General features: G+C 40.3%; 5 protein-coding genes, 4 non-coding genes and 1 pseudogene across 10 annotated transcripts; 6 read left to right on the forward strand and 4 right to left on the reverse strand.

The window, feature by feature from the left end:
• The first annotated feature begins 7,279 nt into the window (after positions 1–7,279).
• LOC106444840 lies at positions 7,280–10,568 on the forward strand. The gene is made up of 3 exons (XM_048753235.1): positions 7,280–9,744; positions 9,810–9,944; positions 10,064–10,568. The coding sequence occupies exons 1-3, from the start codon at positions 7,884–7,886 to the stop codon at positions 10,426–10,428; spliced, it is 2,361 nt and encodes a 786-aa protein (XP_048609192.1). The 5' UTR covers positions 7,280–7,883; the 3' UTR covers positions 10,429–10,568.
• An 8,524-nt stretch (positions 10,569–19,092) lies between these two features.
• LOC111204086 lies at positions 19,093–21,929 on the reverse strand. The gene is made up of 2 exons (XM_022698286.2): positions 20,075–21,929; positions 19,093–19,876 (listed from the first exon to the last, which is right to left on the reverse strand). The coding sequence occupies exons 1-2, from the start codon at positions 20,297–20,299 to the stop codon at positions 19,574–19,576; spliced, it is 528 nt and encodes a 175-aa protein (XP_022554007.1). The 5' UTR covers positions 20,300–21,929; the 3' UTR covers positions 19,093–19,573.
• Positions 21,930–22,129: 200 nt separating this feature from the next.
• LOC106441281 (UDP-glycosyltransferase 71B7) lies at positions 22,130–23,895 on the reverse strand. The gene has a single exon (XM_048753236.1). The coding sequence runs from the start codon at positions 23,758–23,760 to the stop codon at positions 22,360–22,362; it is 1,401 nt and encodes a 466-aa protein (XP_048609193.1). The 5' UTR covers positions 23,761–23,895; the 3' UTR covers positions 22,130–22,359.
• Positions 23,896–28,086: 4,191 nt separating this feature from the next.
• LOC125584911 lies at positions 28,087–28,188 on the forward strand. The gene has a single exon (XR_007321815.1). It is a non-coding gene; the product is annotated as a small nucleolar RNA Z157/R69/R10 (small nucleolar RNA).
• Positions 28,189–28,292: 104 nt separating this feature from the next.
• LOC125584916 lies at positions 28,293–28,379 on the forward strand. The gene has a single exon (XR_007321819.1). It is a non-coding gene; the product is annotated as a small nucleolar RNA R11/Z151 (small nucleolar RNA).
• Positions 28,380–28,465: 86 nt separating this feature from the next.
• On the forward strand, positions 28,466–28,576 carry LOC125584917 (annotated as a pseudogene).
• A 73-nt stretch (positions 28,577–28,649) lies between these two features.
• Positions 28,650–28,780, forward strand: LOC125584941. Its single transcript, XR_007321837.1, has one exon. It is a non-coding gene; the product is annotated as a small nucleolar RNA snoR80 (small nucleolar RNA).
• Positions 28,781–29,146: 366 nt separating this feature from the next.
• Positions 29,147–36,871, reverse strand: LOC106346882 (peroxisome biogenesis protein 22). Of its 2 annotated transcripts, XM_048753238.1 has the most exons (12): positions 36,625–36,871; positions 36,259–36,498; positions 36,125–36,172; positions 35,942–35,998; positions 35,754–35,855; positions 35,345–35,410; positions 35,153–35,254; positions 33,731–35,061; positions 30,660–33,146; positions 30,383–30,563; positions 30,034–30,089; positions 29,147–29,449 (listed from the first exon to the last, which is right to left on the reverse strand). In XM_048753238.1, exons 1-8 carry the CDS (start codon positions 36,850–36,852, stop codon positions 34,957–34,959), a joined length of 948 nt encoding a protein of 315 aa, XP_048609195.1. In that variant the 5' UTR covers positions 36,853–36,871; the 3' UTR covers positions 29,147–29,449; positions 30,034–30,089; positions 30,383–30,563; positions 30,660–33,146; positions 33,731–34,956. The 2 variants fall into 2 exon arrangements, with proteins under 2 accessions (XP_048609195.1, XP_048609194.1); XM_048753237.1 differs by lacking the exons at positions 35,153–35,254; positions 35,345–35,410; positions 35,754–35,855; ... (2 more) ...; positions 36,259–36,498; positions 36,625–36,871 and having other exon boundaries at positions 33,731–34,902.
• Positions 36,872–46,928: 10,057 nt separating this feature from the next.
• On the forward strand, positions 46,929–49,193 carry LOC106351417 (cysteine-rich repeat secretory protein 26-like). The gene is made up of 2 exons (XM_013791222.3): positions 46,929–47,370; positions 47,620–49,193. Exons 1-2 carry the CDS (start codon positions 47,032–47,034, stop codon positions 48,076–48,078), a joined length of 798 nt encoding a protein of 265 aa, XP_013646676.1. The 5' UTR covers positions 46,929–47,031; the 3' UTR covers positions 48,079–49,193.
• Positions 49,194–56,444: 7,251 nt separating this feature from the next.
• LOC125584653 lies at positions 56,445–56,551 on the reverse strand. The gene has a single exon (XR_007321563.1). It is a non-coding gene; the product is annotated as a small nucleolar RNA R71 (small nucleolar RNA).
• Between the last annotated feature and the right edge of the window lie 14,538 nt (positions 56,552–71,089).

The following is a 71,089-nucleotide window of genomic DNA, read 5'->3' on the forward strand; positions in this document are numbered from 1 at the left end:
CTAAGTCGTCCAACATCTGTGAAAATGTCTGGAACCGTAACATGATATGCTGCCCGTTCGCCTCTATCATCATGCCGAGCAGGTCTTCTGTTTTTGGTCTGAACTTCTGCTGGAAAGTAGTACTCGGCAAAGTTTGAAGTTTCTTCATTGATCATCTGTGCGACTATAGAACCTTCCACCCTACTTAAATTTTTCACCATCTTCTTCAAATGGAACATATACCGCTCATACAGATACATCCATCTATACTGCACAGGACCACCAAGTTCCAATTCTCTTGCCAGGTGAATAACAAGATGCTCCATAACATCAAAAAATGAGGGAGGAAATATCTTCTCAAGGTTGCACTGAATCACGGCTATGTTAGTCTTCAAATTTTCAATACCTTCAAGAGTCACTGATCTCGTGCATAAATCGCGGAAGAAACCACTTATCCCTGCAATTGCTTCATGAACATTTCGTGGTAATAGTTCCTTGAAGGCGAACGGAAGGAGGCGCTGCATCATTACATGGCAATCGTGGCTTTTCAAGCCAGTAAACTTTCCTTCCTTTCTGTCGATACAGTTACGCAAATTTGATGCGTAACCGTCTGGAAATTCCACATCGTTTGAAATCCAATCAAAGAACGCATCTTTTCCCGCTGCATCAAGTCGGTATATGGGAAAAGGAGCCCTACCATTTTCATCAACATGAAGTTCTGAACGAGCACATATATCGACTAAATCCAGTCTTGACTTCAAATTATCCTTTGTTTTACCTTGAACATTAAGGATCGTGTTCATGAGATTGTCAAAAAAGTTCTTCTCAATATGCATGACATCTAAATTATGCCTTAGCAGATGATCCTCCCAGTATGGCAGATCCCAGAAAATACTTTTTTTGTGCCAGTTATGTAGTTCTCCAACAGCATCTACCGGAAAACGCTCATGTCCACCGACTTCTGGCGTCCTTTCTGCACCAAAATCTCTTAGTTGTATCTTCAAATCTTTCCCACAAATTTCCGGAGGTGGACTGTCAAACACCCTCTTGTTCTTCGTAAACAAATTCCTACTCCTACGATATGGATGATCAGGTGGTAGGAATCTCCTGTGACAGTCAAACCAACACGTTTTCCTTCCGTGTTTTAGTTGGAAAGCATCAGTGTTATCTTGACAATATGGACATGATAGCCTTCCATGCGTTGTCCATCCAGACAACATACCATATGCTGGAAAATCACTTATTGTCCACATTAGTACTGCCCGCATTTGAAAGTTTTCTTTACACGAAACATCGTATGTTTCAGCACCTTGAGCCCATAGTTGTTGCAACTCATATATTAGTGGCTGAAGAAACACATCAAGTGATCTCTTAGGATGCTCTGGTCCGGGAACGAGAATCGAGAGAAACAAAAACTCTCGTCGCAAGCACAAGTTTGGGGGGAGGTTGTATGGTGTAAGAATGACGGGCCATAGAGAATACTGTCTTCCACTCTTGCCAAACGGACTAAAACCATCAGTACATAATCCAAGGTAGACATTTCTTCTCTCATACGCAAAGTCGGGATACTTTGATTGGAAATGCTTCCACGCTTTTGCATCTGAAGGATGTCTGATCTCACCATCTGTTGAGTGCTCCGCATGCCATCTCATTGGTTGCGCTGTGCGTTCAGACAGATACAACCTCTGCAACCTTTCCGTCAAAGGTAAATACCACATCCTTTTATATGGCACTGGAACTCTTCCACTCGTATCTTTATAACGAGGCTTTCCACAAAATTTGCATGTAACCCGCTGTTCATCCGCCCTCCAATAAATCATGCAGTTGTCGCTGCATACATCTATTACCTGATACGATAAACCAAGACCAGCTACGAGTTTCTGAACCTCGTAGTATGAACCAGGAGCTACATTATCCTCGGGTAGAATACCTTTTACAAAATCAGCAATCGCATCCACACAGTCTTCAGCCAAATTATAATCTGTTTTAATGCCCATCAATCTTGTAGCAGATGATAAAGCTGAATGACCATCTCTGCAACCTTCGTACAATGGTTGCTTTCCAGCATCCAACATATCATAAAATCTCCTAGCTTCTGCATTGGGTAAATCTTCCCCTCTAAAATGATCATTTACCATCTGCTCAGTACCTACACCATAATCTACATCCGTTCTAATTGGTTCTTCTAATCTAACCGCTGGCTGAGGTTCGCTAGTACTACCATGTTCATAATCAGTTTCCCCATGATGATACCAAATTTTGTAACTTCGTGTAAACCCACTCAAATATAGATGAGTCCAAACATCCCACTCTTTAATAACCTTTCTATTTTTACAATTAGAGCAAGGACATCTTAACTTACCTGTTTTTGCTTCCGGTTGTCGGTGAACTAACCCCATGAATTCGGTTATACCTCGTTGGTATTCTTCCGTAAGCAATCTCGTGTTCGGATCCAAATGAGGTCGATCGATCCAAGAACGAAAATAATTTGAAGAAGACATATTTTTTATGAATCAAATTCGTGTGTAAATAGAGTAAGAGGGAGGATGAAGATATGGAGTGAATGAAGAGGAAGAGGAGTGCTTGTTTATATAGATTAAATCCTGCCGACATACCGAGGAAATTCCGACGGAATTCCGACGGAAAAGGCTAGTTCGTCGGAATTTCCTCGGAATTTTGTAAAATCCCCCAACGGCTCTCCAACGGCTATAATATTTCCTCGGAATTCATCAGTTTTTTCCGAGGAACACATTGTTCCTCGGAATTTCCTCGGAATATTCCGACGGACTGAGGTTTCCTCGGAATTCCGTCGGTATATTCCGAGGAAATTCCGAGGAACCCCAATTTTGTGTTTCCTCGGAAATTCCTCGGTATATTCAGAGGATTTCATTTTCCGTCGGAATGTCCGTCAGAATACCGCTGTTTTCTTGTAGTGCTACATTAACCCTAAAAAAAAATTAACTTTAAATTCACCTCCCCACTTATTGCCAATCAAAATGCCACATAGATTAATACTAAAATAGATTCAATTTTATAAAAAAAAAAATCTCTAAATAACTGAAAACAAATTATGACAACAATTTTAATGACACTAACGCTACTAACTAAACTGTAAATTCTAAATTTTAAACTCTAAACTTTAAATCTAAACCATAAACTTTAAATCTAAACCCTAAACCCTAAATTCTAAATTCAAATTCTAAACCCTAAACCCAAATCCTATATTTTAAACCCAAATCCTAAACCCTAAATCCAAACCGTAAACCCTAAACCAAAACCCTAAACCAAAACCCTATATTATAAACCCAAATCCTAGATCATAAACTCAAACCTTAAACCCTAAATCCAAACTCTAAACCTAAATCCAAGACTCTAAATCTTTAACCCAAATATAAAACAAAAGACTTTAAAACCAACAGATTTACGGGTTACAAGAAATGCTTTATTGTTCGGATGTACTGTACTACAAACAGAATTTACCCCAAACTTGAATGGATTTTTTGTTCTGAAACCTATGTTTCTGAGGCTACCCGGTTATTTTTCGAGGATGTAAAAACAATAAACCCCCAAAAACATACATTAACCCTTAAAAAAAGACTTAGGTTCATCCGGTGAACCTTTAAATTCAGCTTCCCACTTATTATCAATCAAAATGTTATATAGATTAATAATAAAATGCATTTTTATAAAAAAATCTCAAAATAACGGGAAAAAAATTATGACACCAATTTTAATGACACTAATGCTATTAACTAAACCCTACATTCTAAATTTTAAACTATAAACCTTAAATCTAAACCCTAAACTTTAAATCTAAACCATAAACCCTAAATTCAAATTCTAAACCCTAAACCCAAATCCTATATCCTAAACACAAATCTTAGACACTAAACCCAAACCCTATATCCTAAACACAAATCTTAGACACTAAACCCAAACCTTAAACCCTAAATCCAAACTCTAAACCCAAATCCTAGACTCTAAATCTTTAACTCAAATATAAAACAAAAGGCTTTAAAACCAACGGATGTACGGGCCGGGTTACAAAAAATGCTTTATTGTTCGGATGTATTGTACTCCAGACAGGATTTACCCAAAACTAGTATGGATTTTTTTTTTTAAACCTATGTTTCTGAAGCTACCCGGTTATTTTCAAGAATATAATAACAGAAAAACCCATTTGATCAAAAAAAAATAAAAACAGAAAAACCCTATTCACCATCCTAACCCCAATTACAAAACTATAACATATACCTTACACAAATATATGAATCATATACCCTTAATCCCATATGAAACCAAAATTCATATAAACCTATAAACCAAAATAAATATCTTATGTCATTTAAACCACATATAATCAATAAACCCTAACTCCAGAAATATACCATAATATAATGACGACACCATACACCAAAATATAAGCTACCAAATCTCAACCCTTATACACAACTCAAAAAAAGATAAAAACATAGTATTTTTAGAAATAATTACCAAATCTTACTGTAGTGATTACGGAAGTTCCTAAAAATAAGTTGTTTTTCTTGTCTAACCTATGTTTGAAACAGGTTATCTGGTTATTTTCTAGGATATAAAACAATGAAGCCAAAACAGATAACATAACCCTAAATCCACATCTACTCGTTTATATTTTTTGGGCATAGAACATTAATTTATGTCTCATTGATATTTTTGGTAATGGACATTAATTAAAAGTTGTGTACATAATTATGATGAAAGACATTATTTACCTAATAATGAAGACCGAAATATACTCAATGCACACTATCCTCACAAAAACACAAAATATAAATAGGACAGCAGTAACCCAAATGAATGCATTGAACCTTAATCTATCTGCTCATATAATGGAGTAAAATTAAATATTCCTGTCAAAAATACAGAACCACTGCCATCGATTGACGTAGTCGCAGTAATATTAAAATGAGAACCATGGGGAAGTCCGAATCGAACTAGTTTCATTTATATCGTCAAACTATATTCTCTTCTATAGTTTTTTTTTTTTTTTTTTTTCCTTTCCAAAATATTCTTACATCACAAAAGTACGTAATGAAAAGTAAAGAAAGAGCAGAAGAAGAAAAAAGGATGGTTTAAAATGATAGAAAGAGCACAAGAAAAGATGCCTTCAATGATTATAGAGAAGGAGAGCTATGGCTGGAAGTATTGGAACCAAAGATGAAGGTATGAAACGCCAGCCATAGTGGACTAGTGGGTACCCATCCGAGACAACCTTTCCTTTTGATCCAAGCCATGGAGCTTTCTATTCTATAGTTGGTTTAACACTTTCTATTACATGGCATTATTTCCCCACCACCGGTATAACCACCTCAGATAAATGAAGTTATAAATAAATAAGGAAAATAATACTAATTCACCAGTATAAAGATCCTTGTTCTAAAAGGCGGCCGTCTAGCCGTATACTCGGCCGAGTAGTCGCTCCACGTCAATGAACCGACTCGATTAAGACCAATTCGGTCACATTAATCGGGCCACATATAGTCGGCCGCCTAACTGATTTACTCGGTTCAAAACTGATTTCTCAACGAGTAACGAGCCGTCTTTTTAAACTTTTCGACAAGATATTGGGCTTGATACGAAGCCCATCTTGCAAACTAACTATTTAGCTAGTGATACGTTTATTTATAGGTGATGTTAGATGTTACTTTGTTATCATTAGACGATGTGGGATGTTAGAATTTCAAGTTTTTTGCTTTTCATATTTCATTAAGTAGTAAATTTTATTGGGCCTAGACTGGATCAGACTCGGAATGAGTTTTTTTAACATTTTTACAGATTTTATCGACTTAAGTCAGTAGAACAAACATTTAAAATAAATTATGAGATGGTGGTTTCTAATTTGTATGTATAAAATGTAGTATTATACGTATAAAGTACAAAAAATTCCTCCCCGCGTACTCTCTGATTTTTTCCCGCTTTTTCAATAAATCGCTAGGTCCACATGTGCCGCACGCGTAGCGCCTAGCGAGTTTCCGAACAAGGATAAAGATTAGTAGGCATAGCATCAACCGGAGGTGCTGTAATTGAACCGGTGTCACTATTACTAAACCAGTGGCACTATAATTGAACCGATGGAACTATTCTAAATATTTCTAAACAAAGCTTACGAAAGAAGACTTTTACAAACCGTAACACATAAGATAATGATTTTATTAAACAATTTAAAACTTATTAAAAATGAAGACCTCACGTGTTGTCATGTCAAAAGGGGACGTCATGATGATACCCTATGAATATGTAGTCTGCGGAGCATTAATGGCTGGATATGCCATGGATTCTCTGGATTGATAAATATCAACAAAAAATGACCGGTTCACCGTTTCGATTTGTGGCTATATAAACGATATTATAACTTCTGTTATATACCAACTACCGTCTTTCTCATCGTTGTTTCATATCCGGTGGATGATGTAATATTTATAAATAATGTAAACGGGTGAAGATTTTCGTATCAATAATCAAAAATAAATAAATTCGGTCAATTACAAAAACTAAAAATGCTTGTCTAAACAAGTATCTTTCTATTTTATGGTCTGAGGTCGTCTGGGCCGAGCTCGTCTAGTGGTCGAGGTCGTCCGAGACTTTGTCTGTGATGAATAGACGATGCTCTCCTTTTCTGTACTTTCTGTACTTTTCTGTACTTTCTGTACTTTTCTGAACTCCCTTTTCAATGAGTCTGACGTATTCTATTTATAATGACGTACGTTTTGTCTTCTAGCGAAATCATTAATTATTACTTAACGGGGCGGACCTGATTTTGGGCTTAGTTCTTAATGGGCCTGTGCTAAACCCATCTCCAACAATTATCTCCTCTACAGTTCGCCAAGTGTCGTATCTTTGGTGAATTCTTCTGAAATCTTCTGTCTGTGAAAATCAGGTCAGGCTCGGGAATTGTCGGAAAATAGGACAACACATTTTTTTTTTCTATATAAGTGATGGTGGGTCTCTTATTATTTTTTGTTCTTGTCCCCCATTTTGGAATCAAGGTAAAATTTTTGCTCTTCTTTTTATTATTTTTGTGTGGTCTTCTTTTTAAGTACCTTCTTTTTTTGTTTTTGGTTCCTCTTTGCCGACACTGCTTGCCGTTTCTTTTTTTCTTTTGTTTTGGTTTGTCGTGAGCAAGACATATATGGTTCCATTTGAGGTCGGCTTGGGCTTTTTGAGTAGTTTGAGCTCGTCGAAGGGTGAGCCGAGATCGTCACTGATGAAGGGCTTGAGGGGAGCTTGTCGATGGTGGTTTTGAGGTCGCCTTCTGATATCCCGAGCTCGTCGGCGACGGTTCTGAGGTCGGCTCCTGGTGCTGCGAGCTCGTCGACGGCGGCTCCGAGCTCACCGTTGAAGATCCTGAGCTCGTCGACGGGGGCTCCGAGCTCTCTTCCCGACGTTCCGAGCTCGTCGGCGACGGTTCTGAGGTCGGCTCTTGGTGCTGCGAGCTCGCCGGCGGCGGCTCCGAGCTCGCCGTTGAAGATCCCGAGCTTGTCGACGGCGGCTCCAAGCTCTCTTCCCGATGTTCCGAGCTCGTCGGCGACGGTTCTGAGGTTGGCTCCTGGTGCTGCGAGCTCCTCGACGGCGGCTCCGAGCTCTCTTCCCGACGTTCCGAGCTCGTCGGCGACGGTTCTGAGGTCGGCTCTTGGTGCTGCGAGCTCGTCGACGGCGGCTCCGAGCTCGCGAAGATCCCGAGCTTGTCGACGGCGGCTCCAAGCTCTCTTCCCGATGTTCCGAGCTCGTCGGCGACGGTTCTGAGGTTGGCTCCTGGTGCTGCGAGCTCGTCGACGGCGGCTCCGAGCTCACCGTTGAAGATCCTGAGTTCGTCGACAGGGGCTCCGAGCTCTCTTCCCGTTGTTCCGAGCTCGTCGGCGACGGTTATGGGGTCGGCTCCTGGTGCTGCGAGCTCGTCGACGGCGGCTCCGAGCTCGCCGTTGAGGATCCCGAGCTTGTCGACGGCGGCTCCAAGCTCTCTTCCCGATGTTCCGAGCTCGTCGCTGGTGGTCTTGAGGTCGGCTCATGGTGTTGCGAGCTCGTCGATGGCGTCTCCGAGCTCGACGGTAGCTTTGAATTTAATGGCGGTTTCGGGTTCGATTTCGTCCGTTGTTGCTTCGGGTTCTTTATTGGTGATAGAATGTGGTCGTGATGCGGAGGGTACGAGCTTGCCGCTTGCTATCTCGAGTTCGCCGTTATCGACGGAACCGTGTTGTGACGAAGCGGGGTTGAATTCGTTGGATGGGGAGGTTGTTCGTGAGCAGCTGTCTTTGTTGGTTCGTAAGATGGAGCTTGCTGATGGTCGCAAGTCGTGGTCGGAGATTGCCGAATCTGTCATTGATGTTGAGTTAGGTACTCTTACTGGAAGTGAAGCAGAAGACAGGGTAAGCGCAAGTTTGAGCGAGGAAGGGATTGGGTTTCTTTTTGATGAACATGGGACTAATTTAGCGGTGGAGCCTGGCGTTGAGGGGTCGAGGTTGTCTTTGACAACACCTCTTATTGTCCCTAGTTCGTCATCTTTGGTGAAGAAGACTATGTTAGAAACTGTCCGGGAATATGAGCAGACGCGGCTGGCGAACTCTTCTCAAACTAAAGAGTCGTCGTCTGAAACTACAAGTTCCTCTGACGGTAGTTCATACTCGAGTTCTCATAGTGATGAATCTGCGGATGGCGCTGATGTTGCTAGTGAATCTGGTAACGTTGCTGGAGATGACAGACAAGATGATGTTGAAATCGCTGGTGTTGAAGATGATGGTGCTGTGGGAAGCGCCGGTGGCGAGCAGAATGGAACCGGTGACGTTAACGTTGATGAGGAAAGTGAGCAAGAAGAGTTTGATGGTGACGGTGACCATGCTGCTATTGGAGATGATGAGATGGGTGACCGAGATGGTGTAGATGGACGTAGCGATTTTAGTGGTGAGCGTGATGATTTTAGTGATGAGCATGATAGTTTTGGTGGTGAGCAAAACGGTGTTAGTGGTAGTCCAGGAATTGATGTTGTAGGTGATGGGAGTGATGATGGCGATGGAGGCAGTGATCGTCGAGCCGACGTTACCGATATCTTGAGAAAAATAAAACAAGAAAGCTTGGTTGCCTCCCTTGCTGATTCTCTTGATGCCTTTGGTGATCCTTGTGTTTATTTGAAGAAGAAAAAGAGGGTTAGGAAGGTGAGTGAAAGGCCTAGGAGTTTCATAGGTCTTCTTGTTAATCATCCGGATCCATCGGAGTCATTTCCTTCTATTGTTGATGAGGATACAGTGAAGTGGGTCTCAGCCAACTGTTGTCGTAATGGTGTCATAGAAGCGCGTATCCCTGGCGAGGATGAACGTCCGTGGACGGTTCCAGATGGGTGGCTTTGTGTTTATGACTTCTGGTTCACCGAGTATCATTTGTGGTTTCCTCTCCCGAGGTTGCTGCTGGCGTATTGTGATGAACATCTTATTGCACTCGCTCAGCTTACTCCTGCTGCGATTCGAAACGTAGTTGCAGCTTTGTTTACGGCCGCGGATATTGGTGTTCACATGAGCCTATGTTTGTTTGAAAGCATAGCGCATATTACTCGGTGTGATAAGACAGACGGAGCTTTTTATGTGTCTATGAAGGCTGGCTATGGTGTTGTTGGGGAGAGGAAGAGAAAAACGTTTTGTTGGATTAAGAAGTTTTTTTATGTTCGAATTGCGCCTTCGTCGGTCCCTGATGTTTCTGATATGAGTGTCTCTTTTAGGAGTTTTTGGAACCCTTACAATGGTAGTTTAACTCTTATTGGTGTGTTCTTGTTTGACATTTTTATTGATTGTTGTCTTGTTTTGCAGGTCGTCATTTAGTTGGTGTTCCTCTTGCTCCTGGTGAAAGTGAGTGCGTGGAATACTTCAAGGAGACGAAGGCTCGGGATTGGACTGTGGTGAGGCGATCGGAGGTTTGGCGGCGCATCCCGTTTATTGACTCAGGTTGAAGATATGCGTTTTTTTTTTGGTGTGGGTTAAATGCCTTTGATTGTTAAGATCTTTGGCTTAGATGTTTACTGATTTTGTATGGTTTTGCTGGTTTTTTTTTTTTTTAAATGTAGCTTGTTGGAGAAAGATGGATTTGAGCGAGAGTCCGAGTTTGGTTGACTGTTCTGCTGGAGGTAGTGACGATGCCCCTGTTGTGGAGTCTGGTCAGTGTACCGCTGGTGTGGAGCCTTCGGCACCTGCTTGTGGTATTGTTGTGGGTCTTACTAGCACGACAGCTCCTGTACCGCCCGCTGGTATTTCAGGAAAGGAAGTTGTTGTTGCTGGCAGTGAGAAGGTTTTGAAGAAAAGAGTTGCCGCTGGTCGTTCTTTCAAGGACTCGCAGGCTTCGAAATCTCGCAAAGTTGCGGGCTCTGATGTTGAGCTGCCTTTGGTGGTTGAGTCGCCTGCTGCGGAGAAGGCTACTTTTGAACCGTTTTAGCATTCGTTTATCGGTTTGCCCTCGGGATGTGGTGATCTTTTCAAGTTGTTTCAATCACCTGGTGGCGTTGATGGTTTGCCTTTTGACCAAGTTAGGCGCGGTGAGTGGTATCAGGAGTTTGCTCGTCACTTGGCCATTGCAAGAATTGTTTCTCTTTTCAAAGTTTTTTTTTTTTATGGTTTATGGTTTTGAACTGAAGGATATATATATTTTTTGTGCTGTTTTGTGCAGGCTACAAAATTTGCGAAAAAATTGGTGGTTAATAAAGATGAGGAGCTTGAAGAGGTGAAGGCGGAGCTTGAGAAAACGAAGGTTGAGCTTGCTTCTATTAAGGATAAGGCTGATAATTCCGAGGAAATGGCGGCTCTGCGCGGTAAGTATGAGGCTGAGAAGAAAGTGTCCTTAGATGCATTGGAAGAAGTTGAAAAACTCACTGCAAAGATAGCTTTGGATGCTGATTGAGTGAAGAAGCGTCAAGCGGTCGACTTGGAACGTTTTAAGAAGGAAAAGGAAGTGGCGAGCAGGAAGTATCGCAAGGCAGTAACGAGACATGATGATGTGCTGGCTACTTTTAATTCTCGTATGAAAAAGGTGCGGAGGTATGTGGAGAATCAGAAGATTGTTCGCATGTCTATGTATGGATTGAATCAGATCATGGGAGTGCTTGATGCTGCCAGGACTTGGAGGAAAGAGGGAATAAGTATTCCTGATGGTAAGTTTAAGCGTCTTGAAAATGAATTGGTCCAGAGGAAAGAGAAGGCAAGCTTGGTTGTTCGTGTTGAGTTTGAACCTAATGAATTGGCTGATCTCCCTTCCTTTGATTTTACTCGTCCGCTTTCTCCTGTTCATCTTTCTATGACTGCGGGGATTGAGGATGCGGCTAAGGCGAGAAGTAAAGAGGAAGATCATCGTCGTGAGGAAGCAAATCGTAGTCGCGTGTCTGAGCGTGTAGGTGCTTCGGCTGTGAGGCGTGAGGGTCAGGTTCCTTCGCGCCCGTAGTTTGGTTCGTGCGATTGTCGAGGTCCTGCGTGGCCGCTTTTATCTTATATTCTGTTGCTGCTATTTCTCTCTTTTTTATTTTTAAGACTTTGGTTTTTTTTTTTTTTTTTTGCTTGCTATGATTTGATCATGTTGATCCTTTTTCGGATATGGATGGTTGTCTTCTTGTTGATTTTTGTTATGATCGATCATGTTGGACTCCTTTTATATGATGCTTGAATTCTTCATGTTTGTTTTTATTTTCCCTTGTATGGCTTTGATTGCTGAGATGTTGTAGAGTCAGCGTTTTGAGGACGGACTTTGTAAGTCTGAGCGCGGAGCTACAACACTGAGAACGGATCTCGTATTTTTATTTGGCAAATTCGATTAAGTGTGAGCGCGGAGCTTGCAGCACTGAGAACGGATCTCGTATTTTTATTTTGCGAATTCGATTAAGTGTGAGCGCAGATCTGCAGCAATGAGAACGGATCCCGTATTTTTATTTTGCAAATTCGATTAAGTGTGAGCGCGGAGCTGCAGAACTGAGAACGGATCTCGTATTTTTTTTTTGCGAATTCGATTAAGTGTGAACGCGGAGCTTCAGCACTGAGAATGGATCTCGTATTTTTATTTTGTAAATTTTATTAAGTGTGAGCGCGGAGCTGCCGCACTGAGAACGGATCTCGTATGTTTTTTTTTTTTAGGATTTGTCGTATCTTGATATTTTTTGGAAAATATAGAATTTTTTTTATAGAACTAGCTGAGCCTCGTGAGAGGTTGCCTACGTACCCCACAGGCGGGGATCAAGCCGACCGTAGTTCGCCTTTACAAGGAAAGTAAATGCTTGGATTAAAAAGGGGCGGATCCTCCTGGAGACTTATTTTTGGTATATCAGGGGCGCGCCGGTCTTCTTAGATTTTCTTAGTAGTAAAATCGTTTGAGATTCAAAGAGTTCCATGATCTCGGGACCTTCTCTCCGCTCATTTCAGTGAGTTCATAGACACCTGGTTTGATGATTTTCGAAATCAGGTATGGACCTTCCCAGTTCGCACCGAGTTTTCCTGCTTTCCACTCGCGAGTGTTTTCAAAAACTTTGCGAAGGACGAGATCATTCATTTGAAATAACCTTTCCTTGACTCTCTTGTTATAGTATCGAGCGGCCAAGTTTTGATAGTTTTGGACGCGAAGGAGAGCTTGGTCCCGTTTTTCTTCAACTTGGTCTAAGTGGTCGATGATCATTGAGTTGTTGAGCTCTTCATTTTCGGTGAGTGTGAGCTGACGGAGGCTTGGGATGCTGACTTCGGCTGGTGACATTGCCTCCATTCCATGGGATAGGGAGAATGGTGTCATACCCGTGGAACGACGTGGTGTCGTGCGGTGTGACCAGAGAACGCCGTCGAGTTCGTCGGCCCAAACTCCTTTCTTTTCTTCCAGACGTTTTTTGATTCCGTCGAGGATTGTCTTGTTTATGGCCTCAGCTTGCCCGTTTCCCTGGGGGTTCCTTGGTGTAGATTTACTTAATCTGATTTTCCATAAAGCGCAGAAACTTTCGAAGGTTGCTGAGATGAATTGAGAGCCATTATCGGTGACTATTTCGTATGGGAGACCGTGACGGCAGATGATGTTTTTCCAAACAAATTTCTGAACGTCAGGGGCGCGGATGGTTGCGTATGAGTAGGCCTCGACCCATTTGTTGAAGTAATCTGTCATGATAAGGAGATAGCGCTTCTGTTTGGATGGTGGCATTGGACCAACAATATCCATTGCCCATCTCATGAATGGATATGGTGATGTAGTGGTTGAGAGGAGCTCCGTTGGTAGATGAATCCTAGGGGCATGGCGCTGGCACTTCTCGCACTAGGATACAAATTTTTCGCAATCTGTGACCATTGTCGGCCAGAAATGTCCGTGTCGCATGATTTTTATTGCTAGGGCTCGTCCTCCTGAATGATTACCACCCGCGCCTTCGTGTGTCTCTTCGAGAACCCATCTGACTTCTTGACCATGTATGCACCGTAGTAATGCTTTGGTCGAGCTCCTTCTGAAGAGGGCGTTATCGTACATGACGTAATGTGCGCATCGGGCTTTCAAGCGTCGTGCAGCCCAACGGTTGTCTGGTGTTGTTCCTTCGGTAATGTAGAGTTCTATTTCGTCGCGCCAGTCGATTGGATCTGCGACTTCTTCTTCGGGTGTAGGTTCGTCTATCTCATTGGTGTCGTCCATCTCTTCGTCGAGGTCATCTATGATGTTGACGCCCATAGTTAACTCGATACTTGGTTTATCGATGCTTTCCACTGGAATCATTCTTCTGACCGAAGGATCAGAGGTTGATGCAAAAGCGGCGAGAGCGTCAGCAGAGGAATTGTCGCTTCGAGGAATCTTTGTGAGGGTGAAGTTGGTGAAATCTTGGGAAAGTTTTGGACGACTTGCAAGTAAGCATTCATTCGATCGTTTCTTGTTTCGTATTCGCCGCTGAATTGATTGGCGACGAGCTGAGAGTCGCAGAAAGTTTCTATCTTGTTCACACCAACCGGTTTTGCAAGACGGAGACCAGCGATGAGAGCTTCGTATTCAGCTTCGTTATTGGAGGCCGGGAAAGCGAGGCGAAAGGACTGCTCGATGATTTCACTGGTAGGAGATATGAGTCGTATTCCAACCCCTGATCCGTTTCGTGAAGATGAACCGTCGACGTAGAGACACCAATTCTTGGTGTTGAGATCATTGTCGTATTGGGATGGAGGTAGCTCGGTCAGAAAATCTGCTAATACCTGAGACTTTGCGCTCGTTCTGCTTTTGAATTCGATGTCGTATTCGCTGAGCTCGACTGCCCATTTGTTCAATCGTCCAGATTGACTTGGGCTGTGGAGTATCAATCGAAGCGGATGGTTAGTCAGAACGTGGATTGTGTGAGATTGAAAATACGGCCTGAGCTTGCGAGCTGCGACAACTTCGGCGTAGGCGAGTTTTTCGAGTGGTGAGTATCGTGTTTCAGCGTTGTCGAGAACCTTGCTGGTGTAGAAGATTGGACGCTGCTCCCCACGGTCTTCGCGAACCAGAACACTGCTTACAGCGCATGCGGAGACTGATATGTATAAGTACAATACTTCTCCGTCTTCGGGGTTGGCCAGAATCGGTGGTGTGGATAAATATTGCTTAAGCTGTTGAAAGGCTTCTTCGCATTTCGCGTCCCTCTCGAAACGTTTGTTGTGTCGTAGAAGTTGGTAGAAAGGGAGGCATTTGTCTGTCGAGCGCGAGATGAATCGGTTGAGTGCAGCGATGCGTCCTGTCAATCGTTGGACTTCTCTCGTGTTTTTTGGAGATGGGAGTTCCGCAATGGATGTGATTTTTCGTGGATTTGCTTCGATTCCTCTCTTGGTGACAATATATCCGAGAAATTCTCCGGATGTGACGGCGAAAGTGCATTTGGCCGGATTGAGCTTCATATTGTATTTGTTGAGGCTTTCGAAACAAGTCGTTAAATGTTTGATGTGATCGCTGGCAGTGAGGGATTTGACGAGCATGTCATCAATGTAAACTTCCATGGTGTCGCCGAGCTGTTCGGCAAACATTTGGTTCACTAAGCGTTGATAGGTTGCGCCAGCATTCTTGAGTCCAAAGGGCATGCTTTGTAACAGTATGTTCCTCGATCGGTGATGAACGCGGTTTTCTCCCTATCATCTGGATGCATCATAATTTGGTTGTATCGTGAAAATGCATCCATAAAAGATAGAAGCTCGTTCCCTGCCGTTGCTTCGACTATCCGGTCGATGTGAGGGAGTGGGAAGCTATCTTTGGGACATGCTTTGTTGAGGTCGGTGAAGTCGACGCACACGCGCCATTTTCCATTTTTCTTTTTGACGACAACAGGGTTAGCGAGCCACTCTGGGTACCTGACATCTGTGATGGATCCTGCGTTTGTCAAACGTTCAACTTCGTCGTTTACGGCCTTGGCGCGCTCCAGGCCGAGCTTGCGCCTTTTTTGCCTGACTGGTTTGAAGATGGGGTCTACGTTTAGCTCATGGCAAGTGACTGATGGGTCAATCTCGGGCATGTCCTCGGTTGTCCTGGCGAAGGTTGAAGCGTTGGATTGAAGGAAGCTGATAAGTTGGTCTTTGAGATCGTCTTATAGGTCTGCTCCGATTCCGACGCATCGTTCTGGGTCGCTTTGGTCGATGTTAACTTGTATCACCAGTTCCCGGGCGTGGTCGTCTATTATTTCTTGATCATCGCCTTGCCTAGCTATTAGACATGTCCTTGAAGATTTTCGTAACTTATGTTCGGTTACGAAGCATGTGCGCGAGAGACGTTGATTTCCTTTGAGGGTGTAGGTCCCTGACGTAGTGGGAAATTTGATGCACTGATTATATGTAGATGGAACTGCTTTCATTGAATGTATCCATGGGGTGCCGAGTATGGCGTTGTAAATGGCAGGGCTCTCGATAACCACGAATTTGACGATTTTGGTGATTCCTGCTACGTAGACTGGGAGCTTGACTGTTCCGATTGTCATTGTTGTATCTCCGGCGAAACTTGTGAGTGGTCTTTTGCATGGCTTTAGCTCGTAATCTTTGACATCCATCCGTTGAAGTGTTTTTGAAAAGATTAAATCAACTGAACTTCCAGTGTCGACCAGTACGCGTGTGACTTCACAGTCACCTATCCTGAGTTCAACGACGAGGGGGTCGTTGTGTGGCGTGTCTAGTCCCTTGGTGTCTTCTTCTGCGAAACTAATTTCATAGTCATTCTTTGGTTTATCGTCGATGTGACTGATGCTTCCCCATTTTTGCGAGGTGAATGTTTTACGCTCGTATTCCTTGATTGATCGAACTGAATCTTTGCAAGTCTGGAGGCCTCCCATGATCACGTTAATTACACGTCGAGGTGGGGGAGTTCTTTCGCGTTTCTGTTCATTGTTTCGGTCGTCGCGTGCGCGCTTATGAGCCTCTGTGTCTGCGTTTGTTTGCTCGTTAGAACGTTTCTGTCCGTGTTGGCGATCGCGTTCTTCCTTGACTTGTCGAAAACGTTCACCTTCATTTTTTGGTGCCTTGTCGTTTTGCTGGTCTTTAGATGATGAATCCCGATCGTTGCGGTACTTGTTCAACAACCACTCCTGTAGATGGCGACATTCTTCCGTATTATGAGTCTTAGATTTATGGTAGCTGCAATATGCTTTGGTATCCTCTGATCCTTGACTGCTGCGAGCCTGCTTTCCTGTGGAGCGACTAGATGGTTGGTCGCTGATTTGATAATTGGATGCTTTCCTGCTCTTTACATCTCTGTACGCTTTGTCATAATGTTGTCTAGGTTCGTTGTATTCGTCAGGTTCTTTATCCTTTGAGAATGATTTTTTGGTGGCTGCATGTTTTTTGCTGAATGCAGCTTTATCTTCTTCGATTTCGATGAAAGTTATAGCCCGATGTAGTGCATCTTCCAGAGTCTGTGGTTTATTCTTCATGAGCTCTTCTCGAAATGGTGATTCGTGCCAAAGACCGTTTCGGAGTGCGAGGACTGCTGCTTCGTCGAGCACGGTGATGCGAGAAACGATGGCTTTGAATTTTTCGATGTACGAGCGTAGTGTCTCTATAGGTTCTTGAGATAGAGTCCATAAGTCGGCATTAGTTGCACTCTATTGGATAAATAGCGAGTTGTGTTTGAGGAAGGCCGTCGAGAGTTGATTGTAGTTGTCAATAGAATGAGCTTCAAGGCGAGAAAACCAACCGAGGGCGAGTCCGCTCAAATTTTCCACAAAAAATTGACAGAGACCGGCGTCGCGTTCTTCTGGTGAGAAATTGGCTCTCCCGGTTTCGATACTGAAGGCGGTGAGATATTCTCTTGGATCGGATGTTCCGTTGTAAGTTGGGAGTTTGATTTTGTTCTTCGGGTGTCGGACAGGGATACTGATGAGGCGAGTTGTAAAAGGTGTATTTTGGGTTTCATGGAGTACGCGATCGATCTCTGGTGCTGCGCTGGTTGCCTGATGGACTTTGGAGTTCATGCTTTGCAGCTGAATCCTCATTTCTTCAATGTCGTCGTCTCTCTGTTGGGTCTCCCTGTTGGTGATCTGCGGGAAACTGGTGTTTTGAAGATGTTGGTCATTTAGATAACTTGGGCGCTGCTGCCTGGAGTCGATGATTAGTGCTGAAGATTCGTTCACATGATTCTGATGTTGTTGTCCGGAATTTGTGATTGGTGCACGTAGACCGTTGACTTGGATTGATTGCTGCTGTCCTAAACCGGTCACTAGTGTTGGTAAATCGCTGAACAGAACACGTTGGAGTCGTGGAGTGATATCAACTTGTTGTGATTTTGATGTGCCAATTTCGACAGACTGGAGTTCGTTGATGCGGTTGTTGCAAATAATCTGAGAATGCACGAGGTCGTCCAAGCGAGAGGTCGTTCCTCGAGCGAGCTCGTCGATCCTACCGAGAAGGGTCTGAAAGATCAGGGAGATGTCCGGCTGAGTGGAGTATGTCATTCTTGTGTTAGGTACTGAGGTCGTCGGTATGAGAGACGTGGTGTCGGCTGGATGACGCGAGGTCGTAACTGTTGCTGGTAGGGCCGAGGTCGTCACCATTGATGGTTGGGTTGAGGTCGTCGCCACTATTGTCGAGGTGTTGGCTGGATGGTCTGAGGTTGCCACCATCGATGGTTCGTCCGAGGTCGTCACCACTGGCGTCGAGGTGTTGGCTAGGTGATCCGCGATTGTCATCGCAGCTAATTGTGTGCTCGTCATTCCAGGATGGTCGGTGGTTGCAGAAATCAGGGCGTCCGGTTGCGCTGTGGGTTCTGTGACTCCCGAGCTGTCTTGAGGTGAAGAAGAATCCCCTGCCCCACGGTGAGCGCCAATTGTTGTTTCCATATCCAGTCGGTGATGTAATATTTATAAATGATGTAAAGGGGTGGAGATTTTCGTATTAATAGTCAAGAATAAACAAGCTCGGTCAATTACAAGAACTAAAGATGCTCGTCTAAACAGTTCGTCTAAACAAGTATCTTTCTATTTTATGGTCTGAGGTCGTCTGTGCCGAGCTCGTCTAGTGGTCGAGGTCGTCCGAAACTTTGTCTGTGATGAAGAGGCGATGCTCTCCTTTTCTGTACTTTCTGTCCTTTCTGTACTTTTCTGAACCCCCTTTTCAATGAGTCTGACGTCTTCTATTTATAGTGACGTACGTTTTGTCTTCTAGCGAAATCATCAATTTTTGCTTAACGGGCTGGGCCTGATTTTGGGCTTAGCTCTTAATGGGCGTGTGCTAAACCCATCTCCAACACTTATAAGTTATAAACTGGATTATTTCAGTTACCAACAGAAAGAAGAACAAAGGTAAAGGAAGTATTTCAGAATTTTAAGTCACCAAAACAGGAAACTTGCATATCCTTATAAATATATATTTAATTAACTAGACTAGGGACATAAAGAAAAGTAAGACTTTTCCATATTGTTTCACATATTCATGTCATCTACGAAGATCTCGCTGTGCAAGTACAAGAATTTGACAGTATTATTCAACTTTATAAACAACATTGTGACGAAAATAAGATCCAAAAGAATTGTAATTGGTGTCAGTTGGAAGAGGAAACAATTTGGTTATTTCACCTAATTAAACATACCTACACAGTGAAACAGATAAACTAGAAACATGCACCTAAATAACCCATACTTATGACAACAAAAGCAGTTCGAATAAGCAACACAGGAGTGGAAAAAAAAGTATTAAACGTCATTGTATCTCACATAGATGCAACAGAAATAGAGTTTAAGACCGGTACTAAAGAACCACAATCCAGAAGGAATAATGTCTTACCGAAGGAAATTCAAAACATAACAGATAAACTACGTATCATTGAGTCAAAGTTTACTGGAGCTTCTCATGGAACTCATACAGCATAATAGCAGCACGATGTGCCTCATCACCTATTACTTCCGGAGTAATACACCTGCAAGTGTCAGGTCCAAACAGAGAATGCGTCTGCATAAGCAAGGCGGCGGTGAGCGCAGAGTCAGCCGCGTTGTTGTTTTGTGCAACACCTTTGATTCTTTCTGAAGAAAGTCCAATAACTCCGGGAATCTCTAACAAACCACTACTCTTCAATAAAACAGGAAACATATCAGAGATGGGAAGAAGATCCCGAGCCAGCTGAGAATCACTACGCACCGCTGAATTGCAATCTAAGATATAAATCTTAGCACTTGGGAAATCCACACATAACCCAATCCAATGTTTTTGTCAATATTGAGGGGGAGGTAGAATCGTGTCGATGCGTTCCCCGAGCTGCAACTCTTAACAAGGCAGTCTACCAACCCCTTAGCGAAGACATATGATTCTTTAGACTTTGATCTCCTGAACCTATCATAGTTCCTCGCCAACAAGGAGACAAACCTACTATCGAGGAACTCAGGTATCTTGCCACCTCTACTGCCAACTTGATTGTAGACTGTAGACCGAACCAGCCGCATTAGTATATCAAACACCTGACACACGCAAACGTAAAATGCGCAAATCATGAAGTGAATCTTAAATACGAAGTAGTGCAGTACGCATTAGTTGGTTTATAGTATACAATAATGAACATCTCTTATTCGTTACACCAATCACCACACTAATAATAACCAAGATAACCAACTTCAAAAAATATTAAACCTACATGAATGCATAGTTTCAGTAAGTACCTCTGCCTTCTTGTCTACTTCTCGAGCGTGCCCAGGACTCAACGTCTTCTTCTTCGTCTTCTGAATCCTACAATCACTTTCTTCATCATCACTCTCCGATTCAGAGGATGAACATACTTCTTGAACCACTTCAGTCAATGCGGGAACATCTTCAACAATGACAAGCGGAAGAGCTAGTGCAAAACCTTTCAGTGCGATTGTATTTTTGAGAAAGAGATATCTCATCTCTTTTTTTGATACTAGTCATCAGCATGTCGAACGCGACACGACCCCATGGATACGCAAAAAACTCATCAATATCCACCAAAAGCTCCGCATAATCTTTTATCATCTTCATCTTGAGGTTAGTCGAAAGCAACACAGACGAAATAAGGGCCAGGCATGCGACTTTGATCGGAAGTTCTTTATCTGTAACATATTTTTTTTGGAGCATTTTCAATGCTCTTGAAACACTCATATCTTCGACAGCACCAAACAACTCAGGCCAATACAGTTTATCTTTAATTGCTCTATTTTTCTTCGCCTTCGGTTTCTCCGGAATTTCACCACTGGGTAAACCGGTTACAATGGCAAATTCACGAAGTGAAAACCGTATCGGGTTCCCCGCAAACCGGAACCATGCCTCATGTTTTTTTTCACTTTCAACTGCCTTGAAAGAAGAAATCTAGCTAATCTCCCGGAAAATGCAGGTTTCTTAGCAATTTCAACGAGCTTCCCAAAAGACGATGCCCGTAAATACTGGATCTCGTCTTCAAGTAGGGAATTCAGAACTGTATTTATCGCCCGCGAAGATTGATAGGTTAGAGCTCTAACTCCAACTGGTTCCTCCCCATCGGCGAACATCATTTGTGGAAGATCTTCAGAGATTTCTTCACATGCAGTACCCAAAACTTCACCGGCTCGAGACTTCATTTGAGGGATTTCGAAGAGATTTTTACTTCGATCTGAAAAGAGAGAATGATAGGAAGATGAAAGAGCGAGTGAGAGAAAGATAAACTGTAAACAGTTCACTCAATGGTTTCTTGCAAAAATTGATAGTTTTCGAGAATAAATTTCACGTCTTTTCATAATTAATGCACAAGCGTGTTTGAAAGAACAATGTAGAGGTTGTGTCAGACCCTTCCCTTCCTTTATGTGACCGGTTACAGAAGGACATATTCACCATTATGGAAAATTACACAGTAGCATAGTCATATGCCTAATAAAAAAAGTTTCGTTGTTATCTACCGCAATTTCGTTGTTATCTACCGCAATTTCCCTTTTATTTTTAATTGTATAATACAATATATCATTATATCTATAAAATCTTTAATATTATAAAATAATTATTATGAACTAAATAAGTAACTAAAACTTTAATACATACTAAAAGATATTATGCATGTTTTTATAAAATATCAAGATTTTATTCGGTAATATTGTTGATTCTTAAAATCCTATCACTTTTTTTTTGTCTTAGACAACTTGTTTCACACACATACAAAACAAATGTCATCTTAAAATCATATCTTCTTTTCACTGTCCAAAACATAAAGTCTGACAACAACTTTATAAAACCAATATTTTGAGTGAAACTCAAGAATACAATAAACAAAGTAAATGAATAAAATGGTACGGTTGACAAAAGTAATAGATATCAAAATATAGTGAGATTATATTAAATTGAATTTCTTCATCATGTAAGAGTACGTGAAAATGAATTTACATAGTATATTATTCAAAATGAAAACAAACCAATTAAAACATTTTATATTGACCACCATTTAATATATAGAATTTAATATATGTATATAATTATGAGTAAACTTTGAAATTTTTTTTTTTTAGATTGATCCGGATCACCGGTTTTATTGATTTTTGAAAGATTTTACCGGTTTATCTCAAATCTGAATTTTAGATATTGTTCGTAACATCGGACCGATTCGACCGCGATCTAGTCCAATTTTCAAAACATTGACATAGACACAACCTATTAAAAAAAGAAAGTAACTGAGAACGGAGAGTACTAGTTTTGGCCACCTTCGGTCACAGTCAAAGAACTAAATACCATTGATCTCATCTCAACCTTTTTATTTTAAAGAGATATATAACTGTGGTGGATCCCTTTAAGCCAAAGAACTAAATACCATCGTTCTCATCATACATGACCAAACCAAAAACATTTGTGACCACTCAAGATGGTACAGAAACTCACACATACACGTAAGAGATGCAAATTTATAAAGGAACATAACTTGGGTCTACCATTCAAGAGCGTTGAAAGAGTCATTCTCTAACTATCCTTGTCACGAGATATTCTCAAACACTTTCTGAATGAAGTGCTTCAAAGCAGTTTGAGATGACCCACCATCCATTAAGGCAGCATGACATTTCTCACTCACCTCCTTCACTCTCTTCCTCACATAGCTATCCTGCTTCATCAAACACTTGATTGCTCTCTCTATCTCTTCCGCGGTAACTAACTCAACCGAACGATCATTGCGCCAATACTTTCTTATCTCCACCGCCAATCCAAGTTCGTCCACCATCTCAAAAGCGTTGAACTTCTGTTCAGCGTACAACGGCCACGCCACGGTCGGAACTCCGAACCATAGACTCTCGAGGGTAGAGTTCCACCCACAGTGAGTGACAAAACCCCCGACAGCCGGCTTAGCAAGCACGGCAACCTGTGGGGCCCAACCGATCACTTTCCCAATCAGCTTTGTCCGATCAAAGAATCCTTCCGGGAGAACTTCCTCCAGATTTGTGAACTCTCCAGGCGGAGATGCCCGACGGAGAGACCAGAGGAAACGGTGGCCAGTTCTCTCGAGCGCGACGGCGATCTCTCTTGCTTGTTTCTCACTGAAACCACCCATGCTCCCGAAACAGAGGAACACTACCGATCTAGGCGGTTGCTGGTCGAGCCATTCCAAAATGTCCGATCCTTTATTGTCTTCCTTGGAGGTGAGGTCCAAAAGTGGCCCCACTGGATAAGCAGGAGGAGTATCACCACCGTTGAGAACTCGCAACGTATAAGGCTCAACCTCAGCCGTAGTATTTACCAAAATGCCCTTCATCTCTCGGTATCTTTTCGCTTGATTTACCAAGATCGGTAGCCAATCTTTTGACGCGAGGCCGTGAGGAAGGCACTTCACCGGATAAGGACGAGTCAGACTCGGGACATGCAACACCTCTTCCGAGTCTTCGTAATCATTTTCACTCACACCGTATCTGTTCTCATCGTACAATGTCTGAACGTGAAACCCTAGTCCGAGAAGTCCTGCGCTAGACGTGTAAAACAGATAGCTCGGGACGCGAAACTCGTTCGCCACATCCATCATCAGAGTGCAGAACAAGTCGACGACGAACCCGGCTAGACGCGGCGGCTCCGGTAGATTTGAGTAGTCGTCGACGAGTTTTGAAACGGCGAGTCTCACCTTCGGCTTCTGATTCTCGATGTGGATGTCGAGCCTCGTAGGCTCGGTGTTTTCGCCGGATATGATTTCATAGCGGAGACGGTTGGTGCATGCAGCGGAGAGGGATGCTACGTAGGCGGAAGAAACGACTTCTCCGCCGGGAAGAGAAGGAAGGAGCAGAACGGTGATAGAGAGGTGGCGGTCTCGCTTGACCAGTAGCTTAGCCATCTCCACGGCTGACCTGAGATGGCCGATCCCCGGATATGGTATGAAGACAAGCTCAAATTTCATGTTTTTTATTCTTATTATTTCTTCTTTTGTGGCTTGTCGGCTGGATCTGGCTTTGCTTAGTAGCAATGTCTACAGAGAGACGGTGAATAATTAATTGCTCACGAGAAAAAAAGAGAGACGGTGAATAATTAACCTGTGGGGCCCAACCGATCACTTTCCCTATCAGCTTAGTCACGAGAAATATTTGTTAATGCTTCTGCCAGAAAAAAGAGAGACGGTGAATAATTAATTAATACCGGAGATTGCTCACGATAACAATGGACTAAACTAATTAATGTTGCAAAAAAATGAATTAAAAATGCTTCTCAGAATATATAAAGTACTGAGAAATATCAAAGCAAAAACATAAAGAGAACTTTTCTTTGGCTTTAAACTGCTTTTGTATTTGCATTTAGTTTTGCTTTTTCTTCAGTGCAACGGTTTTGAATCAACAATTTCGGAACGGAAAAAGAGACTGATGATGTCTCTAAACATTAGGAAGACTAAGTCTCGACTTATCACTAACAACTTAAAGAAACAACTAAAATAAATTAAAGAAATTAAAACCTTGACCTCAATTTTTAGTGTATCTTGGGATGCTAGTTCGGTTTGGTATTATCCTCCCGTTCACTTGACTGATCGCATCAACTCTTCCTCAAGGTTTAAAACTCTTTACAAGGGAAAGTAATATACTGTAGTTCATGACAATTATACAAAATAGTTTCATAATCTATTAGATGAGCTGTCTTGATCTGTCGAATCTATTTTTTCCTATTCTGTCACACCTCAAACTATAAGAAAATCCAATCTTAACAATAAGAGTTTGACCAAAGGCTTTGGTTGTCCGCTTTGAACAAATTGAGAATGAAAATACATTGCATTGTATCATGCTTGAGTAAAATATCGGATTCACTGCTAAGTATGTAAATCTTATGTTATTGCCATATATGACATGCTTGATGTAGATTTTGATGAGCAGAGAGAAAATCCAGCAAAATTATGAAGTTGTAGAAGTTAACAATATGTACTCCCTCCACATTATAAGGAATGGCATATCATAATTTTCACGCATATTAAATTTTATTTTTAAACTTTATTTTACCTTTCATTTATTTTTATTTTTTATTTTTTCCTAATTAATACATTAAAACAATGTGTTAACACTGTATTTTTATTTAAAAGTCTGAACTGAAAATATAAATTATTTTCTTTCTAAAACAAAAATAAAATTCTAAAACGATACCTTTTGTGAAATAGATGAATAAATAAGCTATACATGTTTGCTTCTTTGACGACCAGACAACTCAATAACTTCTGATATGTATATATATATAAATATGTTTGATTATCTCCTATACTGCCACCTAAGATGTCACATCAGAAAGTCATGCGTTCTGGAGCTGACACGTGTTCAGATAAATAAAACTCTGCGTTTTATTTAATCGAATTATGTTTCGTTTGTTCACATGTTAATGGACTTCTAAACATTTAATTGGCCCAACGGAGAGAGGTTGTCTTCCCAGATGGCGTGACCAAAAATTAAGGCTCGTGTCCTCTTCGATCTACACCAGCTATGGAGGAGATATGATGAATTGAGTGAATCAAATCGACGTGAAAAACCTCTGTGCCAAGCTTTAATTGCGTCTTTTCGTCTTCTGTTGTAATCTTCCGAAGCGTTACGTAACAACCTTCATAAATGCTTCTATGATTTTTCATTCATTGTATCTCGCTTCATCTCTTTTTCCTAGCAATGAATCTCCACCTATAAAAAGGTAAAGGTTCATCTCTTGAAAATCATCCTCACAAATCCAATAGCATTCGTTATTTTCTCATTATAATAGTTAACTCCTCTGTTCGACTTGCTGATCTGAATTGTTCTTCCACCTTAGAGGTGAGGTTGCTCAGTTTCTGGGAAATTGACATACTTTTTATTGATTCTAAAATATTTTGTTTTTAAAACATATCTTAGTATTGAAATAATTTGCCTTTACGAAGAAGGTTGTATAATCTCAAAAAAAAAATTGAAAAATTGTATCATAATGAGAGACTCTTTGATAACAACAAAGTGTTTTTACGAAGTCAAAAATAGAAGGACATACATATCCCTCAGTTATGTCATCGATATGGTAAATGTGCTGAAGGAACCATGACATAGGAAGATGTTGTCTTGAGAGAAAGTTCAAACAAAAAATATGGCATGAAAAAGTATAAAAGTTTTTCGTTTCTTAAATCTGAGGAACATGTCCTCATGAACCAAAGTAGTCATCAGAAGAGTTAAAAGTTTTTTTCTGTTTTCTTAATCTGAGATGTGTTATTTGTTTTGGTTTTTGGAACTGTAGAATGCTATATCTTATGTGGAAGAGGAAAAATAAATACTATGGAACTAAAGTAACTATAAATGTGTGGGAGCCAAAGATACAACAGCAGTACGAGTTCACCTTCTCGCAGATATGACTTCTCGGTGACTTATTCAGAAAGTATCTTAACATCATAGAAGCTGGTTGGCAGGTACACTCAGTTAACTTCTAGGGAACGTGAATTTGATTTTCATTATTTTTTCTGTATAATGATTAGTGTGTTTTATTACAGATTAGCCGGATTTATATGGTGATAAATTGACAACAATACAAATGCTCTTTACTTACTGGACTATAGGTTCTTTAGAGAAAAAAATTATGTTAATGTTTTTAAAAATTTGAAGCTTCTTAAAATAAATATAGTATTATTTGTATAAAAGTTATTTTTTTACTATGTCAAAATGAAATAGAAATAATAAGAATATTTCTATTATTACATTTTCTTAATTATTTTTGTTAATATTGTATTATTTAACGATAGAGAATAATTAAAGTTGTTGCCATTTTAATTCAAATCAAAACTATTTATTAACAATAACAATATGATCTCAGAATTATTTACATTATTTTTTGTTTATAATATTATTTTTAATACATAATAATTTTAAATATTTCATAAGTTAATATAAATTTATGTAAAATAATTTTTATAATAACTTCCCCGATCCCAGTATACAATATATTCATTTGTGGAGGTGTAGTTGTCATTATTACTTGTCCAATCAGTATCTCTGAAGGCATGGATGTCAGGTTTTTTGCTTGCTCGTAAATAAACGACTTGTGGGAGGAGGTCATAAAGATAGTGGAGTATTCATTTCATGCATGATCAATCTTACTCCGATTTCTATTCTATTTTTTATTAAAATAGAGTTTAAAGTAAAAATGTTATAAAGGTACTTTATTTCTTACTCTATAATAGAATGAAAATAGGTTTACTCCAAATATAAAATAACTCGTTTTTGTTTTATTCATCACTTTATTTTCTATTCTAAAATAGAGTACCATTGGAGCAAATTTAAATTTTATTATAGAGCTATTCTATTTTAAAGTAAAAAATAGAATAAACCATTGGAAATGGTCTTATGCATAATTTTGACAATGTATTGATGAAGAAAGAAATATTGGGCCTTGTGAAAGATAAGTATGTTAAGTGATGAATTTATATGCATTGCCGTGACGACATGTTTTGTGTATGTCATATTAGATGTCATATTAGTCTTGTCTAGTAGATCTGCAGTGTGTGAACCTGTTGCCATTCAGAATATTTTGGATTATGTGCGTGTCACAAGAGCCTCTCAGTTTTGCATGTTGAGATGGAAGATTTACTTTGGACAATCTTTTGTATGAGAGACAAAAAAATAATTTCGGTATGGTTCGAGACGGACTGTTCAGACTTAGTAAAAATGACTACAAACCCGATGGATTGGCCAGTCTTCACGACATAGATTGAGACGTTCCAAAAGCTACAAGAAGACTTTGAGGATGTGAGACTGTCTTATATTCTTTGGAATCGGAATAGCCGGACAGACACGCTAGCAAAGGATATAAGGACCAAAAACTATACTTTCTCCCATATAGATTAGATCCGGAAAGATAAAAATGCTCTTCGGAAAATCAGATAGTCTGGGTAGAGGACAAAAGAAAGAAAAGATAACCTGTTGCCGTTCGAGTGACTTAAAATGGAAAAATATATGGATTCATGTTGGGCTTAATAATAGAGAGCTAGAGTCTAATTATTGGGCCATCTTAAAGACAAAACCCTAAAACGAAAACGAAAGAGATGTTGTAGCCGCTAGGCGATAAGGAAAACCCTAATCTTCTGAAGACAAACTCAACAGCGTCTGTGTCCCGTATATATATGTTTCGTCTTCGTCACATAATAGAAAACACCGGAGCTGCTTCGTTACCTGTTCTTTTACTTGGTTTTACAATTTTTTTTTTTTCTGGAGATTCTATTTATTTGTTTTTGGGTTTGTGGTGGTGTGTAAAAAGAAATATGGTGATGATACGAATATTTCGTGGACTAGAGTTTCAGATCTGGGCTCTTCACCCAGTAGTTGAAGATACAACCCTTGGCTGTCTGAGTATCCTTTTTACTCTCACCACAACAATATATCTAACTTATTCTAATCTTATTCATTTTTTAAACACTTTTTCTTAAACACTAATTTTTCAAATCGTATTATTATTTTTATATAGCTGATGAGGATAAAACAATTATCTTAGCGGATTTCAGTGAGGTTTTATAATCAATGATCTGAATTGTTACACACACTGAGGCTTCGTAAAAATATTACTTCTTGTTGAATTGAAAAAGTAAATGAATTTGTTTGTTTTTCAAATAATTTGTTTTTAATTTTGCGCATTATGATGCAATGATGATAAAATAGCACGAAGGTGCGTGAAGGGCAGTGGACAAAACATAATATGTTTTGCCGTGAGCTCTCTTAATTAAACGACTTCTCCTTCCACTGAGCATAAACAATATATTCTCTTAAATTGTAATTTATGTTGATAATTTGATACTTAAAACCGTAATGAAAGGCGTCTTTTACCAATTCTGAGGGATAAAAACAGTTCCTTTAGGTATAATGGCACTGACGCAATATTTATTAGGTCGTGGTATATCCTGATCATCTGACCTTTTTCTATGTTAGTTGATCCTGGAAATGCCTCACACATTGATTCATAAACTTTCCGTTCTGTGTTTTAATGACACTTTTGTTTTAAAGGGGATATAATTTTGATAGTGGCAAATATACAAACTCGTCGTACCTAATAACCAGCAGCTATAAACAATCTTCAATAGTTAACTTACAACTACTTGAGTAAATGATCCCCGCAAGGCACCTCTTTTGGTGACGATACGATTGAGACGATTTTATAATGAAACCAATTCTTGTAAAACGACCATGACAAAAGTCCTTGACACTATGAATTTTTCAAGATACCTACCAAAGGAAGATACTATTTCCACAACCATATTGGTGCAAAATTGCTTTATCCAAAAGTCAAAATAAGCTAGCGTGAGAAGCAAGTAAAAAAAAGCCTGAAGTAGGAACAGCTAAGGTTTTTGCTGTTGTGAATTAATTGAAACGTACATTTGGAGGTTGTCTACAAAAATTGTGACACCCGTCACCTCCTATATGGAGGACAGCGTGTCACCCCCGACGCGTCATCATACAACAATGTGACACCCGTCTCCCTGACACTAAGGACGACGGGCCACCAACAATATCCCGTAATATAAAAGCCCATAAACCCGACAACTCTCACCCATGCCCAAATAAAATCCGAAAGAAAAGTCCAATAGCACCAAGTCCGTCCAAATATCACATACTTGTTTGTCTCACCTGAAAAGGAGAAGAGTGAGGGGTGAGCGACAGGGGAATCGCTCAGTGAGGTATGGGATGCCACCCCGAAGTCCATGGACCCGGACATAGCACTCCGAATAAATATAATTTAATTATAATGCATGTCAAACACAGTACCTAAAGTACCCAAACAACAAACAATGGTCCTAGCGAGGTGCACACTCGCTGCCCACTAACAGGCCAAAACACTACCGAAAAGGTGCTCGGTTCATACACACACCGAAAAAGTGCTCGGTAACACACGCCCGTAGACGATTTATCGACACTTCCAGTCTACGGCTCAACCGGTCGACTAAAGTTGGCCGTGACCTCCATACAATCCGGCATACAGCAGTCCGACTCTGTATCCGTCTCCAAACAAAAACAATCCTAGCTAAGAATTTACATTAAGTGAAACAATCAATGTTGAATCCTCTAACCCCCTAGTTCCGGTTTATGTAAAGAACCTAAAACTAAACAAGCAATGACAGACTCGATTTCACACAGACGGAACACATTAGAAATAAATTATACTTATTCGAGGTCCTAAGCCGAATAAGAGGAGTTCGGGAATAGACCCTCACCTTAGCAATAGAAAAGTGTTGTCTATGAACTCCAGCTGCTCAAATAGACTCCATATCTGAAATCAGATCGAAATTCTGAGTCAGAACGCCTTTCGAACGGTCGAAAACGGAACTGGTCAAGGTTTTCGAAAAAGTCAACCCGCTGGTCAAAGTCAACCCGGTAATCGATTTGACTAAACCGACCGGTTTACCCTAACCGAACCAAAATCAATTTAAACCGGCTAACCGATCGGTTAACCGAGTCAACCGAGTTGACTCACTGAGTTGACTCGGCCGAGTTGACCGAGTCGCCGGTGAGTCACCGGTGTCGGTCACCGGCGGCGACGGCGGAGCTGCGGCGGCGGCTTACCGGAAAGTTGGCCGGCGGCGACGGCGGAGCTGCGGTGGCGACGATTTCCGGCGGCGGCGCGTGCGTTTCACGCGCGCGCGAAGGGCGGTTTTCTGGAGGCGCGTACGGCTTCGTCCGGGCTCCGTTTGAGGCGTGCTTGGTGTCTACGGCTTCGTCTCGACGAGAGGAACACGATGATGGGCTTGGATGCACGAGATTCACAACGGTTAAGAAGTTATGGTCGATTTACTAAACGGACGAAACTGAACTTAAATCATGGGATTTTCGCGGTGGTTACCTGCGATTAACGGTGGTGGCGAGCTCAACACGGTCACGGGGCGCAGAGGCTATAACGAACTCCGGTGACGACCTCAACCTCTCCAAATCCTTCTTCTCACCTTCCCCTCTCTTCTTTTATCTTCCCTTCTCTTCTCTACTCTTCTCTTCTCTCTGATTTTTTTTCTTTTGATTGCAGGTTATTAGTGGAGAATGTGGGTTTAATAGATGTGTTAATGGGTGGAGTTGGTGGAGTGGAGAAGTTAGGTCGTGACAATTCTCCCCTACTTACAAGGAATTCGTCCCCGAATTCAATTCATAAGCTGTCATGCCCAATGTCAATCCGGAAAAGCTCCGGATAATCAATCCTCATCTGGGGCTCGGACTCCCAAGTCTCCTCCTGAATACCATCTCTCTCCCAACGAACTTTGACCAACATAGTCATCATACCATCATCTGCTCTCACTTGGCGATCCAATAGCTCTACTGGCTGACACGGCGCACGCAAATTCCTACCAAGGTCACTGGGCGGCTGCTGCAAAATGAGCTCCGGTTCTCTCACGACTTTCCTCAAAACAGAAACATGAAACACGTCATGGAAATCTGATAACTCTTCGGATAAATCCAATCGGTAAGCAACTGCTCCAATTCGCTCCAAAATGGGATATGGTCCCATATATCTCGGTTTAAGCTTCTTCAGCTTCCGAGTCTTAGATCCTCCCTGAAATGTCCTCATTTTCAGGTATACCAGGTCGCCAACCTGGAATTCCAAATCTTTACGCCGCTTATCTGCATAACTCTTCTGACGGTCATGGGCTTCCCTAAGCCGCATCTTAAGCATCTCAACCTGCTCAACTGTCTCTTGAACCATTGCAGGTTCTATCTCACGTCGCTCCCCCACTTCGGTCCAACAAAGCGGTGTGCGACAAGGCCTACCATAAAGAGCCTCATATGGTGCCATCTTAATGCTTGAGTGATAACTATTATTGTAGGCGAACTCTGTTAGGGGTAGGTACTTTGCCCAACTCCCTTCCCAATCCAAAACACAAGCTCTAAGCATATCCTCCAAAGTCTGAATCGTCCTCTCTGACTGACCGTCTGTCTGCGGGTGATAAGCCGTACTCATATGCACTTTCGTCCCAAGCGCCTTCTGGAAGGCTCTCCAAAACTCAGACGTGAACTTTGTATCCCGATCCGATACAATGCTGACCGGAACTCCATGCAATCTTACAATCTCGCTGATGTAAGTCTGTGCTAGCTGATCAGCTCTGTCTGTCTTCTTAACCGCTAGAAAATGGGCTGACTTCGTAAGTCTATCCACGACTACCCATATGGCATTCTTCCCTCCTGATGTAGTCGGCAAACCCGTCACAAAATCCATAGTCACCATGTCCCATTTCCACTCTGGCAATGGTAGATTTTGCAATAGTCCGCTGGGCACTTGATGCTCTGCCTTAACCTTCTGACATGTCTGGCACTACGACACAAAAGTAGCAACATCTTTCTTCATACCAGGCCAATGATAATAGCGCTTCAGATCTCTGTACATCTTGGTATTTCCTGGATGAATAGAGAAACTCGAGTTGTGTGCTTGCCGTAAGATCTCCTTTCTTAACAACTCATCATTGGGCACACAAACCCGGTTTCGGTACATGAACATCCCGCTCGAAGTTGTGTGATATCCAATACTCCCAATCTCGATCTGTTCAACCAATCCAGAATGCTAACTTGTGCTTGTGTATCCTCCATAGCAAAACTGCCTGCTCCAAAGTCCCAAGGACATCTGTCTCTCCATTGATAGTAATGGCACCCAACCTGAGACTAGCAAATCTCCAAAATAGTCAATATACTCGTACACACAACAACACATGCCAACCAATGGCTCATATCACACACCACAAAATCTCCAGTAACAAAACTCGTGGAACGATTGCTTGAAGTGGGCTGGTGGCAGAAACGTCACATATCCACTCCTGGATAGCCTCGAAATCATGACCGAAGAAACTGATAACTCCCGAGAAAACTGACGAACCTGGACTTCACGCAACTGCTGAACATCTGTCGAGAACCTTGATAGTCGAAGGACGAATGACGATGATTTTACTCATCGTCATAGAAAGAGACATTTGAGTTAGTAATTACAGGACATAATGATGCTAAAAGAATTTCAAAATGTATAAATAAATATATAGTTTTTTTTTTTTTTTTTTAAGTTGAAAACCGAATCCCCTGACCGCCATCCCAGACGGAACCGGGATGGAACCCGCTCTGATACCAAATTGTGACACCCGTCACCTCCTATATGGAGGACAGCGTGTCACCCCCGACGCGTCATCATACAACAATGTGACACCCGTCTCCCTGACACTAAGGACGACGGGCCACCAACAATATCCCGTAATATAAAAGCCCATAAACCCGACAACTCTCACCCATGCCCAAATAAAATCCGAAAGAAAAGTCCAATAGCACCAAGTCCGTCCAAATATCACATACTTGTTTGTCTCACCTGAAAAGGGGAAGAGTGAGGGGTGAGCGACAGGGGAATCGCTCAGTGAGGTATGGGATGCCACCCCGAAGTCCATGGACCCGGACATACCACTCCGAATAAATATAATTTAATTATAATGCATGTCAAACACAATACCTAAAGTACCCAAACAACAAACAATGGTCCTAGCGAGGTGCACACTCGCTGCCCACTAACAGGCCAAAACACTACCGAAAAGGTGCTCGGTTCATACACACACCGAAAAAGTGCTCGGTAACACACGCCCGTAGACGATTTATCGACACTTCCAGTCTACGGCTCAACCGGTCGACTAAAGTTGGCCGTGACCTCCATACAATCCGGCATACAGCAGTCCGACTCTGTATCCGTCTCCAAACAAAAACAATCCTACCTAAGAATTTACATTAAGTGAAACAATCAATGTTGAATCCTCTAACCCCCTAGTTCCGGTTTATGTAAAGAACCTAAAACTAAACAAGCAATGACAGACTCGATTTCACACAGACGGAACACATTAGAAATAAATTATACTTATTCGAGGTCCTAAGCCGAATAAGAGGAGTTCGGGAATAGACCCTCACCTTAGCAATAGAAAAGTGTTGTCTATGAACTCCAGCTGCTCAAATAGACTCCATATCTGAAATCAGATCGAAATTCTGAGTCAGAACGCCTTTCGAACGGTCGAAAACGGAACTGGTCAAGGTTTTCGAAAAAGTCAACCCGCTGGTCAAAGTCAACCCGGTAATCGATTTGACTAAACCGACCGGTTTACCCTAACCGAACCAAAATCAATTTAAACCGGCTAACCGATCGGTTAACCGAGTCAACCGAGTTGACTCACTGAGTTGACTCGGCCGAGTTGACCGAGTCGCCGGTGAGTCACCGGTGTCGGTCACCGGCGGCGACGGCGGAGCTGCGGCGGCGGCTTACCGGGAAGTTGGCCGGCGGCGACGGCGGAGCTGCGGCGGCGGACGGTGGTCCGGCGGCGGAGCTGCGGTGGCGACGATTTCCGGCGGCGGCGCGTGCGTTTCACGCGCGCGCGAAGGGCGGTTTTCTGGAGGCGCGTACGGCTTCGTCCGGGCTCCGTTTGAGGCGTGCTTGGTGTCTACGGCTTCGTCTCGACGAGAGGAAAACGATGATGGGCTTGGATGCACGAGATTCGCAACGGTTAAGAAGTTATGGTCGATTTACTAAACGGACGAAACTGAACTTAAATCATGGGATTTTCGCGGTGGTTACCTGCGATTAACGGTGGTGGCGAGCTCAACACGGTCACGGGGCGCAGAGGCTATAACGAACTCCGGTGACGACCGCAACCTCTCCAAATCCTTCTTCTCACCTCCCTCTCTCTTCTTTTATCTTCCCTTCTCTTCTCTACTCTTCTCTTCTCTCTGATTTTTTTTCTTTTGATTGCAGGTTATTAGTGGAGAAGGTGGGTTTAATAGATGTGTTAATGGGTGGAGTTGGTGGAGTGGAGAAGTTAGGTCGTGACATTCACATTACGAGTTCCCATTGATGCAACCAGAAAACACGATAATGTTGTTGATACAGAAATTACAAACTTCATTACTTCCACCGAAGGAACTCTCCCAGTACTTTCTAACTCCATAAAAATTGATGTTTTTTTTAATTTGCAGGCAACACAAAAAAAAAAAAAAAAAAGAGGAAGTTACAAGTTTTATGATGGAAACGAGACCATTTACGCCTCTGCTCTTTGCTTCTGTCAGAACAAGAAGAGGATCGAATTGAAAATTACGAGTTTGTAGTTTGTTTTGCATATCTTTCGCACTCTTTTTATTGGCATTAATTAAGCACATCCAAAGAACTGCTCTATTGACTGCGAGGTGAACACATTGGGAGCACTTCGCTCTGGTTTCGATTCAGAGACGTGAAGCTGATATTTGATGAACCTCTGCCATAACACAAAACAAAGGGAGAATATCAATTTAACTAAACTGTGGATAAGAGAATGTAAACTTTTTAAACAAGGCAAAGGACTTTACAGCTAGTTGTGTGGTGATCTCTGGGTTTGTATCAATATGCCAGTCAGGTTCTAGTTGTCTAACAAACGAAGTTCTTCCGATCTCCGTACTACAAAACAGGACCTACAAAAAATTTATGTCAAAATATATTTGTAAGAAGTCTTCACACTGCGAAAAACATAGCTTGTCTGAGAAAGCTTTGATTGAGAGTACCTTATCTTTGACCAAACCACCAGAGGTGAAAACACCTGCAGTCTCTAAAGCCTCTAGAACTCTGGCCTGCATAACCAGTAGTTTAAAATGTGAGTTTCAGAACCACTGATAATCAACCTGCTTCCTTGGTCAACAGCAAACAAAAAAATAATAATAATACAAGAATGCACACTAGTCTCACGCATTTAGTTGCAACAATGTCATGTCAGCTAACAAATCCTTCTTATCAAAACATTATCCATTATTTCACTCTAATCTAGAAAAAAATATGTTATGATCCCCTTCCCCATTAAAGCTAATCATGTTTAATGATGATAACCACACCTATTTTGATATGCCATGCTAGAGACAAGTACCAACACAAAGGGCAAGAAAAGAACATTTAAATATAGAGGAAGTTGTTGCTCACTTCGCTTTCGTCGTCAAGAACTCTTTCCATGAGATATAAGTCAGAAGACTTTGTAATCTCTAAGAGAACTTCCAGAACGGATGACCTCACTGTTGCTTGTTTCTGCATAAAAAAATTCTCAGAATCAGGTTACAGACACATAATGCAAATAACTTACATGAATACCCACAAAATGGAAATGCTACTACTTGGAGTTCTTCTGGACTTGATTCCTCAAGAATGACTCCAAGAAGACGGCATGTTACCTACAAATACATTATTAGACAAGCTCACTACAAATACATTATCATATGTGCAGTTCCAAATGATTAAAACATTACAAAAAAGATAAAATTCACAACATTAGTAATCAATGCTGACATGCAATTTACCTTCCGTCCTTCACTAAGCTTCTGCCTCACCATCTGCCCCAGTGTAGGCTGCCAAAAAAAAAAAGGAAGTTCATTCATAACACTGAAGGTACAAAGTTTGAAACTTTTGGGTACAGAAATAGAAAGAACGTTACTTTCACAGGCTGAAAAAACTGATCAACAACATCTTGCACTCCGTTATCCTCATGAGGCAAAGAAACATCAGGAAGGTTCGAACCTAGATTAGACTGAGCAGCAGCACTAGAGGTTTCAGCTGATTGCATCCTGCGTTTTGGCTGCCTTCTTCGAGGCTCCCCTGGTGGCGTTCTTATAGCCCTCCATGTGAATATCACAGCGATTGCAAGCCCCGCAATAGCACCAATAGATCTTGAATCCTAGTTACAAGACAGCAACAACGAATCCAAGAAGCTAAACCCAATTAGAATCCAATCCTAGAGATTACAGATCCGATTATAGAAACCCACGTAAAGGACAGATAGATAAATAGAGAGAGATCGAACCAGATTGGGAATAGATGTAGAGAAGAGGCTAGACATCTTGACAGTAACGTACGCGCTTAATCGTTTGATCAATCGAGCAATCTCTTCGGTAGGCGACGAAGAAGACGATTCCCCCATAATCCTTCGAACGTGTAACACGGAAATTCGGACAATCAGATTCTTAGCTTCTTCAAAAGCTGTCTGAAAATTCCAGAAAAGAAGGGCACTGTACTTGGGGGAAAAGTACATCCGATGAAACTGACACGTGTTTATTTTCATGCGTGGCAATAGATTAGCTTGTGTGACCACGATTTATACCGTGGGGTGCGATGGATATGATCTCTATCGCGGAAGGAGTTGGAACGGTGCGTTTTGTTTGTTTCCCTCTTGGCTTTGAAGCCGTTTTTATATGATCAACACAATACTCAAAAAAAAAAAAAATGATCAACACAATACAACCAGATTTGTTTACAGATTGGTATGGTTTGTTACTTAAGCCATCAATGGGTATCACTCGCATGTGAAAAGAAGCAAACAGAGAGATGAATATGCAGACCACATGAGACATTAGAGGAAAACTGGAACTATTCTTTAGAAGCCAATTGAGCTGAATAAAAAAGGAGTATATGTGAATAGAATTTTACAAGCCTGAGTAAAAAAACTAATCTAATGTAAAGTAAATGTTCTACTTTATATAGAAAAAGTTCGTTACATTTTGCAAATCCATGGGCTAAATAAAATGATGGAGAAAGTTTTTTACTAAGTTGATGACTAAGCTAAATCTATTTGGTGACAAATGACTAAAACTAAGTAAACTTGGTGACTAATCTATTTTAGTGACTAAGATGTACAACTTAGTGACAAATGGCAAATACTAAAGCTCACTTGGTGTCTAACCTTGATGACTTAGTAACAAATGTCAAAAGCTTGAGCAAACTCAATGACACATGTCAAAGTTGCTTTATGACTAAGTTTTGTGAATCTCTCCTATAAATAGACATCTTACCTCTCCATTAAAGATACACTCTTATGTACTTGTACACACACAAGTGAAAATATTCACAACAAAAAAGATGTATCAAGATAAGCTTCAATAAGCTTTAATACATCATATACTCTCACTCTTCCAACAAATCTCTTTAGATTTTTTATAGAGTCTCAAGAGTATAACGTGGATGTTGAGTTCGTAGATTCTGTTTTGGGTGATGCAAAACAGTCTCACGTGATTTTATCCTGGGATTCAAAATCATCAGAAACCGTCTCACCTACGGGCGATTTATTGAGTTAAGGAAAGTGATCAAATCACGACTTTACGTATTCGTCTATTTTCATACCGGTTTTAAAACGTTTTACCGCTATATATTATCGTTATCATCACACTTTGTTTCGTAATTTTCAATCAGGATTCTCGCATCCTAACACCTAGTTCTTTTACTTGAAAATTACAGTTATTTAAGTTATACCAGTATACGTCCGTCTTATGCTTGGAGGATTATATGTTTTGGTCGTGAGCTCTTGATTAAAGGCCTCAGACATATGGTTGGAGATGGGAGAACCCTTTCGGTTTGGTCTTCTCCTTGGTTAGTAGACGGAACCAGGATGAGTATTCCTCTTATGAAGAATATATTGATTGACTTGAATCTCACAGTTAACAACGTTTTGATGGATAATTCTCATCTCTGGAATCATGATATGCTAGAAGAACTTTTCTACCCACAGGATATAGAGATCATCCTCAAGATCAAACCAGTCATCTCTACACCGGATTTCTACATCTGGAATCATACTAGATCAGGGGAATACTCTGTTAAAACTGGGTATTGGCTAGCTGAAAAGGAGGCAAAAAGTGAAGCACGGGTAATTGGTGAGGCTCGCCCATCCTTAAATGGAATCAAAGATCAAATTTGGGCACTATCTACAGCTCCAAAAATCAAATTTTTTTTTGTGGAAAGCAATTAATAGAGCCTTATCAGTTACTGATAATCTCATTAACAGAGGTATGAAAATAGACTCGAGAGGCCAAAGCTGTGGTTTGGAAGGTGAATCTATAAACCATGTGCTTTTTACATGTTCTGTGGCCACAAAAACTTGGGCTCTAAGCTACTTTTCTCTTCCCCCAAATGGATTTGATGCTACCTCCATCTTCTAAAATATCTTTAATGTTCTGAAGATTTCGAAAAACAATTTGATTCCATAAAGGGTAAGAAGAAGTGGAGCCTGGATATTATGGTTCTTATGGAAGAATAAAAACTCCTTCTTCTTTGAAGGAAAATTATCATCTTTTGGTCCATCTTTCATCAATTCTATCTTTGAAGAAGTTGATCATTGGTTTTTGATTAAGTCAATTGATAAACAAGAAAAAGACATTGATCTTGCAAACAAAAAGAAGATAATCTTCGGGTGGAAACCCCCTCCTATCTCTTGGTTCAAATGTGATATTGGTTGTGCGTGGGATAAGATCAGACAAGAATGTGGAGCCTCCTGGATTATTCGTAACAGAGACGGTAAAGTTCTCTTCCATGGAAGGAGATCTTTCAGTGGAATTGCTAGTAAACATGATGCATCTCTAGAATGTTGGCCATGGGCTATTGAATGTTTGAAAACATTCAACTTTAACTCTATCATTTTTGCTAGTGATGATCATGAACTCATAGGAGCCATTTCTAAACCGTTGGCTTGGCCATCTCTCTTGTTTTACTCCTCAAAGATCAAGCCGCTGCTCAATAGCTTCCAAGATTGGAAGGTCCAGTTCTACTCCCATCACAACATCAAAGGAGCAAAGCTTATTGCAAAAAGCGTAATCACCAAGGATTTATTTCAATCCTATATTGCTAGGGGCTTTCCTCATTGGCTTCATTATCTTTTTTGTTAAGCCAATGCTTCCCCCTTTTGTCAGTGATTGTAACAAATCCATGTTGTTTCCTCTGTTCCTTTATATATATATATATAAAATTCAGTGTTTAAAAAAAAAAGGCTTGAGAAATATGATATTAAAATAATATTTAAGATTTAGATATGAGTTAGATAAAAAATTTCCGTCGATCAAACGTTTACAATTTATAATACATTTAGCTGGTGGAAAAGTTTCATATACTTAATACAAATATCAAATCATGCGTAGTTTCTTACTTCTGCATTTCGTTTTTAAATCCAACAAGTTTGAACATAACATATCAAAGCTTGGTCAAGGAAGAGTACTGTCCATAGAATCTTCAATAACAATGCCGATGGACTCATATTCTCGTATCGGGCCATTTAATACACCGTAGATCTTATCTTGCTCAGAGATGGGACTTCCAGTGGAGTCAAGCTGATTACATAATGACTTTATCTCTGACAAATACTAAGAAAAAGTCTTTAAACCTTTTGTAGTAGTCTAGATAATCTTTTGGATATCGAGATGTCTTGTAGCAGAGACCATGTTATTATACTACTTTCTAGAGAAAACCAAAAATTTTGACACTTATAAGAGCATCTTCAGTTAGAGACTCAATCAACCACGCCATGATAAGCAGGTCTGTGTGAACCCATTTGAGGAAAGTTGGTTTGTTGTTCTTCATGACTTGGTCGTTGTTTCTCACAGTGAGAATAGGTGTTGGAAAGAGGGATGGCTCCAATCACATAACCCATAAGGAATTGACTATTTAAGAACAACTCACAAACTATAGTTAAGGTAAAGATATCAAAAGGTGTGGAACGTTATGGCTATGATACTATGTATCAAGAACAAAACTAGAAAACAGAGTTGGTAGAAGATGAACAAAATTCATTCATATAGTCTTAGTTTTTACATTGAGACACTTAGAGGTTCTTAGGATGGAGTTCTTAGCGGAAGTTAAGAAACTGTTTCTTAACTTTTAACTAAAAAAGGTAAGAACCGGTTCTTAAATATGGATTTTAAGAGCACCCGCAATGGTGTTACCAAAGAGGAGTCCTTAGAAAAAAGTGTATTTTGATTTTTAAGTATTATTTTTTTTTCTTTTTCAGATAAAAAAAAATATATATCAACCAATCGCGGGTCGCCACATGTCGTGGGAACCCGCAAATAGTATAAGGATTCACTAAGAAAGAGTCTTTATTTAAGAATTTTAAGGATTGAATCCTTAGCTTTTGATGGGGTCCACTGATTATTTAATTATTTTTTCTCTAAGGAGGTGTTATTGGTTTATATATTTTGATTGATTTAGAAATCCATATAGTATTTATAAATCCAAGTAAAATATGAAAATCCGGAGGTTTTCCTTCGGATTTGAGTCTTTGTATTTTTAACTAAAAAATCCAAACAAATCCATTCAAATCTATTATAAAATCAAATATATTAGTAAATCTGTACGATTGAATAACACTTGATTTGATACAAAATTTATGAATCATTAAACCAATAACACATGATTTTAATACATATTTGAAAATCATAGAACCAATAACACTAGATTTAGTTTGGATTTTCAAATCCATTAAAATACAACAACCAATAACCCCTACTAAGGACTCCCACTTGACTCCTATTGCGGATGCTCTAAGAACCGGTTCTTAGCTTTTTTAGTTAAAAGTTAAGAAACAGTTTTTTAACTTCCGGTAAGAACTCCACTCTAAAAACCCCGGGTTAATTATGGTCTTATATACAAGAGAAGGCATTGCTTAAAGGAATATATTCTGAATACGCTTCACCATCTAACCAACCCTTATCTTCATATTGGAGTTTGGCTACGTAACGGTAACTGGAGCTTCGGATAAGATATGATACAGGAGATATTCTTCTATGGTTATGTTTGTTACTATATTTTAGGAGATCATTTGAATTGTTGTGCAAGTGTATATATTCTCTCCTAGATACTCTCTGCTTGAGTTGTATATATGTAAGGCTCGTTGTTGATTAATAACATACAGAAAATTCCCAAACTCTGTTTCTCTTTACTTCGAGCACTGAAAACCCTTTTTTGTCTTAATTGCACAATATGTACTGATTTCTGAGAAAGCTACGGTTGCTGTCTCTCTCTTTTGTGTGGGTTTATGTTCTTCTTTCTTCTTCACGGGCCGGAGACCCCGTCTTTCTAATATTTCGTGTTCGTGAGAATATATGATTCCGATTTTCTACTTTCCGAGGGTAAATAAATCAGTTTTCAAAAAAAAAAAAACAAAAGTTTTCAAACAAAAAAGAACTTCGTTTCGATTTATTTGCTGAATGTTCCTATAATATCCCGATGTGAAAACTATATTTAGTAAGTTATAAAAAAAAACTAAATTTATTAATATAAGTTTCTTTCCAATGTCAAAGTACGCGTTGAATCTTGCATATTTGTACGGAAGCATACAGAATTTGTTTTACTTAATTATTTATATATAGTATACTAGTGTCGGTCCGCACTACGGACGGGATGAAAATTAACAAATAATTAAATTAGTTAAAGTAAATATTTAATATAAATTATTATTATTTAAAAATATATATATTATTTAAATTTTGTACATGTTATTGTATTTAAAGACTAAATAAATATGTTATCTGAAAATTGTTATGATTTTAAAAAGTAAATATACTTTTTATTTTTTATAATATGATTTTCTTTTTACAGAACAGATGAAATTTTGTTTTCATGATATAAACTGTATAGTGATATTGTACTTAACCGAACAGTTAAAATCCACCAAATTTTTTTATGCAATGAATAAATGATGTTCTAAAGCAAAACTTATATAAATTTGTCATCTAAGAACATACCAGGGAAAATGGTATAAGAAGGAAAATGTACTCTATGATTTTGTACTCCAAACTTTATTTTACTTAGCATCATAACTATCATAATTAGAGTTGAATAAACATTAAACTATACAAAATTAAGTATCCACGGACATTTTTAATATTAAAATATAGTAATCTATGATGGTGATAAAGAAACCTACACAATGAAAACTAAGACCAAAACGACCTAAAGTTTAAATTAAGCTAGTTTTTAAAACAACCATTAAAACTAATGATGTTTTATGTAATTTATGTTTTATGTAATTTTTGAGTTTACTACCCAAAAACATCACTAAGATGAATTACCATACTCTATTCTAAATATTTGATCAAGTTTTAAAATCAGCAGACATCTTTTCTGATTTATATATGAACCTCCATCACTTCACTGGAGTTATGCTACAAACAAATTATATATATTTACATATCAAATTATGTTTATATTATTACCAACTATTTTGTTCAATAACAATTTGAAATATATATATATATATATATTAAACCTATAACCAAATCATAGGTAGTTTTTAATTCCTTGTCTTCTTACTCCAAAGTATTAAAACACTATTTAAAGAGATTATTATTGTTAGACATGTCTCTTCCAGTGATATAATAATCAGCCAATGGTTTTTGTATCAAAGATTAACATGAAAACTAATTTGTGGTGGTTTTTTTCATTGAGTGTAAATAATACGACAACAACACGTTAAAAATGGATGATCGTCTTCAACCAAAGTGAAGCTCTGCCGTGAGGGGAACTCCTAAACGGGAGAAATCGTTGAAGCTTCGAATTCGTCTATTGGAATGTACACAAACGTTCTGATCAAAAGCGAAGGTTCCAGCTCTTTCGCCGATTCCATTGATCGTTTTTTAACTTGTCTTGCACCCGAATGTGCACCTTATTTAAGAAACAATTGGTTGAGAATAATTTGACATCTAGCTAATCTGATTCGAGCGAAAAGGGAAAGCAAATTGACATACATCCTAGGTGTTAATGGAGAGTCCAATATCATTATGACTGAGTGGATAAAGATTCTAACATTTTGTATCCATGATTGTTGGCTTGGATCACTTCCAAAAGAAACTCGCATATGCACGCTCTCGCCGACCTTGATACCAAGGGAAGACATTTACAATGATTCATTCACAAAGAAACTAAAACAACAATACAACAAATCTTATTATTTGGTACTATTCAGTAGCAAAAAGAAGAAGAAATTTCAAACAGGTCATTAGCACATCGAGACTAAGCATAACACTGAGAAGGATACAAACTCAAGACAGAAATCGAGAATCTTAATAAGTTGATAAGACAAAAAGAGTCTGATAACTATCAGAGAGAGGAAGAGAGATTAGGATCTTACAGCGTGAGAAAGCTGTGAAAGATATATTCTTTAGTTTTAGTTGCAGAAGCATAGCTCCATAGCCAAATGTTCTTCTTGTGGTCCCCAACAGACACAAAATGCAACACCCCACTGTCAAGAAAGTATTGGATTGTTAGAAATATGTTAGTAACTAAGCAGGCCTCATGAACAGCCTATAATATCCTTGAATCATATAGACCCTTTAGAATGTCTACTTACGCATATGGCTTCATCTTTCTTGAGTGTGAAAGTCCTAATGCGATGTTCTGGTGTACCTCTGTGATTAATGCAAGGTAGCAAATCACATCAAACACAAAGAATCAATAGATCAATTAATCAAAAAGCAAAAAGAGCAATGACTTACCAATATCAAATACACATTCATATCCCTGGATGAAACCCAAAACTTTATCATCATAGTGATGAGTTTAATTGAAGATTACATCCTTATTTATAGGAGAAGATTTCTGCTGTAACCATGGAGAAGGGGAGGGGTATTGAATGTGTCGTAGTGGGAGCCAATAGTTCCTCTTGGTTTAAGTGATGTAAAGGGGTCCTCAGTTGCATCGACTGAATAATGGCAGAGACGTTATGGAGCCGATTTGCAACGTATTAAGCACATAACATAATGTTCAAATGATTAATCCCATCGTTATTTATAAATCTCAAAAGAAAAGGAAAGTGTTTGTTTTTCAAATCGCCGAAGATACCTTCGAGTCAAGAGGAATCATATCAACACAGATATGCTCGCCGCCTCTCTGCACATTCTTCGCCTCCCAGAATTGAGGAAACAGACTTCGTCGATGGCCTACAGCGACCTGAGTTTAAATCAGTGAGAAGGATAGATGAGATCGCCATTCTGCAGAATTTTTTTTTTTTGGATTGTAAGGAATGAAAGGATGCTGTTCAGGGCATGACGGCTGACCTTTTTATAAATGAGATCCACCGACTGAAGAGAGGAGAGGTGCATCGAATGAGGATCATATATGAATGGGATAAAGGAGTTAAGATGGTAGTTAATGACAACGATTGAATGCATCCGTAACGTTTCAATTTCCCTTACCCATCATTAAAACACGTATGGCAAATTGCTCCTGAGATTCTCCGTAAATAGTCCTCTATCATCACCGTTCAAAAACTCCATGGACAGTTTACCAAAGCAGAGGATGAAGAACACTATGAACCCTCGAAATCAAATATGAAAATGTTGAAGTTGAAGAGGGTGTCTGTTTATGTTATGGGTTTGATCAGTAAACACAACAAATTTAGAAAGCCCATTTAATTTAATCTGCCAGGCCCAAAATCACAGTCTATCGTAGAGAATAAAAAACAAAGTACACATATCACGCTACCGATTTCAAAAAGCGTTGCAAAAAGCCCAGCAGATTTCTAATTAAATGAAGTGCATCGTTTTAAATGGCCGGGACACATGGCGCGTTTTGGGAGTTCAAATTAGTAACGTGGAATCCCATGTGGATGGCCTAGGAGTGAAACAAACTGTACTTTATATATAAAGATAAGTTGATAGAGATATTTTACATTTTAATGCATGTAATAATGATAAATTGTAAACTTTGAAGATATTAATTGTGTTTACTAAACTTTAATTAGTTAAAAATTATGAAAATAGTTAATCATAGAAAATAATATATTTATAGTCAAGAATTTACGTGTCTTTTTTAATATCTGTGAAAACTCCAAAACATAGATTTCTTAAGGTGATATTCGTGGGAACGAGGATTTCACAAGATATAAAACCTAGGGAGCTCATTAGTATTTTCGTTTTCTTCTACTTATTTAAGCCACGTGGATTTTAACGTATATTTTTTACCAAGTGAGCGAACTTTTTGCAGGTACTGTCTTCGTTTCTAAATAAGTGTCACTTTGGCATTTTTCACACAGATTAAGAAAATGGCAGAAATATATGTAAGTTATTATTAATTATATTTCTCTAATAGTATTTGAGACAAATAAAAGAATTTATAAAATCAATGTAGTTTTCAATTAATTTTCAGCTGAAAGTAAATATAATTTGCATTGAAATTGTAAAATGACATTTTTTTGTTACAAAAAAAGTTAAAATGACATTTATTATTAAACAAAGAGAATATAAAATAAAGAGTTTTTTCGCAAATATGACTCAAAACTCAAAGTCAAACACAAAATTAACTCATGTTTTTTTTAGAACTTTGACTTGCTCTATTCACCACAAAAGTTTGAAATATTCACGAAAATACCATTAGTTTTTTTTTTTTTTCAAAAATGAGTATTTTACTCTATCATTCTCATCTTCATCAAGTATTTACAATATTGTCATTGTCATCAATACACCAACCACCATGAACAACCAATTTGAAGTTATTAATACACCTAAAAATCGATTTTAGGTTACTTTTACATTTGATTCGAGTTTGATTCATAAGGCTTTTGGGTTATTTTTGCATTTTATTTAAGTTTGAGTATATTTTTACAATCAAAATCAAGTTTTGAATCATATTTGGTAAATTCCTTTAAAATAAAATGGTAAATGAAATTTTAAATTGAAATATTATACCCTTTCGAGTTTGGATACAAATATTTGATTTGATATTTTAACTATTTCATACATTTTAAAAATAATAAATATATCTATTATGTAAGAATTAAAAAACTAATATATATTAAAATCCTTAAATCCAAAATAAAAATAATATACAAGATATAAATATGAATAATGTAAAACTAAATATCTAAAATTAACATAAAACTTGGTTGATATTTGTGTGGAGAAAAAATATCTTTTTATATTTATTTGTGACTATTTTGATGTTTTGTATACTTTCATGTATTTTGAATATTTTATAGATATTAAATCTAACATTAATATATTTAATTAAATAACCGTGTTTAAGATATCTTCGGATATCCAAAATATTTCAGCTCAGATCGGAACTCAGATTTAGTTTCAGATTCTTAGATATTAAAATTTTAGATTTATTCGGATGTTTATTCAGTTTCGGTTCAGGTTTATTACTATTTTTCTGGGTCTGATTTGGCTCGGTTCTTTTTATCTGGCTCAGCCCTAATCACGTGGTTCTTAAAAAGAATTGTCCAACTTTGACTATTTCATCGGCTCTTTTCTCTCGCCGAAAATATTAAGTTTCAACCTCTCTCCTGTCTTTTAGACTAAAGCATCGGAATGATAAAACGATTTTCTTTACGGTCACCAAAGTACAAAAAGAATCATAAAATCCTCACCAAGTCTCCTATATAAACATCTCCACTCCTCAACGATTCATCTACTAACTAAAAACGTTCCAAAGGGACAAAGATCACAAACAAATGTCTTTTGGATCGGTCCCTATCGTGGCCGCGGTGGCCATACAACTCCTCCTTATACCCAGCGTTGTTTCGTCTCTTAACATTACCAATTTGTATCTCCACCATGCATGCAACAACACCCAAGGGAAATACAAGCCGGGGAGTTTGTTCGAGAAAAATCTCAACACTGTCATCAAAAACATATCCACGTTTGATCTGCGCAACGGTTACGCCCTCGACTCTAATATGAAGAGTCCCTATTTTGATATACCTCCCAATACTGTTTTCGTCACGCTCCAATGCCGTGGTGACTCCTACGGGCCCAAGTGTCACTCTTGCCTTGCCGAAGCCCTCTCTGGGGTAACATCAATTCACTATTATATATTATTAGCAGTCAAGTATGAACTATACAAATAGGCATGTGCACACACTAGGTATTCTTATCGATAAACATATATCATAGATATACGCATACTATACATAGAATGTTTAACTGACATAAACTGATACAGTTTGAGGACCTGGTACATAACAAAAATCTATATTAATTTAGTCAAATGTTAAGATAGTGCACTTCTTTATCGTGGTGTCGTTATATATATATGACAGCTTCGCAAGAAATGTCCTGGACACAAAGGAGCAACAATATGGTATGACCAATGTCTTTTGGATATTTCTACACTCAATTCCATTAGAATGGCCCTACCGAACAGAGTCCACTACGATAATTATTTGTGTATAAGCAATCCAAAATCCGTGAGCGGCGATAAGAAGATCTTCGAAAAGAAGAAGATGGATTTCACCGATAAGCTATTGTCTGTAATCAACAAGACGACTGACAGCGACCTCAGGGGGCCACTGTACGCAACGGGGGAGATGATGATTGGGAAAAAGAAGTTTTATGGAATGTTGCAATGTACGAACGAGTTATTTGCGAGTTCTTGCTATGTGTGTCTAGAGTGGCTTGTCTTGGGGCATCCATTCTGCTTCGATGAAGGACAAGGAGCTAGACTAATGTGTAGAAGCTGTGTTGCAAGGTTTGAGTTTTACCCTTTTCTTAGAACTTAAGTCTGTTTGATGGGAGCTCTTAATTTGCTTTATGTTTGAATAAGTGCTATATCAAGGAATAAAAATTGTCAACCTCTTTGTGGTTTATTTTATGTAACACAACATTGTCATTATGTATGGAGAGCGTCTAACTTCTTTTTTTCTGTTTCGTACTCCATTATTAAATTGCAGTTTTCTTTGGAAAAACATATATAACTTTATTTTATATAGAACTAGAATTAAACTCACCCGAGCAATATCTAAAATATCTAAAATTATATTATATATATGTTTTAAAATATTTTGTTTACTTTCAGTCGAAAGTAATATTATGTTCACTGTTTGTTTTGGTTATTTTTGTTAAAAATCCAAAGCTTGTCTAATTAATAACTATTTTTATTTTTAATTATATAATTATTTTACATTTATCAATGTTTGTTTTACTTTTATAACAATAATAAAAGAAATAAAGCTACTCGAAATTGCCGTTAAGATTCAATATATACTTGTACTAGTAGATTTCATGGTTCCCCTAGCCAACTTCTCAAGCAAGAGAAATTATCATAATTTTCTTATGGAATATTTTTAAATTTTGTACAAAGTTTTTTGAAAATCTTTTGTCAATAATTTTCTTTCCTCGAGGTAAATCTTTGCTTTCTTAACCTCGCTTTTAAGTTTAGTTTTAGGTCGACTTCCAACTCCAGTCTCTAAATCAGCTACTACCTCGCTTTTTGTAACACTTCTTAAACTATATTCTCTCCGTTTCTGAATAAGTGTCACTTTGACATTTTTCACACAGATTAAGAAAGTAACTGAAATATATATAAGTTGTTATTAATTACACATTTCTGACCAATAGTATTTGAGATAAATAAAATTATTTATAAAATCAATACAGTTTGCAATTAATTTTCAGCTGAAAGTAAGTACAATTTGCATTGAAATCATAAAGTGACACTTTTTGTGTAACAATAAAAAAATGTTAGAATGACACTTATTATGAAACAGATGGAATATCATGTATTATTTCACGAACAAAACTTTGGTTCACCCTCTATGGTGAACTCTCAAATTCACCTCTATTATTAACACCAACCAAAGTGCCATGTAGGATTAGGAGAAAAAGAATATTAAAATTAAAAAAAAATAAAAGTAAAATAGCTTTAAAAAAATAAAAGAACGTCGCCGTCTCCGTTGACTAAAAAAACATACGTGTTCTTTGTTTCATCAATTAGGTTTTGAGAATTCTATTGAAATTTACTAACAGGAAGCTGCCCCCAAATAATTCTTAGCTTGACTTACTGGTTCGAGCTACGTTCTAGCAAACTTTCAAGCAAATGGATAAAGGAGGAATCATGGGTATAAGAATTTGATTTCAGATGACTAAGATTTAATCTAAAATAGCAAGGTTTCAATCAACACATTTCTCTAAGTCTAGATAACAATTCGTTCTTTGTCAAGACAAATGCTCATTTACTCTCATTGATCAAACATCAAATGTCTTTGATTTGTGTCAATCAAGCAATCATTAAGAACATATTATTCAACTTTCTAAACTCCCTTGACATCAAATGCATTTGGTAGGGTAAGCTAAGAGCATGTTGAGTTGGCTCAGACATTTCATCGAACACCTTCAGGGCAATGAAATGTCTAGATTTCCAATCTATGACCAACTCTAGATTAGCATTAAGATCACTCAATCAGCAAGGAAACATATTAATCTACTCTAAACATTCTAGATCATCACTTAATCATCCTAATCATCCTACCCCATGAATCCAAAAAGAGTCTTTTTTTTTGTTCAAACCATAATTTCATTCAAGTTCAAAGATCACAATGTTAATTTACTCATCCACACATGGAGAGTTCTTCAAAGCACAGAGTGCCGATTTGGCAAGAGCATCCGCCAAAGAGTTTGCGTTGCGAGGTACAAATTGAAAGTAAACAAAGATAAGGGTGGAACAAAGTCGATGGATGTCAAACAATATTCCTTGGACATGAAGATGATTCTCCTTTACCACTAGGAGATTGATAAGCGTCTTCGAGTCTGAGGATACCACTAAAGAAGTAGCACCCCGTAGAACTGCAGTTGAGACTGCAGTCTTCAACGCCAAAGCCTCTGCTACAAGGGCCGAGGGTACATGACGGCGTTTTGAGGTAAAGTTGCTTGCTGATGTTGCATCAGCGTCGGAGATGTGCCATCCCAGGACACAGTTACCAGTTGTTGCATCCCAAGCTGCATCAGAAGCCACCCGCCATGGCTGTTGACCTAAACATTCTAGATCATCACTTAATCATCCTAATCATCCTACCCCATGAATCCAAAAAGAATCTATTCACTAATCTTCATGATTAACTTTAAACCCATAATAGATTCAAAAAAAATCATGTTAAGAAGATGAGATAGACTCAAATTACTCAAAAAAGAAATATTAAATTAATAAAGATTCACACTTTCTCCAAAGTCAAAATGTATTTTGAGAGAAAACAAGATATCTCTAAGGTTTGTAGGTCTAAATCTATTTATAGGGTGGTAAAACTCGAACTGGTTTGACCCCACAAACCAGAGTCAAACCGGATTAAACCGGTCAATAATTTAATTTCGCAAAATGGATGACCACATCGGCTTCATCAACCCGTTTCGCCAAGCCGCTTTGAAGCTTACGAGTTTTTCCAAGTTACCGCGCACGGTTTCTTCTCCTCGCTAGCATCAAGCCGCTCCCGAGCTCGTGACAATACGAGCGAGCTTACCAACCCGCAACACTGAACCGCTCTGTTTCCAGCGACGTCTCTTCCCCGCAACAACAAACCGCTGTGAATCAACTCCCTTGGGGTCTAAAATGGTGTCCAAGCTCGTCGAGGCTCTGGTGCTCCGTTCTTGACAGCCGCGGCTCAGCCTGACTCCTCCGTCGTCACTTTCCTCTTCTGTCTTGTCCGTGCCTCGGATCCAAGCCATGGTTGTTCTCGTGCTCAGCTCCTTCGTCGTGTCTCAAAGATCCACTGGTCATCGTCGCTTGAAACCTCCGCTTGCCACCACGAACTCCGCCGCGGATCATCATGTTCAGGCCAGCTCAGATCCTCTGGTGTGCTCTTCTCCGGTGAGGCTCGTCGTCGCTTCAAGAATCGCTGTCGCGGATCGAAGAGGAGCTCCATCGAAGATCAACGATGGTGACTTTTAAGCTATTTGCACATCGGGTCCCTGGACTGTTGATATCTTTCATTCTGGCCCCAAAGTCATAAAACGTTCAAATTGACCCTTGATATCGCCCAAAACTCCTCATTTGTGCAATCCAAACCCTATCAAATGCAATTATGTATGAAAATGCAATATAAAGACCTAAATGCAACCTAGAATGATTAGAATGAGCTAAATGATATTCTAAATACCATTAAAATCATGTTATATCAACTCTCCCAAACTTACTTTTTACTTGTCCACAAGTAAACTTTCAAGAGCTAAAGGGAGAGAGGTTTAAAAATGAGAACTCATAACCAAAAGAACACTTTCTAGCCTTCAACCAAACATCCAAAGGAAAACATAGCAAATAGCATGAGCAAATCTCTTAGTGCACTCTAGCTTCTCAAGGCCTATCAAGATTCTTTTATCTCTACACAAGTTGTAATGCCATTCAACCAACAAGTTCCTTAGCCAACCCTCACATTTATTCAAACACACACACACAAGGTGAATTCTTGCAAATGGACATTTGATCTCAATCATTTGGCTTGGTGAGAGAAGATGGTCTAATGTGAAGAAAAATAGGTTTCAATTGCATCATTTATAGTGACTCACACTCAAGAATAGGAGCAAGATCATTATGCAAAATTTATCTAAGAAAAGAAGCAATTCATGCATACAATGCTTGTTCTCATCATTCTACCCCTTTCCTAATTAACTTTAAGTTCTATACCCTTCTTTTCCTTCTTTCCCAAACCCAAAATACTCTCACTTTCATCTCTCACCCAATGAACTCTCTTTTCTTTCCTTTGATTTAACCAACTAAGGACTTGTTCTTTTGAATTTAAACTTTTTGACCCATCTCTCTTCTTTTCTTTTTCCCCACTCACTTATTGTTTCTTTGATTTTTTTTTTTTGGGGAGGGGGTTCTATTGATACTCTAGAGCTTTTTCTTTCTAACTTTCTTTGTCCCTAGGGGTTTCTTACTTTAAGCATTCTTTTTGGTTCATTTCTTTCACTCAATCTCTCTCATTCCCAAGATCAAAAGAATTTAAGCTCACAAACCCAACAACCATCCTAGAGGCTAGCACAAATGACGTCCTAATGCTAGCCAAAGATGAGAACAACCCCATTGCCGCTCCTAATACTCTCAAGATTTTTCACATGACATGCTATCAATAAAAGGCATCACTCAAACAAATTAATGTTGGTTTTAAAGAATGGTGAGGGTTAATGGGTATGGAGTGCCATTTGGGTTAACAAAGATTGATACAAAGGAGAAAGATAACCCAAATGTGTATAATATCCATGATCAAGTATGCAAATGCTCATATGCAAGAGAGATTAAGTTCATTAAGCCTTAGTTCATTTGGAGTTGGTTTCAAGAACAATGTCAATCATCAAGCAAGCAACCAGTTTCAAGAAGAGTTTTCAAGGCTCGAAGCTTACAATCTTTTTCAAGAGATGCTTAAGCTACTTGGTATGTTTAGCTAGAATGTCAAATTGAGTTTTAGACATGTGTTCTTTACAAGGTTTCTCTCAATGTATGAATGCAATCTAAATGCTTCTAGACTCAATCCTAAAGATGCAAATGATGCAACTAAATGCTTCTTTTTGTGATTTTCAAAATTTTCAATTTTTTTTTCTATGCATGAGACTCATGACAAGTAAACAAAACAAAACACAATGTGAGATAGTAGACTCTCCCCCAAACTTACTTCACACAGTCTCTTGTGTGAGAGTAAACTTGAAAGAGAGATCAAAGTAGAGATAAAAGATGAAAGAACTAAGTATTTACAAGGGTGGAGATGCACTTACTTGGAGTTGGCTTTGATGAGAGAAGGGAATGAGGAGAGAGGATTTGTTGTCACCTTGGAATTTTCTACATGACCTTTGGAATTTTTTTGAGAATTCCCCCAAACTTGGCCCTAAGCTTATTCAAACACACTAAAGCAAGAAAAAAGATATATAAAATATATACAAAGGATACCATGAGACTTCCTCCCAAGTGAGCTTGTTTTAAGTCTCTAGCTTGACTTTCCTTCCAATTGGCTAATGAAGAGGAGTTTCTTTCCCACCTTCAAGAATGATAGTGAGGACTTGAGGGAGAAGCTCTTGAAGCTTGATTGGATCATCTTGTAGTTGTGGAGTGATGATAGCCTTTGCACTTGAGAATGGTGTAAACTTTCCTTTGCATTTGATCTTGTACTCAATAGCTCCATCCTTGAACTTCATTAGATGAAGAGTGAGAGTGTGTGGCATATCAAGAGGTGGAGGGTGAGGTTATTTCATCATCTTTTTCTTGTCATGAGCAACCTTTGTGGCTCTACTCACCTCCTCATTTGTAGCACTTTCCAAGTGCTCATCACACATCTCTTTAGAAGACTCTCCATCAAGACTTTCTTTTCCACTAACAACCATTTCATCCTTGATCTTTTCAATGGAAGGTTCTCCACAAGTGATGGTTCCACAATACTCAACATTCATCATTGGAGACTTGATTGGGTAGGAGACAGCTTTGTTCACATTAAGGAGTGTGACCTTCTTGTTGGCAAAGTCAATGCAAGCTCCTACTGTTGTGGGAAATGGTGTGCCAAAGATCAATGGGCCTCTCTTCTCAGTTGCCATCTTCAAAACAGTGAGGTCAATAGGAATGGTGCAAGCTCCTATCTTCAAAGGAAAGTCCTTGATGAGACCAATTGGGATTGTAGAAGAGGAGTCTCCAAACATTAGTAAAGATGTGTTTGACTCCATGTTTTCAATCCCAAGACTCTTCACCATCTATATTGAGATCACATTCACACTTGCACCATAATCAACAAGAGCATCATCAAGTGTGAACTTACCAAGAGAGCAAGACAAGGTGAACTTCCCTTGGGTTTCTAATTTCGGAAGAGACTTTGGTGTGACTGGTGGATCTAGCTGCATAGTAGAGATGTCAAGGAGCTCTCCTACTTCTTTTTTGTAAGCTAGAATGTCCTTGATGAGCATCATTTGGACATAAGCATCATGCATATTCGTTACCTGTGAAAGCTTGACTCCTACATCACCCATGTCTTTTCTAAACTTTTGGAGATTGATATCTTGCATATTTCCATTGTGTTATCCATTCACCCATGTGCATTTTGATCATATAGACTAGGATTTAGCTATGTTTAGGTTGCATTTTGCATACATGAGTCTTTATTAGGTATTGGAGTACCACATGGAGTTCTTGGAGACATTTGGGTGCATTTGGAGCTCAAAAGAGGTGATACAGGTGATCGTTGGACGAGCAGTGCATGGGGGCGACCCTACCAGAGCGACGCCATTTCATCGTTTTGGAGTGCAAAAATAGACCCGGAGCGACCTCCTAGAGCGACGACACGAAGTCGCTCCAGCTCCAGAGCGAGGTCAGCACAGCGACACCCCAAGGTCGTTCGGGTTTGTGTCGATTTGAGACACGAAGAACAAGCCGGGAGCAACGTCCCACAACGACTACCTGAGGTCGCTCCCAACACTTAGAGCGACCTCCCGGAGCGACGTGCCAAGGTCGCTGCGCTTCAATTATTTGGTCGAACTTATGATTAATCAAGGGCCTTTTGGTCATTTGTTATGCACGTTTTACACTTTCTAAACCTATGTTTAAGTACCTTTTGTAAGCCATTGGAGGCTGATTATCTTTTATCCTAAGAAAACCACCAAAAACCTCTTGGAAAGTTCATCTCTTTGATTCAATTGATCATTTTTGTTATTGCAATCTTGTTGTTTTCATATCGATTCTCTGTATTTCTCTACATGATAAATCTGAAATCCAATATGGGTTTAAGAGGAATCATGGAGATTAGTGAGTAATCACCTTTTGAATTCATGGGTTAGGGAGATTAAGGGTGATTAGGTTAGAGCTAGGATGTTTTAGTGTAGATCATTCTTAGTCCTTGCTAGTAGAGTATTCATAATGCATCTTCTGAGTTGGCCTCTCAAAAGTTGATCTTTAGGCATTTTCCACCCAAAAGGTGTTTGATGAAATGCCTGAGACAACTCTTCTAAGCTTTTAGCATACTTTGCCAAAGACATTTGTTGTTAGAGGTGCTAAGATAGCCATTAGACTTGTTAGTAATGATTGCTTTCATATTATTCAACCAAAGACATTTGTTGTTTGAAATGTGTTAGCAAATGAACATTCATCTAGACATAGAGCTTGTTTAGAACTGTGTCTAAGCTTAAGGTTGATAGTTTGATTGATCGTTTGCCATCCTTAGTTCGAAACTTGATCACCCAAGGTCTAATCCCTATGCCCATGAGTTCTCTTTTCCCTTAGTCAAGAAAGTTACTTCATTTATCGCTTTTATTATTCTGCAACTGCATTAGCATTAATCATTAGTTTAGAAATCTTTTAAATCACCGGTTGCACTTAGATTGAGTGAGTACTTGAATTCTCAGTGCTTTGAAATCCCTTAGAATTGGTTCGACAATCTTTTATACTACATCATTTGTCTTAGGAGCCTTGAAAACTCCTAACATCAAATTGGCGCCGTTGCCAAATTCTGAGTAGATTTGAACAATGAGACTTAGTCACTTGCTTGAGACTAAGTCATTTTTATTTTTTTTTCTTTTGTTACTGATTCTCCTTCTTCACCTCCCTTTTACTTTCTGGTGTATGAACTTGAGGAGCAGAGGTCCATCAAACCTAGTTCCCAGAGTTGCAGACATCAGAGCTTTAGAGAGAGAGTGTGCTAGAAAGAGAAGAGAAGAAGAGCAACAGGCTCACTTGCAGAGATTGGATATTGATATGGGAGACCAACCTCAAGATGATGCGAACGCCAATGGAGCCAACAACGTTCCACAACACCCACAACGAGCAGCTCGACCCATTGGCACTTATGACCGCCCCAACATTCATGGTCATAGACTGGGAATCCGAGCACCGGCTGTGGCAGCTAACAACTTTGAGATCAAATCAGGACTCCTCAACGTGATCGAGAACAACAAGTATCATGGCTTGGCTGTAGAGGACCCATTTGATCACATGGACAGGTTCGACAGCTACTGTGGGTTGTCAAAAACTAATGGTGTGTCCGAGGATGCCTTAAAGCTCAAGCTATTCCCTTTCTCTTTGGGGGATAAGGCACGTCAGTGGGAGAAGTCTCTACCCAGCGACTCTATCACCACCTGGGATGACTGCAAGAAATCATTTTTGGAGAAGTTCTTCTCTACTTCAAGAACTGCTAAGCTGAGAAATGAGATTTCCAGCTTTCAACAGAAGAACTTGGAAGGATTCAGTGAAGCCTGGGAGAGATTCAAGGGCTACCAAGCTCAATGCCCACACCATGGTTTCTCTAGGGAAAGCTTGCTGAGCACATTCTACAGGGGTGCTCTTCCTAAGTACATAGCCAGATTGGATACAACTAGCAATGGGTTCTTCTTGGGAAGAACTGAGGAAGATGCAGAAGAGCTGGTTGACAACATGGTAAAGAGTGACGCAGTCTACAGTGGAGACCACGACAGAGGCAGTAGAACAGATGACAATCAGACGAGGAAGGAGTTAAAGGCTCTACAGGATAAGATAGACATACTCATTGCTGATAAATCCACCCAAGAGCAGCTGAAATTTGTTGGTAACCCAAACCAAGAGACACCACCTGTTGTCCATGAGGTTGAGGGTTTGGAAGGTCAAGAAGAGCTGTGTTCATTAACAACAATGGTAGCTGGTACAAAAAAAAGCCAAACTTTCAGTACAACAACTACCAACAGAAATCCTATTCCAACAACCAACAAAGTGGTTATCAGCCTAGGAACAACCAGCAAGGCAGCTATCAGCCTCAGCAAAACCCTCCTCCTGGTTTCAACAACAAAGGACACCATTCTTCCCAACAACAAGCTAATCCTTCTACCTCTACTCCTCAAGAAAGCAACACTGATGCCCTACTGAAACAAATCTTGGAGTCTCAGACTAGAAGTGAGAAGCATGTTGGTTATGAGTTGAAGAACCTTCACTCAAAGATTGATAGGAGCTACAGTGATCTCAACAACAAGTTCAAAGCTTTGGAGAACCAGTTTGCTGCCATGAACACTCACCAAAATCGCCAACAAGATTCTTTACCTGGAAAATCTAAGCAAAACCCCAAAGAGGCCATGAAAGCTATCACCCTCAGGAGTGGTAAGGAGTTACCTCATAGAGCTCTCACCAAGGATGCTGAGAAACAAGGTGAGGGGGTGGCCATCAACATAGATGATGAAGTGGTGATTGTTGATGAGATTTTGGAGAAGATTGTGGAAGCCAAAGGTAAAGGAAAGGTTGGGGAAGAGAAGAAAATAGTGAAAGATGGTGAAGTTGTTGTTCCAGCAAGTGAGAATTCTTTTGTTCCTCCTCCCTATGAACCGAAACCTCCATTCCCTGGTAGATTCAAGAGGCTGCTGCTAGAGAAGTACAAAGCTCTATTTGAGAAGCAGATGAGTGAAGTTCAAGTCACAATGCCCGTTATTGATGCTTTCATGCTGATTCCTCAATATAGCAAGTTCCTGAAAGATGTTGTAGCTGCAAAGAAGAAAGAGATGGAGGGCATGATGATTCTCACTCATGAGTGCAGTGCCATCATCCAGAAGCTTGTTGTTCCAAAGAAGCTTGAAGATCCAGGATGCTTCACATTAACCTGTGCTCTTGGACCTATTGTATTTGAGAGATGTCTCTGCGATTTGGGAGCTAGTGTCAGCTTGATGTCTTTATCTGTTGCTAAGAAGCTTGGTTTCACTCAGTACAAGAAGTGTAGACTTTCTCTGGTATTGGCTGATCGTTCAGTGAAGTACCCTGTGGGTATCTTGGAGGACCTCCCCGTGATGGTTGGAAACTATGAGATCCCTACAGACTTTGTGGTGCTTGAGATGGGTGAGGAAGCTCAAGATCCCTTAATCCTTGGAAGGCCTTTCTTAGCTACAACATGAGCTATTGTTAATGTGAAAGAGGACAAGATTGATCTCCACTTGGGTAAATGGCACATTCTCCACTTTGACATCAAGGTGGTAATGAAGAAACCAACGGTTCAAGGGCAAGTCTTCTACATTGAAGACATGGACGCCCTTGCTGATGAGCTCCTTGAAGAGTTGTCACTAGAAGACCCTCTACAGCATGCTTTGACGATAGAGAGAGAGGTTGAAGTGATTGAGAACCTGGAGAGTACTGCCTATGGGATGATGCTGGATTCACACAAAGGGTTTGTTAGTAAGGATCAGTATGAGGAGCTGCCACAAGTGGTTCATCAAGAAGCCTCAGTCACTCAACAAGAGGACACCCAGCAAGATGACTGGAGCGAGCTTAAGGCGCCTAAAGTTTAAACCTCTCCCCCATGGTGTAAGGTATGCATTCCTTGGTCCTAATGAAACTTATCTTGTCATTGTGAGTAGTGAACTTACTGAAATTGAGCTATCTGAACTTTTGAAAACACTTAAAATATTTAGAAAAGCAATAGGTTACTCATTTGATGACATCAAAGGAATATCACCCTCTTTGTGCATGCATAGGATACATCTTGAGGACGAATCAATGACTTCTATCGAGCATCAAAGAAGGTTAAATCCTAACCTGAAGGATGTTGTAAAGAAAGAGATTCTTAAACTCTTAGATGCTGGTGTTATTTACCCTATTTCAGATTCTAAATGGGTATCTCATGTGCATGTTGTACCAAAGAAAGGTGGTATCACTGTAATTAGAAATGACAAGGATGAATTGATACCAACAAGAACCATCACAGGTCATAGAATGTACATTGATTACCGAAAACTAAACTCTGGATCTAGAAAGGATCATTTCCCATTACCATTTATTGATCAGATGCTTGAGAGACTTGCAAATCACCCATTTATTGCTTTCTTGATGGATATTCAGGGTTCTTCCAAATCCCCATACATCCCAATGATCAAGAGAAAACGACATTCACATGTCCTTATGGTACCTTCGCATATCGAAGAATGCCATTTGGTCTATGTAATGCTCCAGCCACCTTTCAAAGGTGCATGATGTCAATCTTCTCTGATCTAATTGAGGATGTTGTGGAGGTGTTTATGGATGATTTCTCTGTCTACGGATCTTCGTTTTCTGCTTGTTTGTCAAATTTGTGCAGGGTCCTACAGAGATGTGAAGACACCAACCTTGTGCTGAATTGGGAGAAGTGTCACTTCATGGTTAAGGAAGGGATTGTGCTGGGAAACAAGATTTCAGAGAAGGGGATTGAGGTGGATAAGGCTAAGATCGATGTTATGGTTGGTTTGCCCCCACCAAAGACAGTGAAAGACATCATAAGTTTTCTTGGTCATGCTGGGTTCTACAGAAGATTCATCAAGGACTTCTCCATGATCACTAGACTATTGACCAGGCTGCTGTGCAAAGAAGCTACTTTCAGCTTTGATGTGGAATGTCTAGAAGCCTTCAAGAAGCTGAAAGGTGAACTCATCAGTGCTCCAATTGTCCAACCACCTGATTGGGATCTCCCCTTTGAGATCATGTGTGATGCTAGTGACTATGCTGTGGGAGCTTTTTTGGGGCAGAAGAAAAATGGCAAGACCCATGTGATCTACTACGCGAGCCAAACCCTGAATGATGCTCAGATGAGGTATGCCACAACAGAGAAGGAGATGCTAGCCATTGTCTTTGCCTTTGAGAAGTTCAGAAGCTACTTGGTGGGATCTAAAGTCATTGTCTACACAGATCATGCTGCTTTGAGACACATTTTGGCCAAGAAGGATGCAAAACCCAGGCTCTTGAGATGGATCCTTTTGCTTCAAGAGTTTGATTTAGAGATCAAAGACAAGTCAGGAGTTGAGAATGGTGTAGCTGATCACTTGTCCAGGCTGAGAGTGGAGTGTGGCATTCCTATTGACGAAGGACCTCCAGAGGAGCAGATCATGGCTATTGGAGCAGTGATCACAGTTTGTGAGACTGGTAGAAAGCTTGAAGAAGTCAAGGCAACAGAAGAGAAAGAACCTTGGTATGCTGATTTGGTGAACTACCTAGCCACAGGAAAAAAACCTTTGAATTTTGTGGGCTATGCCAAGAAGAAGTTCTACAAAGATGTGAAGAGGTATTACTGGGATGAGCCCTACCTCTACATTCTCTGCAATGATCAACTTTATAGGAGAGTGGTTGCTAATGAGGAGATTGATGAGATCTTTACACAATGTCATGGATCATCCTATGGAGGCCACTTTGCTACCTTCAAGACTGTTGCAAAGGTGCTACAAGCTGGATTCTGGTGGCCACACATGTTTAAGGATACACAAGACTTTGTTTCAAAGTGTGATTCATGCCAAAGGAGAGGGAACATCACCAAAAGGAATGAGATGCCTCAAAATCCAATCCTTGAAGTTGAAGTGTTTGATGTGTGGGGTATTGTCTTCATGGGACCATTTCCATCATCCTTTGGCAACAAATACATCCTTGTAGCTGTTGATTATGTCTCCAAATGGGTGGAAGCTATTGCAAGCCCCACCAATGATGCTAGAGTTGTAACCAAGATGTTCAGGAGCATCATCTTTCCAAGGTTTGGAGTTCCAAGAGTTGTGATCAGTGATGGAGGCTCTCATTTCATCAACAAACTGCTTGAGGGACTTCTCAAGAAGAGCGGTGTAAAGCACAAGGTAGCAACTCCTTACCATCCTCAAACAAGTGGTCAAGTTGAGATTTCTAACAGAGAGATCAAATCCATTTTGGAGAAGATTGTGGGATTACAAGGAAGGATTGGTCCATTAAGCTTGATGATGCGCTTTGGGCTTATAGGACAGCTTACAAGACACCTCTGGGAACCACACCTTTCAACCTAGTGTACGGGAAAGATTGCTATCTGCCAGTGGAGCTTGAGTAAGTACAAGGCACTATGGGCAGTAAAGTTGCTGAACTTTGACATCAAGAGTGCCAAGGAGAAAAGACTTCTTCAGCTACATGAGCTTGATGAGATAAGAATGGATGCTTTTGAAAACTCAAGGATCTACAAGGAGAAGACTAAAGCTTTCCATGACAAGAATATCCTGAAGAGAGAGTTTAAAGAAGGAGATCAAGTTCTTCTCTACAACTCTAGGTTGAAGCTATTTCCAGGAAAGCTTAAGTCAAGGTGGTCCGGTCCTTTCAAGGTCAAGGAGGTTAGGCCATATGGGGCAATAGTTTTGTGGAGTACTAATGGAAGAGACTTCACAGTCAATGGGCAAAGGGTTAAGTTCTACATGGCGACTGCACCAGAGGAAGATGGGGTTTCAACTCCACTTTCTGATCCTACCCCGGCCTAATCTAAAGGGAGGCAAAGTCAAGCTAGAGACTTAAAACAAGCTCACTTGGGAGGAAGTCCCATGTATATCCTTGTACATATTGCATTAGTATTTTCATTTTCATCATATTTCTAAAAAAAAAAAAAAAGAATTGAAGTTGTGTGCAGGTGTTTGATCGATCCGGTTTGAGAAAAGAATCAGGTGTGGGAGCGAGTACCTGGAAGCGAGGGTGAAAGTTCGCTCCAGCTGGGAGCAACATCACCACAGCGAGTGTAACAAGTCGCTCGGCTTTACGGCATTTTGGAGCTTGAAAAATACTCTCGGAGCGACCTCCTAGAGCGACGACACGAAGTCGCTCCAGCTCCAGAGCAAGGTCACCACAGCGACACCCCGAGGTCACTCGGGTTTGTGTCGATTTGAGATACGAACAACAAGCCGGGAGCGACCTCCCGGAGCGACGTGCCGAGGTCGCTCCACGACCGGTTCAGGTAAGTGATTTTTGATCTAATCCCGGTTCAATTTAATTAGACCGGTCCCTTCCCACCTAAACCGAACCGGACGACCCTAAACCTACCCCACAACCCTCGATTTTCATCTTCCTCACTCTCCCTCCCCTCACAAACACTCATACTCTCTCAAACTCACCCACACCAAAAAAATCCCATAAATTTCTTAATTCTCAACCAAATCGCCTAGTTCTTGTTTCTAAATCTAAGATTTCACCCCTGTAGTTTATTCCCCATCACCCATTCACCATTTCCTTTCATCCAAAGCAAGGTATTGAGTTTTTAAATTCAATTTCGTAGGTCTATGAACCCTAGAATTTGAAAGTCGAAATTTGGTCATTTTCTTGCTTGATTGTGGTGAAATAGACTAGGGAAAACTTATCTATCAAGTTGGGTTGTTAAATTAATGGTGAAATTGAGTTTAATTTGAACTTTGACAAAATTAGGGTTCATGGATTTGAGGCTTTTCGATATTGACCTTAATTGAATGTGTTGGTGGGTGAACTTGGTGTGTTAAGGTGTTTAAAAGTTTGATTAAAGAATTTTCTCATTCTAGAACCACTTTGATTATTGAATTTTACTTAACTTGTAATTTTCATATTTTGATAAGATTGAAAAGTGTGATTCTTTGCTCTTAGCTTGGTTTCTTAGTGCTAAATGTGTGAAATAGTTGCATTGGGTTAACTTGAGCTTAAATTGCTAGTTCATTTGTTGAGTTTACTCTTGCAATTTTCATTTACAAAGTCTTAATCTTCTTTGCTTCCATCTACTTATCCCTTTTCAAGTTTTGAATGTTTCAGGTACCAATGGTTAAGAAAACAAAGGGAAAGCTGGATGCTGAGAAGCAAGAAGCTGGAAGAAAAGAGTCTGCACTAAGTGGGAAAGCCTTAGCCTCCAAGCCAGCTGGCTCTGGGACACAGAGGACTTCTCGACAGCAAACCTTGGCTTCAAAGAAATCAAAAGAGCAAAAGAAGAGGGCAGGGAAAAGTGTAGCAGTTCCCACTAATGAGAAGAGTGACGATGAAAGTGAGGATGAGCAGGCTCCTTCAAAGAAAGCCAAGATGTCAAAAGGGAATGCGGTTGCTGTTGATAGGGACAGGGAGAAAACTCCATATGTGGAAGAGCTGTATGATCACTTGCTGGATGGTCACTTGGACTCCAACAAGGTTCGCCGACCTTGATTTGCTGAAGGAGTTGACTCTTGATTCTGATATTGAGGCGATTCTGAGACATTTGAAGATGCCAAAACTCCTCACCATGGCTTACCCTGTCTACAAGGATGTCTCCTGTTAGTTCTTGTCTTCCCTTGAGGTCACTTACCATAACACTCCGCATGTGAGGCAATGATGGGGCAAGATCAAGTTCAAGGTCAATGGGAGAGACTACAACATGAACTTCAAGGACATTGGGAGAGTCATGGGGTTCCAAGACTTGGAAGACTACTCTCTTCCCAAATGCGAAAATCTCCCCATCGAGCTTTGGAAGTTGATCACCGGAAACAGGCACTCTACCGGGACTGACAAGAACTAACATATCCGGCATCCGTCTGTGCGCTACCTCCATAGGATGCTCGTCCATGCATTTTATCCACGGAAGGAAGCAGGTAGTGTCACCGAGGAAGATATGCGACTGCTCTGCTCGGCTATCCGACCCTACGCCGCCCCTGGAGTGTTGCCTCTTCCAAGCACCGACATCTATGCTACCTTTGGGATGGTCAGTTTCTTTGTGAGTCATCTCGAGCACTACAGAGACTGGGCATGGTACACCTCTGATTCGCGCCCGAAGGTTGGAATTGGCGGGTTGATCACACCACTGCTTCAATTTATGAATGTTCTCTTTGGAAAGGACGCAGCAGGACCTAGATTCATTGATGGCACTTACTTGAAGATTGCCACTTATTTCAGCGGGATGTATGGGAAGAACTACGTCTACTACTACTACTTGAAAGGCAAGCCTGTTGAAGTGGTTCTTTCAAACAAGAACCTGACGAGCTTAGAGAGACCTGGAGCTATCAGCTTCAACATTTCTGAGGAAGACTTTCTGGGAGAGCACGGGTCTCTTCGTCCCATTACTGCACCAAGGAAAAGGAGTGCTCCGACGAGACATGACGAACCTGCTGTGGAAGCATCTGAACCTGTCTATGGACCTCCGCGCTACTACTTCAAGCCATATGCTGGAGTTCTTCCTCCTGGTGCGCTTCGTGATGCTCATGAGCATATTGGTCGACTTCAGATATGGAACAAAGCACAAGAAATGACGATAGAAAAGCTGAAAGACAAGTGCAAGACGCTTAGCAAGACTGTGAAGAAGCAAGCAAAGACTTCAGCCAAGTTCATGAAGAAAGTAGCTGATGTCTTGACCAGGGGAGGAATAGCTGGATGTAGCTCAGCAGACTTCGCCTTCGCGAACACATCAGTCCCCCAGCCTACACCTCAGCCTGCGGATCTTGGTCTTCCCCCTCACTGCTAAACAGCTCCAGCGCAAGTGGAGGAACCCACCCATTGAACCAGCCACCTCAGGAAACAAGTCCCCATCCCTAGCCTCTTCTGATAATGAGGTCGAGATTGACAAGGTTCAGAGCCAGCCATGGTTTGGAGGCTACAGCTCAACACCAGGTGGTTACTACACCACATTCCCACCTGACGACGACGATGCTGGGGCATCTACCCCTACTCACTATCCGTAGAAGGTACTTCATTACTTTCCCTTGTATATACCATTTCATTTTTTGCATATTAGCTTTCTTTTGGGTATCTCTCTCTACTTGACAACACAGGGACTGTGTAACTAAAGTTTGGGGGAGGTACCAAGTATTTGATCATGTTTGCTTTGATGATTTTGCATTGAGTCTTGCATACATACCTTTTTGCATTAAAAAAAAAATCATATAGATTACATCACTTGCATTTTTAGGAGAGTCTAGAGCATATAGGTTGCATTCACTTGCATTGGAAGCAATGATTTAAAATGTCTTGTAAAAAACACTACCTCGCGCTCGAATAGCTATTGCATCTCTCAAAAAGCCTTGTTTGTTTCGAGCCTTGAAAACTCTTCCTGAATCTCATTAGTTGCTGAAACTCAATCTTTGAAGCCAACTACAACCTTATTTGTACTGAATGAACTTAATGCTTCTTGCTCATGGTCCCTTGTGTACTGAGTCATGGCTATACACACTTGAATTGTCACATCCTTTACGCCAATCTTTTTGACAAACTCGAGTGGTAGACCACTCCCAAAACCCTTTCCTCCTTTTAAGCTTTCATTGTTTGATGAGTGAGACTTTTTTCGGAAAGTCTTACATGTGCATAATGTTGAGAGTATCGGGAACGACAATGCTTGATCTTCATTCTTGCTAGATTAGACACTCTATTGTCTAGCTATAGGTGGGGGCGAGTGTTGTGATTATGATTTGGGAGCATGAAATGTTTGATGGAAAAGAATAGACTCTTTGTGTTTATGTGAATAGTCTTATTGGGATAAGTAGATAAACATCTAGCTCAAGTTTATGAAAAGTCTTGGCCCCCAAAAAAAAAAAAAAAAGGGGCTAGCAAAGTTGTTAGGAGTTAAGAAATGTTTTTAAATTGTGAAAGAAAAAAAAATCCCTTGTAGATTTCAAAGAGAAAGAGTTTTATGTGAAAAATGTTCTTAGGATCTTTTGGTGAGAGATGTGAGTTGGGTTTGACATTGGGAAATGATTGTGTAACTTGTATGTTTGGGAAAAGGGTAGAACAATGGAGATTGAGCATTGTATGCATGAATTGATCCCTTTCTTAGATATATTATGTGCATGTCAAGGCTACTTATCTTGAGAATAAACCACCTTAAAGATCATGTATATTGAACCTCTTGACTCACTTGAATAAAAAGTCTTCCCTTACCCAACCAAATGATTTGAACCAATTGACCATTTGCAATAATTCACCTGATGTTTATTGCTTAATGAATGTGAGAGTTGGTTGATTTGAATGTGTGGATGCTTGATGATGATTGTAAGGGCAAAAGGAGTTGAGATAGGTCTAGAGAAGCTAGAGTATAATAATAGAGTGTGTTCATGTTGGATTTAGATGTTGAATTGAGTGCTAGATGTGTTTCTTTTGGCTATGAGCTCTCACCTTCAAACCTCTCTCCCTATAAGTTCTAGAAAGTTCATTTGTGGACAACTAAAAGAACAAGTTTGGGGGAGTTGATATCTTGCATATTTCCATTGTGTTATCCATTCACCCATGTGCATTTTGATCATATAGACTAGGATTTAGCCATGTTTAGGTTACATTTTGCATACATGAGTCTTTATTAGGTATTGGAGTACCACATGGAGTTTTTGGAGACATTTGGGTGCATTTGGAGCTCAAAAGAGGTGATAAAGGTGATCATTGGACAAGCAGTGCATGGGGGCGACCCTACCAGAGCAACGCCATGAACTCGCTGTGCCTTACCTCTCAGAGCGACCTTACCAGAGCGACCTCACGAGGTCGCTCGCCATTTCATCGTTTTGGAGTGCAAAAATAGACCCGGAGCGACCTCCTAGAGCGACGACACAAAGTCGCTCCAGCTCCAGAGCGAGGTCAGCACAACGACACCCCGAGGTCGCTCGGGTTTGTGTCGATTTGAGACACGAAGAACAAGCCGGGAGAAACGTCCCACAACGACTACCTGAGGTCGCTCCCAACACCTAGAGCGACTTCCCGGAGCGACGTGCCGAGGTCGCTGCGCTTCAATTATTTGGTCAAACTGATGATTAATCAAGGGCTTTTTGGTCATTTATTATGCACGTTTTACACTTTCTAAACCTATGTTTAAGTACCTTTTGTAAGCCATTGGAGGCTGATTATCTTTTATCCTAAGAAAACCACCAAAAACCTCTTGGAAAGTTCATCTCTTTGATTCAATTGATCATTTTTGTTATTGCAATCCTGTTGTTTTCATATCGATTCTCTGTATTTCTCTACATGATAAATCTGAAATCCAATATGGGTTTAAGAGAAATCATGGAGATTAGTGAGTAATCACCTTTTGAATTCATGGGTTAGGGAGATTAAGGGTGATTAGGTTAGAGCTAGGATGTTTTAGTGTAGATCATTCTTAGTCCTTGCTAGTATATTATTCATAATGCATCTTCTGAGTTGGCCTCTCAAAAGTTGATCTTTAGGCATTTTCCACCCAAAAGGTGTTTGATGAAATGCCTGAGACAACTCTTCTGAGCTTTTAACATACTTTGCCAAAGACATTTGTTGTTAGAGGTGCTAAGATAGCCATTAGACTTGTTAGTAATAATTGCTTTCATATTATTCAACCAAAGACATTTGATGTTTGAAATGTGTTAGCAAATGAATATTCATCTAGACATAGAGCTTGTTTAGAACTGTGTCTAAGCTTAAGGTTGATAGTTTGATTGATCGTTTGCCATCCATAGTTCGAAACTTGATCACCCAAGGTCTAATCCCTATGCCCATGAGTTCTCTTTTCCCTTAGTCAAGAAAGTTACTTCATTTATCGCTTTTATTATTCTGCAACTGCATTAGCATTAATCATTAGTTTAGAAATCTTTTAAATCACCAAATGCACTTAGATTAAGTGAGTACTTGCATTCTCAGTGCTTTGAAATCCCTTAGAATTGGTTCGACAATCTTTTATACTACATCATTTGTCTTAGGAGCTTTGAAAACTCCAAATATCAGAGATCACCTTCTTTTGAGCCTTTGTGAGAAGCCTTTGTGGAATGGGAGCTTATAATAGGGTGATTGTTCAACCTCATGGATTTCTTCCAGCTTAAACTCCTTCAACTTCTTGACAACAATCTCAATAACTGGTTTCTCAGCCTTGTGCTCAGCTCTCGTCACAATCTTTGCATCAACTATCTGTCCAGCCTTCTCCACAATTTGTGCTTCAGCCTTGGCAACAACTTCTGTTCCATACAAGAGTCTTTCAAGCTCATCTACTTCTTTCCTAGTATCACTCAACTCAATCTCAGAAGAAGTAGAGAGGACAGCATTGCAATACTCTTTAGGGTGTTGCTCTGATTTCCCTTGTAGAGATCTCATTGGGCGCTTGGAGGATGAAGTCGTAGAGGCAAATTGGTTCTCCAAAGCCTTAAAGTTAGAAGCAAGGTTTGAGACCTTGTTGTTGAGATCATTATAGCTTCCATCAACTTTGGTGTGAAGGTTCTTCAACTCATATCCAATGTGCTTTTCATTTCTAGTTTGGGACTCCAAGATATGTTTCAACATTGCATCAGTGCTACTTTCTTGTGGAGAAGAAGTAGAAGATCCGGCTTGGCCTTGTGTAGACTGATTTCCTTTGGAGGAGAAACCTTGAGAGTTATTCTGGCTAGCGTGCTCGGTCGCTACGTAGCGTGCTTGGTCGTTACGTAGCGTGCTCGGTCGCTACGTAGCGTGCTCGGTCGCTACGTAGCGTGCTCGGTCGCTACGTAGCGTGCTCGGTCGCTACGTAGCGTGCTCGGTCGCTACGTAGCGTGCTCGGTCGCTACGTAGCGTGTTCGGTCGCTACGTAGCGTGCTCGGTCGCTACGTAGCGTGCTCGGTCGCTACGTAGCGTGCTCAGTCGCTACATAGCGACCGAGCTCTCCCCAAAGCTCGGTCGCTACGTAGCGTGCTCAGTCGCTACATAGCGACTGAGCTCTCCCCAAAGCTCGGTCGATACATAGCGACCGAGCTCTCACCGACGACCAAGCTCTCACCGAAGCTCGGTCCCTACGTAGCGACCGAGCACGCGACCGAGCACGTACACGGCTCGGTCGCTACGTAGCGACCGAGCTCTCCCCGAAGCTCGGTCGCTACGTAGCGACCGAGCTCGCACTGAAGCTTGGTCGCTACGTAGCGACCAAGCTCTCCCCGAAGTTCGGTTGCTACGTAGCGACCGAGCACGTACACGGCTCAGTCGCTACGTAGCGACTGAGCTCTCACCGAAGCTCGGTCGCTATGTAGCGATCGAGCACGTACACGGCTCGGTCGCTACGTAGTGACCGACCGAAGCTCGGTCGCTACGTTGCGACCGAGCACGCACACGACTCGGTCGCTACGTATCGACCGTGCTTTCTTAAAAATCGATACGACACGAATCCATACATTCTCGTCTACTCTTTAATGCTATCTCCCGAAGATTGTAGCCAACCCATTTCATGTTTCTCGTCATTTGAAGTCATCAATCGAGCTTTACGATAAAAACCGCTGAAAGTTTGTTTTTATCGAAAGAAGCCGTAATAAACGTTTCGAGTCAAACAACAGCCCAAAGAGACCTATGACGTGACTCGGAACCCACTTACGATTTCTTAACCAAAAGCCCATAAACCGTAGAATGGTTTATGCTTGGTTCGCAAGGAAAGATAAATGTCAAGTTTCCGCGGATAAATATGAAGTATTCGAAGATAATTACAAAGATCGGGAAAATGGAATATCTCCATTTTTAAGTTATGACGGCTTAAGGGCAGAAGAGGAAAAAGCGTAAACCGACCTAGGAGCGAGTATATAAGGAGTCCTAGGCGAGAGGCACGGGGGAGAATTTTTGAGACAGAGAACTCTCGGCACTTATAAACTCTGAGGCATTATACTCGACATGCTCTGTTTCCATGACTGGCACCCGATTACCAGACGAACGTGCACAAGTAGTTCGATCTCTTGGTTCACTCTTGAACTACGTTCGGCTTGATCCTCGAAAGGGGTACGTAGGCAGCCTTTCATAAGGTTCAGTCCGAAATTAATCAAAAACCTTTTCTGTATTTTCTTCGTCTTTTGTTATCGAACTGCGAGTCAACTAGGTTTGAGCTTTTAGGCCGCTAGGACTAGGTAACTCGCTGACAGTCCTTGCGGCCGAAGCTTTTATGATCTCTTGTAATGATCGCAACGCTCTCACGCGGACTCGAAATAAGATCTACTGTTTTTTCTAAACTTGTTTGTTATCTTTTCATGATTTCCGCATATATTTGGTCACTTGCCATTGGCTCTCGCAGAGATCCGGGACCTCTGGGAAATTAGGGTTTTCCTAGTTTCCTAATTTAAACGTAAATCGACAGTGCGAATTTCGGTTCCCACAGTTTGGCGCTAGAAGGAGGGGGGGGGACGGATTACTCTAACTCATAGCCGCAAAACGCTTGATCAAAACAATGTCTGGAAATACAAAAGAGAAAATCGCAGTTCGCAACAACGCTGGTAAGAAAACTCCAGCCGCCACTCCGCCTATGGCCAACGCCTATGCAAACGCCACAGTTCTTGAGAAAATCGAAAACCTTGCTACGACTTTTCACCACAGGACGTGCAATGAAACGATCTCGCGATTTCTCTTTTTAAATATAAAGAGAAATGATAAATCTTATCAAACCCCGTAATTTTGGCTCATTACCGAACAAAAGAAATCTCAATGCGTAAGGATTTTACCAAAACACGTTTTCTGAAAACCTTTCGGAAGGGTAAAGCTTGTTCTTCCAAAAACCGCAGAAAACCCCTAGGTTAATCGCGGAAAAAGGAAGTGCAACAAATCGATTACACAGCTCGGTCGCTACGTAGCGACCGAGCAAGCACACGGCTCGGTTGCTACGTAGCGACCGAGCACAAGCCAACTCTCCACTCGCTATGTAACGACCTGTAAAGCCTAAAAAGGGTCCTCCTTTGCGTTCTCTTTTGAATCCTCATCGTAACAATTTTCGTTTCGTCTCAATCAGAGTTTCCGTTGAGATTTTACGACGAAAACAAGTAGGACTCTTCTTTACTTGCTTCCACTCGCTACGTAGCAACCTGTCAGGCCTCTAGCTCGCTACATAGCGACCTGTCAGGCCTAAAAAAGCTCCTCCTTTGTGTTCTCTTTTGAATCCCGATCGAAACGCTTTTCGTTTCGTCTCAATCGGAGTTTCCGTCGAGATTTTACGGCGAAAACAAGTAAGACTCGTCTAAACTCCTTCGCTTGCTCCGACTCGCCCTTACCTCCATCTTTGTGTTCTCCTTCAAATCTCGATCGAAACGTCTCTTGTTTCGTCTCGATTGGAGTTACCATTGAAACTTTACGATAAAAAAAAAACCCGCGAAAACTAGTTTTCTCGCGTGGATTCAGATTAATCGTATAATACGGCAACGGTTAACTTAACACCTTAGCCGCCTAAACTATACGAT

This window comes from Brassica napus, chromosome C3 (assembly GCF_020379485.1).
Source record: "Brassica napus cultivar Da-Ae chromosome C3, Da-Ae, whole genome shotgun sequence".
Lineage (NCBI taxonomy): Eukaryota > Viridiplantae > Streptophyta > Magnoliopsida > Brassicales > Brassicaceae > Brassica > Brassica napus.

Coding starts and splice junctions, on each gene's coding strand:
- LOC106444840 (XM_048753235.1), top strand. CDS start 7,884: ATGGGGTCGGCTCCTGGTGCTGCGAGCTCGTCGACGGCGGCTCCGAGC. Junction 9,745..9,809: donor TTTTTGGAACCCTTACAATG/GTAGTTTAACTC, acceptor CTTGTTTTGCAG/GTCGTCATTTAGTTGGTGTT. Junction 9,945..10,063: donor CATCCCGTTTATTGACTCAG/GTTGAAGATATG, acceptor TTTTAAATGTAG/CTTGTTGGAGAAAGATGGAT.
- LOC111204086 (XM_022698286.2), bottom strand. CDS start 20,299: ATGAGATATCTCTTTCTCAAAAATACAATCGCACTGAAAGGTTTTGCA. Junction 19,877..20,074: donor AAGTAGACAAGAAGGCAGAG/GTACTTACTGAA, acceptor TGCGTGTGTCAG/GTGTTTGATATACTAATGCG.
- LOC106441281 (XM_048753236.1), bottom strand. CDS start 23,760: ATGAAATTTGAGCTTGTCTTCATACCATATCCGGGGATCGGCCATCTC.
- LOC106346882 (XM_048753237.1), bottom strand. CDS start 32,027: ATGGTGACTATGGATTTTGTGACGGGTTTGCCGACTACATCAGGAGGG.
- LOC106351417 (XM_013791222.3), top strand. CDS start 47,032: ATGTCTTTTGGATCGGTCCCTATCGTGGCCGCGGTGGCCATACAACTC. Junction 47,371..47,619: donor TTGCCGAAGCCCTCTCTGGG/GTAACATCAATT, acceptor TATATATGACAG/CTTCGCAAGAAATGTCCTGG.